The sequence below is a fragment of the Prosopis cineraria genome, unplaced genomic scaffold (genome assembly GCF_029017545.1).
Source record: "Prosopis cineraria cultivar Desert tree isolate PC_DT_omini unplaced genomic scaffold, ASM2901754v1 PC11, whole genome shotgun sequence".
NCBI classification, from domain to species: Eukaryota; Viridiplantae; Streptophyta; class Magnoliopsida; order Fabales; family Fabaceae; genus Prosopis; species Prosopis cineraria.
The window spans coordinates 38,373,838-38,445,926 of record NW_026555342.1 but is presented as its reverse complement, the minus strand read 5'-3'; the positions used below and the strand labels follow the sequence as shown (position 1 = coordinate 38,445,926).

Genomic DNA, 72,089 nt, shown 5'->3' with positions numbered 1-72,089 from the left:
CGAAATGGGGTGCTTCAAAAATTAGATCTAGATAGCTGTCATGACAACAGTGATGTGTCGCGGTGCAAGTTATGTGCACCGCAGTGTATTGGACAGTAAGAACCTTGGGCTCTTTATGCCATCTGCCAAGGTGGACGGATGGATGGCACATGCACTGCGACGGATGGAGCAGTATTAGGGTAATAAAAAAATCTCTTTTAGTGCTTGTTTGAGAGGTTATTTGACTTTCTTGCTTCTACTAACTTTTATGACTTGTTTTAAATCATGGTTGAGTTTAAACGTCTTTTCAAAAAGAGTTTTCTTAAGATCCCATTATTTATACTATTCATTTCTTTCTTGGGTTGTGATAACTTTATTTAGGAATTTTAATAAATCTTGGTTATCACAATAGTATTATTCAAGTGTTGTTCTGGTAATGTCAAGGCAGATATTACGACCTACCTAACATTGAATCCATTCATATGTTTGCAATTCCATGTGGATTTCTATTATCTCCAAATTAGGGTACCATTTTCTGTCACGCATATATCATGCTAATTTTGTTATTTATTTATTCACAATGCTCAAGAATAACATTTAGACATATGCTTGAGTTTTCAAAACCTACTTAAGGTGAAACAACACATGTCAATATACATTCAACATATCAATTATCATTAATAACTTATCATTCACGAATTTCATTAATCAACTTACTAAATCAAAACCCCAATGTGATCATCTATCACAACCAAACTAACTTCTACTAGCTTATTTAATCCTTTACAAATCTAAATATCACTATTAATTGCTCCTATAGTCATCATCTCAATCAAATAGCTTTAGGGTTTACACAAAAACTCCTTATAAAAACTCTATCTAAGACATAATCCAATTATCACTTCTCTTATATTTCTTACAACCAAGGTGTATATAATCATCTTTTAATATCATTTAACTCCCATTAGCTTTAATAATACCGACTATAAATCCCCACAATCCAAAATCATCACTTTTATACCTAAGGTTCATCCAAAATTAAGAACCCAACCATATAACTGTGTAAAATCACTAAATTTTGGTTTAGAAAACTTAAGCAACCCCTATTAGACCCATTTAAACCAATAGGTTTGGACCCAAGCCCTTATAACTAAAAATCATCATTTCCCAATACAAAACCTAACTTTAAAAATGTGTTGGAAGAAAGAGGGATGAAAAGAGATTATTAGTTTAGCAATTTAAAGTCAAAAATCTTCTTATAACTGAGCTTGAGTAATGCCCTAGTAGAGCCACAAAATGCTCCCTCCATTCCCTCCTTTTTCCTTTTTGTTGTGAGCAACATTCAACTTAAATGTCACAATCTAAGCCATTTGCTATGGAGCATGGCACGTTCATTGTGACGGATGTTATAAAGATACTAGGCCTAAATTTTACTCTTCTATTTTACCCTAAGAAGCCCAATATAGGTTCAAGCCTACTCCAAAGGCTATGTACAAATTCAATAGGCCCCATTAGTTATGAGTAACTATCCTTAACTCAATTTATGCATAAATTTTCTATTTTATACTTCATTAACTTATTTAATTAGGTATTTAAAATTCAAGATGTTACAACTCTCATTTCCCTTTAGAAATTTTGCCCCCAATATTCAACACCTTAATCCATCATAAATTGAACTTCCTCTTATGCCCCATTTCATCTAAACTCTCAAATTTATCATTTTGGATGACTATTTCCTTCACCATAATTCTCCTAAAATCTTGCAAATCCTTCTTTCTGAGTGCAAATCCTTCAATATCTATTCTCAAAAGCTCCAACACCAATTTGCACAACAAACTCCACTATCCAAAATCTACATTTACCCCAGTGTGCTTAAGCTAATGGCTTGAACCTAATTATCTTTGGTTTACCTAGAAAGACCCTTAGCTATTGTCTCCAAGTGATGTCTAAGTCCATATACAGACTTCTCATCCACCCTCTTGGTTTGAAAATCTCTTGATCAAGAACTTCGATCCCATGCTAAGGCCAATCAATGTTCTTGCCTAGAGGGAAGTCACAATATTACAAGTAAGGAAAATGACTAGCCCAACCAATCGGTCTACAAGCGAAGTCACTTGCAATCCATTTCCTTCTTCTTATGATACCATATACCAATATGGCTATTTAGTTGTCATGACCTAACCATACCATTGTAACTCACCTATCCTCAATCTATTATGCAACTTTGTTTAAATGGGTTTTTTAACCCGCTCACATACTTACAATTAGATGCTATAATTATCACATAGGATCTTTCCAAATGTCTACCATTTCATTACTAACTTCTTTCATATCTCATTCCTTATTATTTCACATCTATCTTGTCAAAATTCATGATTGTCTACCTTCTACACTAGGGTTATTTGTCCTCTATGATTCCCTATTATACCCTTATCCATATTAATCTTAAAAAAAATATTATTATGACTCTCTTTTCAATCAAATTCTATGACCTAATGCAGTCGAACCATATATTGCAGGCAAACTTATAAACTCATATATTGTCTCTCTCAGGATTAATGCTTTCATTTCTACGAACATCACCTATCTTAAATTTTCATCATCCTCTTTTAATCATCACCTCTAATTAATCTCTTGTTCTCACATTTTAACATGTGTTCACTCTTGCTCAACACCCTCATACTTAACATTCATAGTACTCAATAATAGAATTCACCCTATAGGTGATATCATTCACAGTTATAATTAATTATATAATATGCACAAAACAAAATCTTTCTTGAGTTTTTGTTATCATGAAAATAAGGTATTCAACATATTTATCCTCCGTTTATTCATATTCTAAGTTTCTGGGGTTAAGAGATGTAGGTGAAAAAATTGAGAACACCCAATTCACCCCATCTAAGATGACCAACATGTCTTACAAGTAAATGTATCTAAATATGGTTTGTGAATTGTTTTTTTAATTGATATGCTTGTGTATAGTAGAATGACCAATTGTTACTAAGATATTGGATTTCACATGTTATGCTCACCTTTTTTTGCTAGGTGAGTCGTGTAGAGCTTCAAGGAAGGTGCCAAAGAATGAGACTATTGGGCTCTGTTTTTTCTTTCACTTGGTATATGTGTTGATTGTTTATGTTGCCTTGACCTCGTGCTTTGTTTTGTTTATTTGGGGTATTTTGGATAATTGCTTGATCTATTTTATTGGGCTTTATGACTTTTGAATTGATTTATGGGCTAAGTCCTTAGCCTCGCTTTTATGAAATTATTGTGGAACTTATCTTAATTTGGTTCCTATGATTTCTGGATTGGGCTTGATATGAATTAAATATATGAGTTTCAAATGCCTTAATCAATAATTTAAGAATTCTTATTGATTATTTTGATAGGTTTTTCCTAAATAAATGTGAAAATGTTACTGAATTTTGGAGATATTACATCTTGGGCTCACATCAAGCCCAAGACTTCATTTTGGTTCTTTGCACCTAGTTCTCTCAATCCTAGGCCTAATCCTAACCTTAATCCCATGCCTATTTAATTTATTAATCCCCAACTATTTTCCAGCTATATCAAGATTACCAAATTAAATCTTAAAATAAAAACTTGGATGTTACAATGGAACTCCCTGACTCAATGTCCGATTGTTTGCTGTATTATCTTTTGTATTACACCGACAGCAACAACCTTGGGATCATGTGACCCAATACCATTCTCCATCCTATCATCCTTGGATCGAGTTTGTGACATTCTTTTTGGCAACAGGTCCAATTTAAGCTTGTGTAAAAAAGATTGTTGCGCTGTGCTAAGCGTGTTAGAGTAACTTCTTTAGACCAGGAACGCCAAAGGAAATTCTATCTCAACTAAGGCAATTGAAGGGGTCCAAGTTCTTTTGAATAACCACAGTTTACTAAGACTAATTAACAAATATATATAGAAAAGTAAGAGACAGGCAGAAAGTAGCAAGTTTGTTGATTTATGCTATTGCATTTTGTCTCTCTAACACGTTGACTCAAATTAAGCCCATACTAGTAGAAATGGCCCAATTTGTAGTCAGGCCAAGTCCGTTTAGTCTCTAGAGCAATTTAGGCGAACACTTCCATTCCTATCTTTTTGTCGAGAAGTGTTACAATTATGGTTTGTTGTTGTTCCCCAATGGTGGATCCGGTAATTGTGGACAGTGGTTCTTGTTTATTCAAGCTCTCATAATTGTTACTGGTGTGGGCGGTTTAAAAACGCTTCTGTTGCTACAGGAGAACCTAGATTGAAAGTGTTTGCAAAATGCTCCCAAAGACATAAAATAAGCACTCCTATAATTGTATACCTTAACTGTGCTGATTTCCTTGCGTGCTATTGCAACTAGGGATGTTCGTGCTTGTTCCATCTCAATCAGCCCAATTTATCTTGATCATAAAATAAAAAAAAGGGACAGAACTTTGCAAGATAAAAGAAAAAAAAAATGTTCAAGATGGGATGAGAGATGAGATCATCATCTCAATATCCCGACCCATCCTTAATATATTATTATTATTTTATTTTTTATTAATATTTAATATTTTATTTGTTTAATGAGAATCATAGTATATATTATTATTTATTTATTTATTTTATATTCTTTCTGCATAACTATCTACCCACTTAAATTATGTAACTCAATAATTTTGTTATTATTATAGAATTTGTAATCCGTAAGTCATTTGTGGTTATTGTGTACTTGATTTTGAATTATGCACTAAAAAGGAGGTCATTTAGGGTATTTGCAATTTGGAGGCCATTCATGGTTACCATGCAGTTGACAAAAAATTAGTCCTGTTCATTTTTGGAATGGTACACGGGTGTCCTAATTCTATTACATCTCATAGACATCCCTAATTACAACATGTAAGAAATAAACTCTTGCCAAACATACATTTTATATAGAGAGAATGACATTTAAGATCATCTCAATGGAATTTATTGCAATAGAAACTCATCAATTTTGCATTGAATATTATTTTATAAAATCACATATATCTTGTTAAAAATAAAAACTGAACTTTAACCTATTAAATTTTTAAAGAAATCCTATAAAAAAAATAAGTTAAAGTTTAGCTTTTAATATTAGTGTGTGTATATATATATGCATGAGTATTTTTACAAGACAATATTCAATATAAAATTGATAGGCTTTTATTATATATAATAAATAATTTTTTTTTTTGAAAGAACCTTAAATACCACCCTTTTACATACATACATACACCAGCCTCTCCCCCACGTGAACCCTTGCTTCTAGGCTCTAGCTAGCAGGCGTTCTACTGTATAATAGGAATAAATGGCCAAATTGGGATTACCCATTCTTGACCTGAGAATCACGACGCAAGCAAATAAAAAGAAAATTAATAGTTATCCAAAATCAATCTAAATTAAATGGTATTTTAGTATTCATGACTTCATTAGCACGTTAACTAGCCTCTCCCCCTCCCGTGAACCCCTGCGTCTAGATGATATAGGAAATGGCAAATTGGGGTTGCCCATATCCATGACTACTTGTAAATCACAATATAAGCAAATAAATAAATAAATTTTAAATTTATCCAAAATCAATATAGATATCTTAAATTAATAATGGTACATATAGATACCTGTTAATTTTATAATAAAACGTTAACATTTTAGAATCCATTAAGTTATATTATTAGTTTAACAGTAAACATGAAACTATTTTTATGGATTGAAAATATTGATCTTTTTTATAAAGTTAACGAGTATTCATATATTAGTATTGACTAGAAGGATATGGGAAGCTCTTGGAAAATAATTTATTGATTATTTTTGTACCTATTGCATGACTCAGCACGTTTACTTGCAATGATACGCATGAGATATTTAATATTAAGTGGACAGAGTTGAGATAATCACCCCCTTTAAATAAATTAAAGTTTTCATGAAGGAAAAAGAAACTCATAACTTACAATAGATCGCAAGATATGACATAATATGTCCTACGTCAGATATATCAAGTCATTATTTTTTTGTGAGAATTGTATTATTTAACATCAATAACATTATTTTACTTCTTGTTTTTATCAAACATTTACTTAATAGATTTATTGCAGCCAAATATATATGTATAGTAGACTAAGATTGATATTGATAATAGAAAATGACAAATATCACAGTCATAGGCTTGTAGACCGTATTTAACAAACATATTCCTCCATCAAAATATTACATATTGCATTAATACAAGGTTAAACACCAATACCAACAATGAATGCTTGCACGCAAAGCCAATTTATATATGCATGTAAGTAGATACTATGTCTAGAGCACTGCCTGTCATGTGTCCCATGTTGAGAGCCTCATAGTAAAATGAGGTTAATATTATATGTGTGAAGGGCCTTCCTACCTAATGTGCTTGTTTTTTTGGAACGGTTAATGAGTATCACAGATTCTAAATTATTATGCGAGAAATATCTTGAACTTTAAACTCTTAAAATGTGTAAAAACTTTCATAAACTTTGAAATTTAGAGAAAATTACCTTACCATTAATTTATAGATAATCATTGTTAATTATTGACTTTGTAGGATCTAGTCAAACGCTGATGTGATAATTATCCTTGTTGCCCTTACCGATACGTCATCCCTCCTCCCCCATTAATGATGCCATGCATATCGCCACATGTCTTCATTCTTCTTCCTCCTGTGCTTCTTCTTCTTTGTTCTTCTTCCAGGTTGCTCATCAGACCCAACTTTGAAATTGCATAAAAGAATCTAGAAAATTATAAATAAGTACCCTGGTCATAAGAAAATTAATATCCATTAAGTCTTATAAAATAGTATGTTAATTTGTAAGTCTTCTTCCAAAATTTACAAGCCTTCTTTCTGAAATTTACAGCTAATGTAAAAAGTGTATTCATTTATAAATAACAAAAGTTGACTTGTAAATTATGTGTGTAACAATTTGTAAATAATAATAATGTTTAAATTACTATAAATTAAAGTATTCATATTTGAGTAAGATATTATTAAAAAATATGCTATTTTTTAATCAGTGTCGTTGCTTGCGATAATACTGACTATATAATTACTTGATAGCCTATCAAAGTAGTTGGTCAATATAGCATTTTATGGTCTTTTAAATAGGTAAATAACATGTCCCTAATATATATATATATATATATATTTGTAATTTAGAGGACAAGAATGACATTAATTTCCTTATAGATTACTTATTTATAATTTTCAAGATCATTGTTTGTAATTTTTTTGATTAATTAATAGTTAAAGTTATTTTTTTAATGGCAAGGTGTCCAATCAACTATTTTCTTTTACATAGGTAACAAATAACACGTCCCTTATATATATATATATATATATATATATTTATTTGTAATTTAGAGGACAAGAATGATATTAATTTCCCTATAGATTACTTATTTATAATTTTTTAGATTATTTTATGTTATTTTTTAAATCATTTTTTGTAATTTTTTGATTAATTAATAGCTAAAGTTATTTTTTTAATGGTAAAGTGTCCAATCATTTATTTTGAAACATTGTCGAGCAAAATTGCATCATATATAAGTTTATAATACTAAACACTTTTGAATGAATAGTGTTCATCAGGAACAATAAATTACTAGGCATGCCAGAGATAGTAAGTCTCAATCGATAATAAAGGATCCTTAAGCTCCCTTACCACAGTTTACTTAGATGTAAAAGATACGTAAGACTTGGTAGAATAAATGTTTGATTACTACTAAAAGGTTACAAAACATAAATGGTTACAAGTCTAGAATGAAAATCAAAACTAACTAATAAACCTAAGAATTATAGGTGCAAAGTGTGAGCCTTTCGAGTAATCTCCTCCTTTCTTTTGTGATTTGGTGTTCTATTTATAGTGACAGAGTGATGGTAGTTTCTTCCTTAGAATCTGGAATGTTCTTATGAATAATCAGGGATTCTACAAAATTCATGGTGTAGTCTTTAATCATTGTTTCCCATTTCTAGTAACTAGCCCGTTTCACCGAGATACTTGGGCACAATGATTTTATTCCCATGAGATCCGAGATCGTTTGAGATTGTGACTTTATGTATTAACAATCTATGAAGTGAATTTGCAACTGGTGGAATTTCAACATGCCTATTTAGCCGAGGCTTTCCACTGAGATCAAGGATGACCCTTAGATTGTTGATTAGGCCTAACTTTTTAGTTACTTAGCCCATATGACTTTATGACCTATTCAATCATTTTGACAAGTAACGTTTTATATTTAGCCCAAACAAATAATTAAAAGACAAAAATGCTCTTTAATTCAAGTTTTAAAATCATACTCGGTGCCATATGCCTTCTATCTCAACATTGATTTGCCTCATGACATGTTTACGAAGTTGATAATAATATAAAAATGTATAAAAATAATTACCTAGTTCTCATGCAGTTGGCATTCTATATATTTTCACTTGCCATTGTGGGAGAATAGCATGCCTATTTTGGCGATAACATTTTTAATTAATTAACACTCAAAATATATTAAATGAAGTTTATAAAATACATTTTAAAATTATTTTTGATCAAATAAATTATTAAGTTGTCCTCACTTCATTATTTGTCTTCAAGTTGATAGAAGAAGGGACAATCGTACTTATAGGGTTCTTAGAAGCAAAATAATTACACTGCATGCCCTTCCAATTCTAAAATAATTGTCTAGCCCTAAGGACCCTTTTTCCAAATAAGATTTTTTCTGAAAGGTTGTTAATTTCAATTGATATATGTGTGTGTGTGTGTGTGTGTGTGTGTGTGTTATGACATTACATGTTGTGAAAATGTGAATGAGTAGTGAAAATTGTGAAAAGAGCATGATCATAGGGGGTAAAAGTTCACCCAGAATATGTGGGGATGTGTGTATGTGGAGAAGTGAGTGAAAGATCCATATGGTCAGATTAGCACTATGGGACATTTGATGCAGCATTATATGGGCTGGTATCATAGGTAATCTGGTACAGCATATTACGAGACTATTACCATGGGACATCTAAGTAGTCTGGCAATTTCCTAGTGCCTGTTAGGGTGCAGTTAGAAATCAACGATGCCTCTATCACAAGTGTGTGAAGAGGAAAACCACAGTTTGTAAGTGGGTTAGATTACCATTGGCCAGGAGTTTCTACCACTGAAAGTGTGCTCGGGTCAGCAAGTGGTTAATCCAAGACAACTTATGGTTTCATGTTGGGGAGCTTTAAAGGATTGGTAGATAGATGATCATGCTAAGGTGTAAAGTGTTTGAAACATGATTTATATGTGAAAGTAATGTTTTAACTATGATATACTACATATAAATGCTATATTATGATTTTCATTACTTGGGCATGGTTAATTATGGTAATAAGCATTAAATAAACTATATTAGTTACTGAGATTTTTATCTCACTAGTGGTTATTCATATTTTCATATTCTAGCACTACTAGGTCGAAGGGAAGGGACTTAGGCTGAGTTGACATCTCTCGCCTAAATCTTTATAAGAATTGGTGTAATGACTTTGTAGATTGTTAGCTAAGAATATGTATAAGTTTCCATAGGATTCAGTACATGTGCATAAAGTTGTGGTTGTGATATGCTTGCTAATTTTGAATTTCCTAGCCCTTGTATATGTGTAAATAGTAAAATGATAGAGTGGGCTAGTGAATAAATATGGATGTGTGAATATGTGATACTTGAAGTGGATGGATGAAGATTTGGCCTTGTATGAGATTAAAAGAATGACAATGTGATTTTGGCCCAAAGTATGATATGGGTGATTTACAGGTTAAATGTGTGTATGTGTATTGTATTGTACATGTATATGGTCAATCAAGTGTGTATTGTTCATTTGGACGTGGTAAAGACCCAAAAAGCGGCTAATGATATTTGGTTTTGAATTGAGACACTTGAGTAGCAAGATTTTAGCAAAAAATGGTCAAAATACACTTGGATGTCTAATTTTTGATAGAAATATCAGATTGAAATAAAACCAGTGTCTTTAGTTAGATTTTGAAATAAGTTTTGTGTAGGTGTTTGAATCACTCTAATTAGACATCGAATGTAGAAATAGTGCACATCTGAATTTCATATTAGAAACTGTAGAAATGATAGCAATTTTATATGTGTGATGTGGCCTCTGTGCCATATGCCATAGCCTATGTGGCACGAGCCACGGCGTGCGATCCTAAATTTGACTTAATTTTGCTGAAATGCACATGTTTCCTTGGACTAGGATGTACCCTTATAGATTGCTTCTGCTGTGTGTAATGTTTTAAGTTTTGAAGAATTTATAAAATGATTTTTAAAAATCTTTTCTTAGGAACCCAAGGTTTTCAAAAACTTACAAGTTAAAATAATTTTAAATTGATAAAAGATTGTAGTGGAGTATATGGTAATGTTGGTGAGGGCATTACAGGAAGGCATCTATGCTGGAGCACTTCATCTAAAATGATGACTAATATGAAGAATCCTCCAACTTCTCCATATCACTACCTCTTTTGTCTCCTTCAATATTAGATAAGTGATCTTGAGCATCATTCACTTTGTTCTCGCTAATGAATTCAAGTTTCAACTCTTGGGATGAAGGTGGGTCATTTATATGGTTGAAAAGTCATCCTTGAGAGTAAAGAGGATCGCCTGTGTCTCTTTGATCAATTTTAGAAGTAGATGATAAATTATTTGTTTCAGGCCTTTAACTTTCTCTAGTAACCCCTAATTGAATATCCTTCATCTGGCCAAGATTTAATGGACCCTTCATATTAAAAATCCCACAAAACATATTGTGTTCCCATTATGCATTTTCTTTTTAATAGGTAGTGATAAAATTTTCATCCTTATGGTTTAGTTCCTCTTCACTCCACTAGAATTGGGCCTTAAGTTGGCACTCATCCCATTTTCCTTTTTTCTCCTCTCCTTATTCCCTTTGCTTTTCTCATAATAACTTTAGAACATAGCATTTAAAAGGAAACCCGATCATTCTTATGTCTCTCTTCCTTCTTGTAATGGGACCTTCTCATTTACTTTCTTTTTACCTTTGTCTAGCACATCCTTTGCTTTTCATCTAGAATTAGTGTCCACAATAGGGGTCTACCTTTTGTCTCACTATTACATAAATGGGCTTTGGTGATGTTTAAAATTTTAGTTTTGTGGAATTTATAAAATGCTATAAGATCCAATGCTATAATAAGTATCAAGTGGTGTTTATATAATTATTGAAATGTCACAAGACTAATGTAAGAGTGAGGGCATATACTTCTACAAATGCTACCTCTTTGAGTTTAATTTTTTTAAAAAAAATAATAAGAGAGGTGGCGCTTCCAATAGGTACAAACACCACCTCTATGACCATTTTTTTTAAAATTCAAAATTCAACAGAGATGGTTGTTTGTACATATTGAATATGCCACCTCTGTGTCCTTTATTTTTTTAAAAAAATTTAAAACAACAGAGGTGGCATTTCTTCATTGAAGAAATGTCACTATGTTGTTTTAGAGAGGTGGCATTAGTTCAACATGCCACCTCTTTGATGAGTTTTTTAAAACAAATTTGACATAGGTGGCGTTTCTTCCACCTAATGTTATACTTTTAGATTAAATTTTACAAATTTTGTACACTCAAATTTTTGACTAGAACAGCAAATCCAACAATACACAACTAGTCTAACAATTTGCAAATAATCCAGCTATACAATGAAAAGTTACACAACATATATTTGCAATACAAAAAATTAATTTACAGCTATATTACTATTTCTAAGTTAAAACTAGGTCAAGACATCTAACAGCCTCTAATCTTACAAAACTATTTAACAATTACCAATGTTCTGGTATCCTAAATTCAAAATAAATGATGATCACTCTTCAATTTGATCATAACTTTGCTTATCATTGTATTTCAAGCACTTTGTGTCTTCATAGTACTACAAAATATATTAAAACAAGAAGTTATATATAACTAAAGATTATTGAACCTGAATAAAATAAAAAAAAAACTTTCATACCTCAATTGGGATAAAAGTTTAACCATGTGTGATCACATCCTTCATGAATTTCATAATGCAGTAGAATTAGTAATTTTATGTGTAAAACCATATTTAATTGGAAAAATCTAGAATTATTTACTTTAAATTCTTTTGTCATGTGCGCTAGAACAAATTCATCCCAATCTTCTTAAGATATGTCCCATCATAAAGTTCCAGTAGGTATTCAATGATATTTTAATTATTATCTATTAAATACCACTAGCAAAACAAAATTTTCTAAGAACTTTGGCTTTTTTAAGGGCATATGTTATGAGTCTCATCAAGTTCAAAACAAGACGGTAAGAAAGAAAAAAAATTGGATCACTATAAGTACAAGAAAAAATAATCAAAAGGATAAAATATTAATGTTTTTTTTATATTTTACCTCTACTTGTTCCCATATGAATGTCTTGTATTCATTTGATACTTTTCTCCAATCAGTAAATGTAATAGGCATATGATTGCTACAGTCCCAATATAACTGACTAATTTTTCTCCATTTGATTTTATTGGCTAGCCCCTAGTATTCCATCCAACTTGTAGCTTTATTCCCATGCTTATATTTTTGATCAATTTTCTCCTTTGTTGCTTGAACTAGTGTGAGACTCATCATTACTATGGAAACTCATCTTTCTAAAAGTTGAAGTCAACACATGAATGCATGCATAACAAGAAAAAAAAAAAAAAAAAGTTCAAACAAGAAACATGAGAAATCAAATTACTTTTTTATTTTTTCTTTGTTTGATTTAGGCTTGATAAGTCAACCCATATCCCATCTTTATGATCATCTCTCATGTATAAGTGCTCCTCTTCAGTTAAATCATCATCAAAAGATTGTAATGTCCTATGAAAGGGATCATAGTTAATGTTCATATCTTCAATACCTTGAGCTTGATCATCATCTTCATGTTCTTTATTTGACAAAAGTACAATAAATCAATTTTTTTTGGCAGGATCAAGAACAAAAAGCACTTGTTGAGCTTTTTTAGCTAAAATAAAGGGTCATCTCTATATGCAACTTTACATAGATCCACTTGAATAAATCCAAAATCATCAATCCGAACTCCACTATAATTGTTCACACACTTACATCCAAAGATAGGAACCCTAAACATAGAGTAATCCAACTCCCATATACATTCAATGACACCAAAGTATGACATTTTTGCATAGATAGGTTGGTATCTTTTAAACTGGATAATTGTAAACCACCAGTAATAAATGTTTCTCCATTGTTTTGTATTGCGCTTTGATCATCCTATTTTTTGGTATATAAGTATAATCATTGATTACATAACTAGTATAAGATAAACTTGTAAACTCGGTCCTTTGGCCGGTCATATCAATTTTTTAGAAACATTACCTGCATTCTTCCTGACTCCTCAAGGATGTAACTTTTAAGCCACTTTACAAAATGTCAATTATGTTCTTTTGTTATAAAATTCTCATTTCTAAACACCAAACATGTCTCAAAGAATATTCTTGTGTTTTTCCACAAATGGCTTAACTTTTTAGTGTTTTGTAGAACATATAGGTGAGCATGTTCACATTCAGCTAATGAAATGCTAATAAATTTATTTTTTATTATTCCTTTACTTGATCTTTGTCTTTTATGGTGAGACTTTGGAATCTCTATAGTATCAACGTTGGATAAATATTCTATACACAATTCAGCTGTCTCTTCAACTATGTACCATTCAGTAATACAACCCTCGAGTTGATATCTATTTTTCACATCACCTTTTAAAATTTTCATGTAATGTTCAATTTGGTACATCTATTTTAAACAAGCCAAGCCACACATTTGAACCTCTCTGATCAAGTGAACAGTTAAATGAACTATGATGTCAAAGAAAGAAGGCGGGAAATATATTTCAAGTTCATATAAGGTCAAAACAACTTGCCTTTGCAGGCTGGCAAATTTATAGGGTCAACCACTTTATTACAAATCATCTTGAACAACAAGCATAGATTAGTGATGGTGCGTCACACATTCTCGGGCAAAATTGATCAAATACCAATCTGTAAGAAATTTTATATGAGCACATGACAATCATGAGATTTAAGACTTGTAACTTTAAATCTTTCATCGATACAAGGTTCTTTACATTTGAAGAATATCCTTTTAACACTTTAACACTATAAAGAAACTCAAGAGAAGATTAAGATCACTATTAAAATACTAGCTTAACTAGATTATTATTTTTAAAAGTAATCATTATTGATCTTATATATAATTTATTTCTGATTCAATATATAAATACTTTTAGTGGCAACAAATTTTGTTGCTAAAAGTAATTATGTAAATTAATGTTTACAAAAATATTTTTTTTATTTTTTTATAAAAATACTTTTGGTGGTGACAATTGTCACTACTAAAAAGTAATATTACATAAATTATTTTTAATTTTCAATTATTTTTTACAAAAATACTTTTAATGGCAATATTTTGTCATCACCAAAAGTAATTAGATAAATTATTTTTAATTTATTAATTATTTTTTATGAAAATACTTTTGACAGAGACAATTTATTGCCGCTAAAAATAACTGCATAAATTATTTTAATTTCTTAATTAATTTTATGAACAAACTTTTGGCATGACAGTTTGTCACCCTTAAAAGCAATTGTATAAATCATTTTTACTTTTTAATTATTTTTTATGAAAATGCTTTTGGAAGATAACTATATAAATCATTTTAATTTTTTTAATTATTTTTTATAAAAATACTTTTGGGGGTGACAAACTGTCACTATTATAAGTAATTACATGAATTATTTTTTTATGAAAATCCTTTTGGCTACAACTAACTGTCACCTCTAAAAGTGATTTTTAGTGGTGGCAATTAAAAGTCATTGTTAAAAGGGGGTCTTTGGTGGTGACATTTAAAAGTTACTGTTAAAAATCTATTTTTGATGACAATTTTTAGTGGCAATACAACACTACTACTAAAGGTCGATTTTAGTAGTGACTTTTAATTGTAACCATCAAAAGTAGACTTTTGGCAGCGACTTTTTTGTCACTGCTAAAAGTTGCCTCCAAAGTTTTTTTTTTTGGCAATGCAAAAAGAGGCACTCTTTCAAATAAGCTACAAAGCAAAAGAAGGCAAAAAAAAAAAAAAAAAAAAAAAGCTACAAAGCAAAAGAAAAATGAAGCTGCACTCAAGAAGGCAGCTTGATTCTCAAAGCAAAGACAAGAACAAAAGGTTCCTCAACTTAAACACCAAAGCTAAGCTCACAATAGCTTGTGCTCTCAATTATATATAGTATTATAAATTTACCCATTGTACAACTGTAAGAAATGTGGGATGCTCTAAGATAAATTCATAAAAGTACTAATGGAGTAGAGGAGAACAAAAAGATAGAATAGTCTCATATGAGACATTTAAAATGAAAGAAGGATAATCAATTAAAGAAAAATATGATAGGTGCTCAAAACACCTGGTATTTAGTTAAATTTTTTTTCTTTAGCTTCTAGAAAATGATCGATACACCGGTCATATATATATAGATATATATATATATATATATATCAAAAATTAAATATCACGGCTAAAAACACGCATCAAATTTGGTGTTGTCATCCTCTGCTTTTCCATTATATCAGAGATATTTCTTAAAATTGTGATATTTTGGGCATCTAATATTCAGATCTAATTCAGATTTTTGTAGTACTATAATGGATCCCACTCAATATCTAAATATAGTTTACTGACAATATGTAGCATACTAATATTATAATAGTCACCCTTAATAAAATAAATAGCCTATCAATCAAACCATAGTTGACTTCGAAAGTCTTCAACAAACATTTCTTAATTGTCTACAAATAATACATTAGGTAACAAATGGTTTTCCACGAGCATTAATAATGAATTTAATATATCCCATTTGCACTCCCGGAGATATCACACGTTAGCGCACTAACTCTAGATAACCAAAGTAATTTGTAAATATAAGCAAATTTCGTGACTAAGAATAACTTATTATATTAATTATTACATTATTTGTAGTCAACTATGTTTGGTAGATTTTTTTTCCAAGATAATGTTTAAGATATAACATTAAAAATGTTAATGTAGGTGCATGTGGTAACAATACCATTCACACCCGTTGAATTATGTGCATGTTAATAATTGACGATTGGCAAAAACAAGTTGTCCTAACTTATTTTTAAAAAACTTACTTTTCACCCTGCGATGTAATCTATATAAGTTGAGATTCTGAACCATCTATTTCATCCATCAGAATTTTGAATCTCAGCTACGCCCATCATCTTCCTTCTCTATATTCCACCATCATTCTCAGAAGCCACCTCTGCATTAACTTAGAATTAGCCTGCCAGTTGGAGAAGGTTTCTTCTTTGTATTCCTCCCATCAATTAGGTAATAATGTTATCCTCTTCATTGTATATATTTCTATAATCACTTTCTGAACTTCTTTCTCTCTCTCTCTCTCTCTCACACACACACGCAATATATCTTTTTCATACATCTCATATCACATTGTATGGTTGATGGATTACTATTTAACTTGATCTTTATATTAAGTATATTTGAAAGTAGTCTACTTCACCAACCTATAGTTTAAACCATTTTATTAGACACACTTCAAGCCTTATATATTTTTAATTAGTCTTTTAATTAATTTCTAATGTGGGACTTTTTTTTTTAACTTCTTTATATCTAATATTCTTTCTACTACTTTTCTTTTCTTTTTCTCAATTTTTTTCAATCTCTTCTTTTCCTTGTCTAGGCTTGAACTATTTTTTTTAGTCTTAAAGGCATCAATTCTATTCAAATTCTTCTTGTTCTTCTCTTGTTTCGTTTTTCTCTTTTTTCATTCATTCCTTCTTTTTCTCCTTTTTCTCATTTTTTTTATTTTTGTCGTCCCAAATGGAATGGCTAATGATACCATGTTAATTAAACTCTTTATAAGTATGCTTGGGGGAATTTTACTTTACTAAAATAGTTTAAGTCATTTAATTAGATACACCCTAAGCTTTATATATTCCTAATCTGTCTTCTAATTTTTAGATATGATACTTTTTTAATTTCCTTATCTCTAATATTTCCCTGGCTAAGTGAATTAGCTAGGAAGATAAAAATGGCTAGCAGCAGTTCAAGAACAACATTACAGCCAAAGGAAAAACTGTACAATGCCCTTATGAATGAAAGTTGGAAAGAAGTGGAAGCGTTGTTCAAGAATTATCCAGAGATTCATGACACCAAGATCGCAGATATGGTGAATAGGGAATTAGAGAATGGGGTCGACGATGATGATGAGTTCCACGACACTGCGTTGCACTGGGCTATCAGTAACAAGGCACAAGATTCTCTAGTTAAGAGCCTTGTTGATCAAATAAAAGAGAAATCTGCTAATGATGATAAGGGCTTGAAAGTTTTGAAAGCCAGGAATAAACGAGGAGATACTCCTTTGCACTGTGCAGCCTCAAGGGGATCTGCCTTCATTTGCGCTAACATGATAAACGACGACAAGTTAAAGCCATTGGTTCTTGAGAGGAACAATTTGGGAGAGACACCTCTCTTTTCGGCTGCTCTTAGCAGCAACAAAGAGACCTTCCTTTGTCTTCATCAAGTTTGTAGTGAGAAGGATTTGGAAAAGAAGTCATCGTCCGCAGATCTACAGCTCTGGGAAAGGAATAACAGAGATACCATACTTCACTGTACTATTCAGAGAAGATACTTCGGTAAGTAGTGCCTCTGGCCTCAATTGTAAGGAAAACAATGTTTTAATCTCAGGGACGGATCTAGGGTTTTACGGTTGGGGGCTAATTTGAAAATAAAATAAAAATGGGGGGCAAAAATCTATTTTAAACTATTTTGCAAAGAAGAAATAAAATTTTCATCAAAGACTTGATAATCTGGCAAAAAAAAATAAAATAAATAAAAGACTTGATAATGTATTGGGATGAGGGAAGCCTATAGATCCGTCTCCGCTAATACTCGCTCAAAATTATAATATAGAGCATCTTTTGAAAACTATGCTCAATATAAGTTATTGAGTAATTTTGTATATTGTTTTTTTAATTATATTTCTATTTCATTTATCACTCTTTTTGAAAAAAAAAATGATACTCCCTCTGTCCCAAATTATAATGTACTTTTGGGAGAGATTTGGTTTCTTAAAATATAAGACACTTTGAGAAAAATAAAAGTTTATTAATCATATTTTTTAAATATTGTTCTTTCAATATATTCTCTTTCTTTAATATATTTCACAAATAAATTATTAAATGAAAGGCATTTTTAAAATTTTATATATTTTTTTTGAAAAACTAAATTTGTAATGTGCAATTATTGAGCTTTATTGGTATACGCGATTTTGTTTAAAAATTTTTTATAAATTAGAATAGGGGTAGTACATTAAAATTATATTTCAATTGTCCCTCTAGTGTCAATTGTAAGAAAAACAGTGTTTTATTAATATTCCCCCACAGTTACATATAGAATATCTTCTAGAAGCTATGCTCAGTATAGGATATTGAGTAATTTTTATATATATTTTTCATTTATGCCAATTCTTTATTTAATTATTACACTTTTTTAAAAAAATGATACTCCCTCTTTCTCAAATTATAAGATGCTTTTGTGGGAGATTCAACATTAAAGATAAAACACTTTGACAAAATAAAGTTTTATTAATGATATTTTCAATTATTACCATTTCAAATATTCTTTCACAAATAAAGTATTAAATGAAAGACATTTTTAAAATTTTAAAATTTTGTTTTTAAAAGTAAAGCTATAATGTGCATTTAATGAGTTTTATTGGTATATATAATGTTATCTAAAAGTATGAAAGTAGTACATTATCATTATTAATGCACTTATACATAATATTTAATGAGGATATAATTGAAAAGATATAAATTTTTTCAAGAGATTAAGTTTTAACTAACTTTTTTATAATCATAAATTAATTATTAATGCCCCATATTCTGGTCCGGATTGAGTAATTATTAAAGAAGTTAGTTTTTCATTTGAATTATGTGTGACAATGAAATTGAATTCTTTTTCCTCAGATGCTCAATATATGGTGGTCATTTATTGCAACAATTTCAACTCCTCATCATCTCTTCTAATTTTAGTTAAATGAGGGGCACAATTATGGAAATATGCGTTAAAGTAGTTTTTGCTTTTATTAATACCAATAAAACTTGGTAGTTTTTACTTAATTATAATTGAAATCAGATGGAGTGTTATGTTGAGCTTATTTATTACAATTATGCACACAGTTTAACCATTAAGTTTAATTTTTTTATCCAAAAAGTTTTTTTTTTTCATTTCTAATTAAGCGTGGAATTGAATGTTTACTAGGTTTGTCGTACGAAATAATTAAGGTTTACGAGAAGCAAAACATTATGATTGGAAGCTGTTTCAATGAAAAAGGAAGGTTGCCTCTTGATGAGCTTGTCTCCATTCCTTCTGCCTTTAAAAATGGCACTTGTCTCGTATGGTGGCAGAAATGGTGCTACTGCCGTAAGTATAATTTATTTAATTTTTAAATAATTTGCGTCTAATTTTCGTAATTAGTTGACAAAGTATAATTAGCTCACCCCTTTCCAAAAACAAAAAAAGTTGTCCCATCCATCACTATATATATACATATGTGATTTCAAACTTTAAAAACAATTACATGTCTTTGGCCAAATGTATAAATTACATGTGTCCCTGGCCAAATTAACCTGATTTTTCTCGGTCTTGTCAAATAAACCTGATTTTTGACCCTGGTGCCACTTGGTCAACCGTGATGGGATGAATGAGTCAAGCAAGTTGGCGTTTATATTATTTTTTGGCCCCTCCTAAACACTGAAACGACATCATTATATTTTGTCAAAGTTAATAGCTTTTTTGTTTTTTCTTTGTTTTTGTTTTTGGTTTCTTGCTAAGAATTTGTGCTGAATTTGTAATAAATTTATGGCAAGATTGTGGCTGACAACTGTAAGATACTTTAATGATTGAACATCTATCTTCCAAAAACATCTATCTTCCACCAGAACCCAAAAAAAAAAAAAAAATCTATCTTCCAAGTAATCAGAACATTAAATTGTTTTTTTTAATTAATATTATCTATATAAGACATTACGATTTACGACTTTGTATGATTTAAGGATGAATATAGTGTTCCATTTTATTGATTATTAATGCCTTATTTTATTTAAATATTACTTTTTTTATGGTTATATATGAATATTTTTGTATTTTAATTAAGGTTCATATCCAATTTGGACCCTATACTATAGATCTCAAGATGATTTGAAACCTAAACTCATATTTGATATATTCTGAATCTTAAATAATTAAATTTAAGATAATTTTACCTCATTATTAAATTAAAACAAACATTTTTTACTTTAAAAAAGAAAAATAGGGCATGAAGTGTAATTTCCCTCAATGAAGGTTAGGAGAGAGAGTGAGAGTGAAATTTGAAAAAAATTACATATTAGGCTTAATTTTTTTTTAAAAAAATAACAGTTTTGTTTTTATTTAGCAGTGAGATGAAATTATCCCGACTTTAATTGTTAGGGTTTAGAATATACCCAATATGAATTTAGAGTTAAAATTGCTCATAGATATATAGTTTAAAATCCAAATTGCATATTAATCCTTTTAATTATGACTAATTTGGCCATGATTTGACCGGATCATTAATCCTAGAATCTGTCCAATTTTTCATTTCATTGGTCTAAACACAAAACAGGGAGAAAAAATTAGGGAGAGACAAAGTAATATTTTTAGACTAAATTATACATAACCTCTTAAAATTTGATGAGCTACACATACAAATTAACGTCCATGATCTTTAAATTAAACCCCTTAAGCTCTTGCATGTATACAAATAACTTCCCTGCCGTTAATTTGTTCGTCATTTATAGGAAACAAGTTGTGGTTAAATTTTAACTATAAAACTTGTTTCTTATAAATAGTCCAGAGGTAGTATACATATACAAGGGAGTTTATTTACACATCACTCAAAGTCTAGGGTGTTGTTTGCACACAAAAATTTTTAAGAAGGTATTCAGGCAATCACATATATACATATGATAGTGAAATAACAAAAAAAATTTATGGAAATGGATTATTTGCACAAACTTTAAAAGTTTAAGGTGTGTTATTTGTCTAGTTTTAAAGGTTAAAAGGGGTTGTTTGCATATGAATGTATATTTATGAATGTTTTGTATAATTTATCCTAAATATTAATTAATAATAACTAATAGAAATTAATAAGTATTAAAAAAGTCACTCCTTGTAACATTTTATTTTTAGAACCCATAATGGAAACATATGCTATTAGCTAGGTTCCATTAAGATTTCCTAGAGACAAGAAAGAACTCAAAAGCTTGAAAAATTAAAGTTTAATGTCAGTTTTATTTAAGTAAATAAAATCATATTTGGGTGATATTGTCTTAAAATAAAGTTTGGAAAGTCTACCTTTAATTTGGGGAAAAATAATTTTTGAGCTCATGACCTAACTAATTTGTACAGGTTGTTCAATGACTATGACATTGTCTAGAAATTCTTTTAAGTAATATTTTGCTTAGTAGATTTGAATTTGAAATTCTAAATTTAAAATTTCACATTTAAAATTCATGTATTTAAAATTCTTTGTTTGGAAAGTTTAAGTCTTCTTAAATGAAGGAGAAAGGTGAGTTGAAATTCTAAATAAAAACAAAAAAATAAAAGTGGTGAATTTACCTCTGTTTTTTTTATCAATAAGAGATGAAAAAGATATATGAAGAAAACTACAAGAGTCATGAAAGCATAAACAATATAAACATAGAGAATGAGATATTTGAAGTGACTAGAATTATAAAAGAATTATAATAAGGAATAGATTTGATTGTGGATTAGAAATTGAATCCAATCTAAATCCATAAATTTTTTTATATCTAAATAAAAATTTAGTTTAAATCCAAATTAAAATCCCCATCAATCCCAAACACACCATTACTGGATTCAAATTTACTTCTTTGAACTTGTAATTAAAATTCATATATAGACTAGAGTTACAAGCTAGACTGCACTGGCATGCAACTTAACCATGCATTTACATATTTAACTTATTCAAAACGTGAGTGACATGCTTTAGCGTTTGAAAAAACACTTGGGGACACAGAAACATAACTTTAAACCAATGGGATATCCCAAAATACTAAAAACTATTGTATAAAATTAATGCTCAAGTATAATTAATTAATATGTTGTTCTAATAGATATATCATTATATAATAGCATACTCATTGAAGTTCCATTTATCAGTCACTTTCTAGAAGCTTTTCATTATCCTTGTTATAAGTCATTTTACAGAGTCTATGAAGTGATTAATATTTTTCCAATAATGCCCTTGGTATGAGTAAGTACACTTATGGAGTAGAGAGAAATTAGAAAAAATGAGCAAGATTGGGTTAGAATTTATTGTAAAGAATGTAGCTTCTTATAAATTTTATCTTCTATATATTGCTAGATTAGAGATTAGCATTAATATTAGGCAATAATATTGATGTATTGATATTCATATTAATAATATTAATTAACCCAAAATATTTTCTTGGAAAAGTTGCTCGCGGGAAGCGGCCGTCCGAGGATCAAAATTCAGCAAATTCTAATGCTGGTCAGACTCAATCCGCCCATCAACTACAAGGTTCACATAAATTGTTGTTTCTATTGTTGAAGCTTTATTATTATAATTACCATATCATCCACAATATTTTTATTCTGTTTTGATTTTTTTATTATTTTTATTCTGATTTCAACGTTAATATCATCGGCTGTGATCATACTTTTAATTGAAATAAAAAAAATACTTGTGCAGAGAAGCTAAAATGCATGCAATATAAAATTCTTTGGGGTCAAATAGAAATACTTTTCAAAATACAAATTCATCGGATTTGACAGTTAAACACATAAACCAATCCCATTTGGTCCTGTTGTTACCTATATATGTATATATATTTTAAAATGGTCAGTGATTGGCTCAGGTTCAATATTATCTTCCACGAGGCATAGTTGTGATTTTTATTATTAAGTTTATCATTTAGCATCCATGGTATGTATTTTTATTCTGGTTTGAAAGTTAATATCACCAGCCCCTATTTAATTTTAAAAATTAATTACGAACTAACAATAAATAATATTTGATTTTGTTGTTGTTGTTGTTGTTGTTGCAGTGAAGCCAAAGGACTTAGATGATCAAAATTCATCGAACACAAACAATTTTCTGACCCAACTCATTTCCTTATGGGGTAGATACATACACACATACATAAATATATATTTTTGGCTTGATTTATATGCATTATTTAATTAATTCTTTTGTAGTTTCTTTTATGGATTTTCTACACGAGTTTGAATTTAATTTGATCTTTAACTATGCCTTTAATAATGTTTTTTTGGGGATCAGATTCCATAAGGAAAATGAAAGAAGATCATGTGTTTGGTGACCTTATTATGGAAGAACTTGTAAAACAAGATCCTTGGTATATGAAAAACAACTATGCGGTTCAGGCACAGGAAATTCAAAACTTTGTATTCTATAAGCTCAAGGATAAGCAAGTACAGAAAGGTAACATCTACAAGTTCTTTCCCGGGGGTGTTAAGAGACAATGATAGTTAGATTCTAAAACTGTGAATTAATACTAATTAAGTCCTCCACAAATGTTTTTGAAAAGCAAGTTAAAAATCAATCAAAATTATTATAAATTTAAGAGTTTTAATTACAGATAAATATTTAAATATCAAATCTAAGAGAGTAATTATATTCTTCAACTATAAGTTTAGGAATGTCTAGAACCTTAAATTCATTCTTGGTGAAATATTTCTCTTCAACATTTTAAAAAAATGGTGCAACGTTGTCCAACCCCTTTGATTAATAACATATAAAAGAATTTACAATTTTTTTGTCCATTTTTTGTAATTTCTGAGTTCCTTTTCTGTTCTTTTTTATCAACTAAAAATTAAAGTTAATATTTATTAATAATAGGAGTGGCATTGTACCAAAAATAAGTTGAGATTTCCAAGTGTTCCTAGCCTTATAATTTAAAAGCAAAATTACCATTTAACCTTTTTTTTTCCTTTTTTTTTTTTGGGATTTCACACGTTTTAAGCTTCAAGTCGTTGGTACTTGGCAGGAAGAATCAAAATATCAACAGCACTGTTAATAGCAGCAAAAAATGGTCTGGTCAAGCAAGTGCAACAAATCCTTGATGGTATCCCAGTGTCTATCCACGACCAGTTACTGATAGAGAAGAGGAACATAATACACATGGCAATAGAAGAAAGGCAAAGTCATGTGTTGGAGATAGTGAAGAAGCACAAACGTTCTCATTGGCATGCACTGATAGAAAAGGTGGATAATAAGGGAAATAATGCATTGCACTTGGCTGCAACGAAATCAAAGCATACAGCAACAGGAATACGTGGACCTGTTATGCAAATGCAATGGGAAGTCATGTGGTTTGAGGTATTTCTTATAACTTCTTAATTTCCCCCAATAATTGGATTATATATTTCTTATGTGAATTTTTACAATGCTTATTATGTTTTTTGCTATTTTATATACGTTGAAGCGGCATTTGAAAGAAAATATATTTTATGATTCAAAGAACTTTTTATATAACAATATATATAAATAAAAATGCACACAGTTTTATACTACCTTCATCCCAAATTATGAAATATTTTTGTGGGAGATTCAACATCCGAAAATATTATATTTTAATGAAAATAAAGTTTTATTAATAATAATTTTTTTAATATTACACTCTTGCCATTATATCATCTCTCTCTTTGATATATTCTTTCACAAATGAAATATTAAATGAAGAACAATTTGAGAAGTTTAATTTATATTTTTGTCTTGAACAAAAAAATAAGGCTGTAAAGTATATTTACGAGCTTTATCAATATGTATAATTTTTTTAAAAAAGCATCTTATAAATTGGGATGGAGGTATTTTACAAAACTAACAAATGTACACACCCAAAAAACATGCTACATCATATATGTGTGCGCACGCGCACAACCACTACTAGAAATAAGGGTCAGACCTGGAAGGTTGCTCATTTGAACCTATTTTTATAAGAATTTGGACTTGAAAAAATGATATGCTTTTAGGAAAATTGGGTTTTCAATCTCGATCCTGAAAGAGATAGCTTAGGCTCAAGCAACCATTTTGGACCTATTTTTGTGTTGCTCCTTAAAAATAAAATATTTTTAATTTTTAAATTGAACTTAAACTTTAAAATATATGCATGTTTATACATTAAAATTTGAATTTCTATTATTTATTTTTAACTTTTGAAAATTATAATTTATATTTTTAAAAAATATGAAATATTGTAATAGAAAATTTTAATTTTGTAAAATTCAAAAAATAATAAAAACTGACTTACGAGTCTTGCTTGAGCCCTTCAAAAAAGATATAATTTTAAAAAAATGATTAATTTTGGGGTAATTAAATTTATGAGCTTATGCCCATGTTACCCATATGGGCTCATGCCCATGAGGCCAGGCTTGCCTGTTTTTGGGCTCTAACTGTAACTAATAATTTTCGTAGAAAAGTTTGTTTCCATGATGAGACATTGATAACCAAATCATTGTGTTTATAGTTTTGATGTTAGTATCGTCGTTACATTAATGATATAAAAAATATTAAATTTAGATTTATTAATTATATATTTTCTCTACCCATATTATAAGGTACTTTTAACCACCTCATTGAAATAAAAAAGATCAGGTGATTAAGTCATTAACTTTGTTTGAAAAAAAAAATTTTAGATTTACTTATATTTAAATGACAAAATTTAAAATTTGCAATACATTTTTTTCATAGTTAATGAATTTAAATAGGGTAATATTAGAAAAATGTAATTAATACTTCACCAAGTCTCTTATATTATCTATTCTAGAAGATGCCTTATAATAAGGATTGGAGTAATATCTCTCTATATTTGACATAATTAATTTTCCTTCATTTCCCCATTCTTTCATATTAAACTAAGTAATTTTACTATTTCGTGTTACTTTTTTACTTTGAATATGGAATCACACACACACACACACACACGTGAATGTGCACAATGCTTATGGATTTTGTTATCTTTATATATGTTGAAGCAGTATGTGAAAATGAATATGCCTTCGTACTTCATCTCGCAATCCAACAACGAGGGTAAAACTCCATGGAAGATCTTCATCAAAACGCATGAGGATCTCATCGAAAAATGTAACAAATCAGTGAAGGATACTTGTGAACCTTACATTATTGCGGCTACACTAATTGCTGGTGCTACCTTTTCTGCATGCTACCAAGCCCCAGACAGATTTGGTCATACGTTTTATATCTCATTGTTGATTTCATTTTGCTTCTCAATCACTTCATTGACGGCTTTCCTTTGCATTTATAGTACTCGAAATGGAATACCCAAAAATTTCCGAAGAATTTTGCCATTTTACCTTTGTTTGGGCTTCTTTACATTCTTTGCATCCCTTGTCTCAATGCTGGTCACTTTCTATGCTGCCTTGTCCCATGACTTTCACCCCAAAGAAAAGTATCAGCCCATTATATCTTACTCTGTCATTTTATTCCCAGCCATGGGGCTATACATATTCACACAAATTCCACTGTACTTGAATCTTCTCATTGTCTCATTCTTCAAGAAGGTTCCGAAACCAAGAGTTATGGATGAAGATGACATATCACATTTCTTCCAAGATTCAAGGACAAAACAGAAGAATCAGCCCCAGCAGCCTGCTATATCAAATGTTGGAAGAGCAAAAGGAAGTACCGAAGCCTCCCTTGATAAGGGCCTCTAAGGTGCTTTTTTTTTTAATACTTTTTGAAATGTCCCAACTTTTCAATTTTTTTTCTTTTTTTTTCTCTAGATCAATTTCTTCTATATAAGATAAGAAATATTTCAATATCTTGAAGTATCAAAAAAAAATATTCCAATTACACCATTTTATTTTTGAAAATTCACAAAAAATCATACCAATTACATCACCATTTCAAAACTTCAAGATATCAAAATATCTCTTATTTTATGTGAAATCCAATGATCCAAAGAAAAAAGAAAAAGAAAATGAAAAGTTGGGATATTATAAAAGGTATTAGAGAAAAGCACATCAGAGATCCTTATTCTAGCCTCCTTAGAGTACAATTGGAACTTTATCTTTGTGAGAAGTGTGTGTGTTTTCTGTTTTAATTATTGTCCCATAATAAGATTTGAAGACGAAGAATTAAAACCATGCCTTCTAGTTGTTCGAACTTCCTAAGAGCACAGGGATTTCTTCCCTGATGCAAGAATAAGAGATTATAAGTGAATGAGTGTCATGTTGTGTTATCTTTGTTCAAGGCATGGTTGTACTGTTTCGGAATTTGTAACGTTGCATTTTATGTGATGCTGTAATATTTCTACCCACTGAGTTTAATTTATATGTTAACATATCGTGTGTGAGTGTGGTTATATTGTTTATGTCGGAAAAATAAATAATTCTATAATTATTTGATATTAAAAAAAACTAAACGTAACCTTCATGTGTAGCCATTGGTGGAAAAGAAAAAGAAAAATAAATAATTGAAGATATTGAAGATTTAAAGTTTGAAGATATTTTATTTTAATTAATTAAGGTTATTTTATTTTAATTCTAGTAATACTTAAATTATGATTATTTTTCAGCATTTATTATTATCTGTTTCATTTAATTTTAAAATTTCTAGAATTTCTTGACATTTTTCTAGGGTTAGGTTTAGGCCTATAAATAGCTCCTTAATTCATTTACTTTGTACATACTTTTGATTGAATAAAATCACTATTAGTTTGCCTCTCTTCCAAGTTTCTCTCTTCTCTACATCTAGTTCTCTCTTATTTGTTGTCTTTCTATCTCTTTTCTCTTCTTTTCTTCCCTTTTCCCTTCCCCGTTCTATATCAACTAGCATTAGATTCAGATTTTCACTTTACTTTCACTAAACACCTTCCTAGAGCTAAGAATCATCATACAAAAACACTTTTGGGGGTAATTATATGTTATAACTTTAGGTTCCTTAAGTTACTTGGTGAAGTTTTTATATTCCAAACTTCAACTTCCAAGTCTTTAGAGTATTACAAGGGTATTTTAATTTATTTTGTATTCATTTTCTACCTATCCTTTCCCTAATTTCTTTTTCTATTATTATTTGTTTCCATATTATCCTTGATTTCCTTCACCGTTTCTTTCCCTAATTTCCTTTCTTACCTATTTTATTTTTTCTTTTCTCAACACTATTCCTATCTTTTAATTCCCTAGACACATCTACCTCACACGTAGTCTAGCCTTATACTCAGCTAAAAAAAATTTACCCTAGGCTATTCGAAGTTTCTATCGGCTTTCTTAAGGGGTTCAAATGTGATCTCCTAAGAACTTTTGAGTTCCTAGAAGGATATATTTATTAAATAGGGTTTTTCACCTTTTAGGTGAGGGCAACTCTTGGAAACTTTTTTTTTCAAATTTAGGATATTAGACCTTCTCCCTTTCCATCTCACTTTTACCTAGAATTCAAAAAAAAAAAGCCACCTTTAATCATGATATTATGGGCTCATTTAATTGTCGATATGATCATATTGACCATCACAAGTATGATTATTTTGATTATCATCAACATGATTTTGTTGGTTATTACTGCTATGGTTATATTAATGTTGCTGACTTGATTGATCAATCAAACTTGGATTTCATACATTCACGCGTTCAACATGTGAGAGATAAAATCAATGAACTCCAAAGCTCTCTTCATTCAACATTAATAGAAGGGCATTGGCATCAAGTTGAGAAAGAGAAGTCATATTGACCTTTACCTATATTAGCAATGCTAGAAAGCAATAGCATTGATGATTTTGAGATTAAAGCATGTGACAAAGAAGCCAAGTCAAACCATGTTGAAGTTTTCCTCCTACTCTAGATATAAACTTTGTTGAGACTCAAGAGGCAACTATTATTCAAGAAGAAGAATGACTATGGAAGCAAATTTTGCCCATGTTAGTTTCAAATTCTAAGATTATTAGTAATGACATTCATTTTTATCTTGCTCCTATTCTACCTCATTCGTCTACTTGCCTTCTAGTGATAAAGTTATTGCAATTGTGGAAGAATAGGCTATTCTTGAATCACATAGTCCCCTCTATTATTATCTTGCTTGTTTGAAAGGATATCTAGACTTGCACATTGTCATTCTAGAAGCTCACATTGTTTGCTATTCATTTGATGCCATTTATTGGTATCTGATTTGCTAGAAAGGATTTTCAAATATAAAGACACAACTTGAAATCTTTTGACCATTCCATCATACTTTATGAGCATATCCATAATTTTACTTTCTAGAGGAGAGTTTTTCAAGAAGGGGAGAAATGATAGAAACAAAAAGAAAAATAAATATTGAAGATATTTTATTTTGATTGTCATATTAGTTATGATTTTTTTAAACTCTTATAGTATTTGAATTATTTTCATGTTATGTTCTAGCATTTACTATTATCTTTTTATTTAACTTTTAGTTTTTATAATTTTCTTGTATTTTTTTAGGGTTTGGTTAAGGCTTATAAATAACACCTTAACTTATGTACTTTGTACACATATTTAATTGAATAAGAATTGCTATAAGTTTGCCTCTCCTCCACATTTCTCTTTTCCTCTACCTAATTCTCTCTTCTCTGCTATCTTATCTCTTATCTTTTCTATTCTCCCTTTACCTTTTCCCTATTCTGCATCAGCCATGCATCTACCTAACATCCTTCTTTTAGGGATGAGAGTTAGAAGTAAAACAATTAAGAATGATATTGGTATTAATATCCCTTTGTTAGTAACATTTTGTTAAAGGATGAATATCCAAGGGAAATACATTCACAAGGTGATAGAGTTGTGGGGATTTCAAAAATAAAGTGGAACATTAGTGTGTGTGTTGGGATGTAACATACATATATATATATATATATGATAAAAAGGTGTAATACCCCACTATAATTAAAACTTTTATAAGTAGTAATTGAAATTGTTAAATTTTGAGGAGTAAATGATAATATGTTTGACTGATTATTTTTGCATTGAAAACTAGACATGACAACATAAGCTTTCCAAAGAGTACTAATTCATAATATTTGGAAGTTTGTGAAGAAAATTACAAATTTTTGAAATTTAGGAAAAACTGGTTATATCTTATGGAAATAATCAGTGAGAAAATTCTATGAATATCATTGTATAGATATCAAAACATTTTAGATACCACTACAACAGATTTGACCATAAATGATAGTTGTTTAAAGAATGGTTGTCAACCATCCTCTATTACTTCAACTACATAGGACAGTTATTGAACCGTCCTATATTGAAGATAAATATCAAATGGTTTCTACATAACCGTCCTATATAAAGTTTCAGATTTAGACCAAATCTGAAACTAGAGAGGCCTTATAAACCATAATTGTCCTATATGCCCTTATATAGAGGATGGTTATAGGAAGGTAATGGCCATAACTGTCCTATAAGGCTAGTTTTTTTAAATATACAAAATAGATATACTTAAAAATATTTCAAAATAGCCCAAAAATCAGATCTATACACTCAATTCAAAACTATAATGTTTACAATTTTTTTACATCAAAATTATTCTATTTCAAACTTAGTGATATAAATCAATTAATTTGAACTAAAATACTAATGCTTAAAATATCTAAAGTATATATTGACAACTAAACTAATCTATTCCTAAACTAACTATCTATTATCACCTTGTATTAGAAGTGATCCACTTTTTATGCGCACATTTGCTCTAGTCTTCAAGGACTTCATTAATATGGGTATCCTAAAAATGAGGTGTAGCACAGTCTAGATAGTACTAGAACACACATGATAATGAAGTTAGTTGATAACAATTAATATTTATTATAATATAAAAATTTATACAAATGATGGATACCATGAGGGGGATTGTAGGTTTCTTGTGAGTGATGATGTCTTTAGCATACCTCATCATACAGTAGCCACAATCATGACTATTGTCAATTTGTTGAGGGCACTACATGAAGATAACGATAAAAATATATGTTATTTATATAAAAAAAATGAAAACAATTAAGTAATTGGCAATAATTTAAACATACTTGTATTACATTCCTTTTAATGGCATCCTTATATTCCTTAAATGATGTCTTGTTTGGAAAATTTGCATTAATGCGATATAGCACAACAACCTTAATATAAGGAAGACAAAAATGTTAGAAAGGTAGAATTTTGAAAACAAACAAAATATTAGTTACTAAATATACTTACTTGTTGAATATCTTCAACATATATGGTCGATTAGTTAGATCCTCATTATGAGGAGTTGAATCTAAATAGTACATCTTGAGAGCTTTAGGATCTACAAGCTCAATCATGATAAGCATCTAGTGTCCTCTAGGAGAATTGGATAATGTGTGTTATAGTTAGAATTTGAAAAAGATAGTAAATTTCAATTAAGGCATTAGAAAACCAAGTAACTCACCTATTCAAATAAGGAAACAAAAACACCATCTCCTTTAAAGCTGGTCTTTCTATAAAGTATGTAGTCAATGTTTGAGATTGTTGTTATAAACACTTATCCTTCTGACTACCTTCAAAACTTGAGAACTCATGAGGATTGAAAAACACGAACCTCGATCCTAAGTTACTAGGGATGATGAACGTATCGTACAAGTACTTAAATGAAGAAATTGATAAAAGTAAATATGGATAAAAATAATAACTAGAAATGTGAATGAGAAGAGTATTTAAGTACTTCATATAAATGTCTACTAGGCTGTGGATGACCTTATTATGTGTTAGGACTGTATTGATGATGTCAAAGTCAATGATCTCACCAACCTTTTTTGGATACAGGTCATCATTTTGCAGTAACAACTGCTCCACTGTGTTCTGGGCCAATCACACATACTTTGCTAACATGTTTTGATTTATCTTTGGCAAAGGAGGAGGAACATCTACTTGGCACTGGCTCAAAGGTCGGTTGTTTCTTGGTCTTCGATAGTTGACCCAATTGTCTAAGGGTTATTCCCCTTGGACTAGGTACTAATTAATATCAATTATTAGAATTTGAATTTTTATTGGCTATACTTTAAATTTGAATTGAGATAGTGTAAATTAATGGCATACTTATGGTGGAATTTCTTCTGCTCCTAACCAAACATAATGCTTAGGCTACACAATATAAGAGCCAACCACATCTACTATAATTTTTAACCCATAGTTTTGTTTGAGCAGCTTGTAATTGACATCATTGGGCTTGATAATCAGCCCTTTCACCCACCCTTCAAGCATGAACTCATAATGAATCTGTTGCCCTAAGATATTGTACACTTTTATGTGGCAACTCTATGTCTACCTAGGCTATTTGCTTGGAAAGTTAATAAGGAAATAATAATTGTGAACAACAATCAAGAAAGTAAAATAATTCAAATACCTTAGGGTGGTGATGAGGAGAAGGCTAAAGCATAGTGCAACGATCTTCCTAAGCATCGATGGTCTCTAGGGTTGACTTTCCAAGTCTATGGGTCTTCATTATTATCACTATAAATTCTTTTTACTGCACTACTCATGCTATCAATGCCTCAATCTTATCATCAACATCCTTTTTTCGAGCCTTCTTTTGCTAACAATTTTCTTTTTAGTCACCCCCATGCTTATGTCCCTAACACGACTAGGGTGATCCTTATTACTTAATGCATTCTCTAAGATATCTTCATTCTCTGGAAGCTCACCTATAGAGACTTCCTTTTAGAGGGAACTCTATAAAAGAATATAGGCTATTTAAGTAAGGAAATATTTAATTAAAATATTTAAATTATTTAAAGATTGTATTACAACTTTTCAGCAAGTTCCTGAACATGTGGAGAAGTGATTGTGCCCTTTTTGTCTATTCGAGCTAGAATGATAAAGTTGGCATGTGACACAAAAGTCTCTTCTGAGCCCAATCTCGTGAGCTATGAAGCAAATCAATGTGACAAGTTAGTGACAGAAAAGATTTACATATCATTTAGTGTAATAAAAATTATTAAATTTAATACACACACACACACACACACTTCTTCTTGCTCAATGCTTGAATAACTTAGCAGGATCCTAGGTAGGGCATATCATTATTTTTTGCCTTTAAATCCCTATTTTGCTGGCTCAGTACTTGGAATTCATTACTGAGATGGTTGGCAATAAATGCATCCTATTGGTCTTGTCTAACAAATGGCATCACCAAGAACTTATAGTGGTTATATCTAGTATGAAAGGCAGTCTTTGGTACATCCTCAACTCTAACTTGTAATGGATGGTATCCCAATCTCAAATTGATCTTGGAAAAGACAATAGCCTTAACTAACTAATCTAGAAGATCATCAATCTTAGGCAATAGGTCCTTATTCTTCTCAGTTATCTTGTTTAGTTGTCTATAGTCAATACGAAGTCTCATGTTATTATCTTTCTTTGTAACAAATAATACTGATGATCCCTCTGGAGATATACTTGGTCTTACCCTTCTTTGGCAGTTTTTCAAGCTTCTATAGGTAGCATGACCAGAGAAGAATACATATAATCCTGACAACCCCTATTAGATGCACTTTTCTACTTGTATCATAGACAAGAATCTCAACTAATTGAGTTTTACTATAGGTAGAGTGTACATAGGTAAGGATATCATATTTGTTACACAATATAGTATCGTATTGTTTACTGACAGCCAGTCTATATCCACTACTATATCAATCCCAACAATGGGCAAACAAATCAAATCAATGGTGATTGAACTACTTTTAAATATTAAGTCAAGACTTAGACAAGCATTATTGGTCCTAATAAAAACTCCCACTAGCATAGATACATTAATCATGTAGGGCAAGGTATGAACAAACAAATTCAACTTGAACACACAATCGTCAAATATGTAAGAATGGGTTACACCCAAGTCAAACAAAGCTTCCATATCAAAGCAATGCAAAGAGATTTTATCTCTAATCAAATTTAGAGACGTACTAACCTCCTCTTGCCTCAACATAAATACTCTCCCATAAATAGTGGATTTTTGCTCTATGGTACCCATTCTACCCTCTTCATAGTATTTGGCTATATGCTCTATCTTGCCATACTAGAAGCAAGTCCAACACTTACCCATGTGATATCTCTCACACTTGGTATATTATGAGGTCCTGGAGGTGCTACGAGTTGGTACAGGCATAGTATAAGCCTGCTGAGATGGTTGTAAACCTCTAGTACTATTTTTAGGTCTACTACTCCTTTAGAATGACCCTCGAGATTGAGATCTCTTCTAAAATATCCTCTTCTTCCCAGCTCCTAGAACTACTAGAGCTCAAATTGATTTCTTGCTAACTCTACTAGTAGGGCCAAGCGATTGAGAAAACCTACCCTAATTAGGATTTTAGATGATAATATGATCTTTTGAATCTTAGGAATGTTGAATGAGCATATTCAGGTAGAAGAATCATGTTATGGAATGAATCATCTGAGTATAGTGAGGATTCCCTTCACTGTGCCACACGCTGCGGTGCATAGCACAAAAAGTTGCATGAAGAGGACGTGTCCAGCTCGTGAATCAGAAGGAAGGAAGTGAGGAAAAATGCAAGAGGGAGAGGAGAAGAAGGTTAGGTTGTTAGGGCATTGAATTGTGGGAGCTTAGGAGATATTTTTTAATTAACAACTTGCCAGGTAAGTTTTGTATTGCCCTTAACCCCAATTCTACACCAATTTCTCTTAGTATAATTTATAGAGAAATTAAATTGGGAAGTTTTAAGGAGTTTATTTCTACTCTTTTGTAATGAAATGATTATTAGGAATCAAATTAAGATTTTGCGACTAGTTTGGAGTTTAATAATAAATCTTTAAGACTGTAAACTTAAATTGACCCTAAACTATAAGAAAATGGGAGTGGAATTAGGAAAAAGGTGTGTTAAAACTAGTAAAAAAACTATAGAAAGGGGTGATTAGGGTGTAAGAAACCTAAGTTGACCAAGTAACAGGAAATGAATAGTTAAATATAGTCTTAAGTGATAATTAGTACTTTATGGTCAATTTAATTAATTGACTAATAGTGCTAATTGTGCAAAGATTGCCGTATTATGCATATACCTTGAGAAAGAAAGTCTGTGAAAACATTTAATTATTAAGGAATCTATGGGTAACCTTTCTTATGGCAGAAGAGTTGAGGTAACCAAATAACTTTATTGGTTATCTAGTGAGTATTATGCCTATTGCATGAAATTGTTTTAGATTGTGCATGTTTGAGGAACACATGTTTGTTGTATGAAAAATGATTTAGAGAAATGAGTCTGTGACTATATATGAAAATATACGATTATATAACTATATTTATATATGGATTTGAATATAAACAAGTGGTTTGTATTTAAGCTTGATCATGATAAGGGATGGGAGTTCACCCATAGGGAGAAGTAGTGAGAAGTCCATATGGCATTTATTCTCATTAGTTCCTGATAGGGTGCAGTTTTGGAGAATTCCATCTTCTTAGTGTTTAATGAAAGTGCAGTGTTAGAGATTTTCTCTTTAGTGCTCATGTAGGGTATAGTGTTGGAGATCTGTGCTCCTTAGCATTTGTGTGATGTGGTGTTGGAGTAATGACACCGCAATCATTGTGTGATAGGGAAAAATTGTAACATCTTGAATTTCAATCTAAGGAACTAGTTACTAATTAGGGGTAAATTAGTAATTAGTAGATTGATTATGGTTAAGGGTGGGATTGATATATAATAATGGTTGGTTGTTATGCCACACATTGCGGTGCATTGCACATAAATTACTTAAAGGCTAAGTCATAACTTATGAAATTAGAAAGGAAAGGAAGGAAAAATGCAGCTTAGAGGTTAGAAGCATTTGGCTCTACTAGGGCTTGTATTATCCAGTGATTAGGAGTCTGTTTTAGTTAGTAACTTGTCAAGTAAGTATCGTACAGCCCTAAGCTTCATTTCTACCCTATTTTTATTGAATTCATCAGTTAAAAAGGGCTTTCAAATATAAAACTAAGATTTTGTGACTAGTCGGAAGTTAAATGGTTAAACCTTGAGGATTTAAGTTCAATTAGCCTAAAAAGTTAGGTTAAAAAGGGTGAAATTGTGTGAATAAATGAGTTAAAAGGTTGTTATGGTCATTTAGATAGCCTGTAGGGCTAATGACTATAGATAGTGAACTTATGGATCTGAAAGATGTTAATTGAACTGTTTTATGTGTTAAAGGATTCAATTTAGCCGAGTTAAGACCTATGTTAAGTATTAAGAGTTGACGGAGGGACACTGCATTGTGTAGATTGAGTACCTATGATATTGCACGTGAGAATCTGTACTTTAGAAGGCCACTGTGATTGATAACCCTTTGATATAAGGGTAAAAGGTAAATGGAGCAACCCCTTTACTTGTTCATTTGTGAAATTATTTACAAGTATTTTTATATAACCATGTGCATTGTATTTATAAATTGATAAAGTAGCAATATTGTGAAAGAGTTATGTATACAGGTGTGTGAGTGATGTATGAGATGAATTTGAAGAGAGCACAAGAAGGTTAGGAAAGAAAGTAAAGAAAGAGTAGTTTTACTTGGTAGTGGTATGACTACTAATTGTGTAAAATGAATGTATAAAGTTGTAATTAGAATTTGAGTTGCCAACTCGGATGCATAAGTATATGTGAATATAAATATATGAATTGTATTCAAAACTTGCTTAGATATATATGATTATGTATCTTGTCAAGGATACCACAGTAATGGGTATATGGGTAGGCCTAGATGCCAATCAGGCAAGTGTATGTTATTATATAACTTATTACACTCATATATATGTGAATTTAATGTGAAATTATAAGTGTATATGAGAACTTGACACAAATGATGAGGCTAAGCCCCGTTTGGAAGAGTTGAGTATATTATGATTCTCAACCATATGATAAGACAAAGCCCTATATGTAAGAGTTAGATGATTGAAAGTGGAGCAAGTTTATGTATATATGTATTATGTGTGTTGTGCCTCATATAAATCTACAATTATGTAATGTGGCATTGAGAGGTTGAAATGAGTTATTGATGTGATGTATGTAATTAGAAGTGTCAATTAGGTATATATAGTCTTTTTAGACTTAGTTTAGGCTCGGAGTCATCTAATAGGATAAGGAATGTGAATTGAGCACTTAGGGTGCAAATTTTGAAAGAAAAGTAGCTTTTTGTACTGAGGTGTCCAATTTTAGATTGGACTATTAGATTAAATCCAAACTTGCCTCATTAGATAGAATATGCTATAAGCTTTATGTGGATGTGTGAATCATTCTAGTTGAACGTCAGATGTGAAAATGGCATGTGGCGAAAGATCGCTTTTTGAATTGCCATATGATAATAGATTTTGCTATCATATGCACCACAGGGCAATGTGCGCCATGCCACAGTGCATGGCATAGAGAAGAATAGAGCTTGTGGCTCTATACCACATGCTGTGGTGTATGGAAGGGAAAAATTGTTGTTTTTTATTGAGTCATAGAATTATGTTTGTGCTTTCGTTAGCCTTCTTATTTGAACATGCTTTTGATAAAGTCAAGATCCTGTATTTTGAAAACAATTCAAGTGCTATTACTTTGATATGACGTGATTATTGTTAATGATTGTGTATTTGAGAATGATAAAGTTTGAATTAAGTAGGGATTATAGAAACCATAGTCCAGAAGTAGGATAAAACATCTTTGACTGGGTGATTCTATCACTGAAGCTGCACTTAGGTCAATAAGTATATAATTGCTTAAAGGAGTCTATAGTTTTGATCTATGAGATATGAAAGTTTGGATGGTAGATGATCATGCTAGTGATGATAATTTGACGTAAAAATGGTTTTATAAAATAAAATTATGTTATATGGTTTTACTTGCTTTTAAATTAAGCTATACTTATTTATAGTTATCTGTGATTATTAGTAGTAGCGAGTTATTCTATTACTAAGATTATTATCTTGTAAAGTCCAGATCTGAACTATAAAATCCTAACCCATTCTGGCTTTACCATTCCGCATCACAACCGATATTAAAATCAGAATAATAGCCTTTTATTTGATTTCAAATCATGGGATCCTGACTTTTTAAAATATATATTCAAATAAAAGAGTTAATGGAAACATAAACATATTCAAAAGACTCAAAAAGCCATAAATTCTCAACCCTAAAAAAGGGCCGTGCGCTGTGGCATGTAGCACAGAACCACATGCTCTGGTTTTAATTGCATCATGCACCGCAGTGGGCACATCATGCATCGTGGCGTACCTATTTGAATTTCTATTGTCAATTTGACAACAAAAATGATAAACTTCCAACATACACCATTCTCACACTTGACATTCGATTGGAGTGATTCAAAAGCTCACACAAAGCTTATGACATATACTAGCTAATGGAATAAGTTTAGACTCAATATGATAGTCCTATCTAAAATTAAATACTCGGGTGCAAAAAATCACTTTTTCTTTTAAAAACTTGCACCCTAAGTGCTCAATTCTCATTTTTTGTCCCATTAGACCACTTCAGGCCTTAAATTAAGTCCAAAAAGATCACATACACCTGATTAATATCACAATACACATATATTACATCAATAGTCCATTTTGGCCTCTCAAAGCCACATCACACAATTGTGATTTTATATGAGGAATATACACATGCAACACATACTCACATATACAACTAGACTTGTTTCACTTTCAATCCTTTGACTCTTACATATGGGGCTCCGCCTCACCATATGGTTAGGAATCACAAATGTACTTGACTCTTCCAAATGGGGCTTTGCCTCACTATTTGTGTTAAATTCTCAAATCACAGCACAAGCCACATTCAATTCACATTCAACACATAATCATCACATATATTCACAAGTGAAATAAGTTACAACACAACATATGCTTGCTTGTTTCACATTTAGGCCTACCCACGTACCCTCCACTAGGGCACCCTCGGCACATTTCAACAGCATATACATATATACAAGTAAGTTTCACAATACAACTCACTTTCTCATATTTACATATATGTATGCATCCTAGTTGGCAACTTAACTCTATAAACAATTTTATACATTCATCTTTACTCAAAAGTAGTCATACCACTACCAATCGAGGCTACTCTCTCCTCACTTTCTTTCCTAACCTTCTTGTTCTCTCTTCACCTATGTTCAAAAGTAACGAAGTGAGACATACATCCCAGTAACTTGGAGGTAAACCTAATTACTAGTTAGTAAACAAAATCATAAACAAACGATAAAGTAGCATGTGTATCAATAAAACAATAATATATGCATATACAATAATTTATTCTCATCAATCTTATTATGCTCATACAATGCATTCTTAGTTTACTTTGGTAGAGTAATCTCTATGCTTGGACTAAGACTTTCAGTCATATAGAATAAGGCCCACTATACCACTATTTAGACTAGGTAATCCTCTTCGCGTATGGATAGTCTCCTAGATCTGTCATAGCAGAGTTAAACTCTACACTCTAGATCATCAGGACTTTTAAGCCTTATACAGAGTAAGACCACGACCCCCTATGCTAGTCTAAGGTAACCTTGTGGATCATTCAATATCCTAGGTTCATCGTGGCAGAGTCAAACTCTACGTTCTAAGTTATTAGGATTCTTCTCCTAGGTTTGTGGAGTAAAGCTCTATGCTCAAGACTTTTCAGACCTCCTCATAGTAGGGTTGTGTTTCCTCCTATCATAATCTAGGGTATATCTCACGAATGTGATGCATGTCAATGCACGTGTCACTTCAAATTCATTTCAATCAATACCCATACACCCACATCCATATACTTTCACAATACTGCTACTTTATCAGTTCATAACATAATGCACATATTTATATCAAAATATTTGCAAACCATTTCACAAATAAAAAAGTAAAAGGGTTACTCTAGTTACCTTTAACCTTTACTACTAAGGGTTACAAATCACACTAAGCTTCTAGAGGCACAGATTCTCACGAGCAACTTCACAAGTGCTCAATCTACATAACATAGTACCCCTTAGTCAATTTTCAACACATTTCATAAGCATTGATTAGGCTTAACTGAATCCCTTAACACATAAAATAGTTCAATTAAACCCTTTTCAATTCACTTATCCATTATTCATTATTATTAGCCTTATAGGCTACTCAAACAATCATAACAACTTTCTAACACATTCCTCCTACTAATTTCTCACTATTAACCTAGCTTTTAGGCCATTTTGAGCCTAAATGCTCAAATCTCAACCATTCAATTCCATACTAGTCACAAAACTTTAGTTGTGTTTGATATCCCATTTTAAACCTTTCTTTTAGATTACAACACTTTAGAATCTTATGATTTGATTTATCAACCGATGAAATTTAATGCAAAAGGGGTAGAATGAAGCTTGGGATTTTGCGATACTTACCCAGCATGTTATTAATTGAAACAGACTTTCGAGCTCCAACTATTACTCCCAAGCTTAGGATAGCAGCACATGAGACAATGAGAAAATTCTCACTTGTGCTCACGCGTTCTATCTCGAATTGTCTTCCTACCCTTCAATCCTATCAATGTAATGCCCAAACAATACAAAACATTAACTCAATGCCCAAACCACAATCAATTCACTAATTACTAATTTATCCCTGATTAGTAACTAGTTCTTGGGATTGAAATTCAGGATGTTGCATATCTCACCTCGTAGTTACATTTCTATAGGTTCAGATAGTAAGCAGGGCAAAGGGAAAGACTTAGGATCGGCATAGTGGTGCTATTATTATGTATTCAAAGAGCTTGTGTAATGAATTTAACCTTCATGTAAATTTGTAAATGATTAAGTTACTACAGGATGCATATGCATAATTGAATATGATATGTGATGATTTTTATGAATCTTAGCCCCGCTTATGTGAAAACTAGAGAAATGCGATTGTGGGCTAAGATGTCATGTGTGTTAATATAAATATGCATAATAATGGTGATTTTGTGGTGAATGTATAAGAAATTGGCCATTTGTGTATATATTTATGACAATATGAAATATAGGCCCCTTTTTATATAAAATAGGTAATTGAATGGCCAAATGTGTTTATGTGTGCTTGTAGTGATATTATTGGTCAATCTCAATAAGGTATAAATGGTCTTTTTGAACTTGGTTATAGGCCTAAAATGGTCTAATGAGACAAAGTGTGAAATTTGAACACTTTGGTCATGAATTTTTAAATAAAAGTGACTTTTTGCGCTTGGGTGTCAAATTAAGATTGGACCTTTGGATCTTGTTTAAATTTATCTCATTAGATAGCTTATCAAATAATCTTTGTGTAAGTCCTTGAATCACTCCAACTAGATGTTGTATGTAAAAATGATGCACACCAAAAGTTCATATTTGTGAACTATCATATGACAGTAAAATCCTATCATGTGCACCACATCTTATAGTGGCCATGCCGTGACGCATGATATAGAGTAAGTGCTTGTGGCTTTATACCACGTGGTGATGCATGTTCTAAAATTATTTGTTTCATTATTGATCGTGTAACCTCCTCCTATATCCATTTGAAATGGGAGAAAGTTAACACAATCACCACAATAATCAAAACAATTACTAATCAAAGAATTTGTTTGAAAAGCTTGGGCCTAAGACTCATTTTATAAAATCATTAAAATCACAATACATTTGTATAATGCACAGTGGACATAACCCATAAGGATTTTTATCTGAAATTGCATGCATTAAAAACCACAACATCAAGCTGGAAAATAGGCCATGCGCCGCGGTGTGCAATACATATGCCACGGTATGTGACATAAAGCCACACACTTGACTCTCTGTGTCATGCGCTGCAGCATGCCAGCTCAAATTTTTTGCTATCATTTGACAGCAAAAATGATGAACTTTCAACATGCACTGTTTTTGCATATAACGTCCGATCGCAGTTATTCAAGTGCCTACACGAAGCTTATCTCATAAGCTATATAGTAAAACAAGTTTAGACATGATCTAATAATGGTTCGATCAAAATTCAAACACACGAGTGCAAAAAGTCACTTTTTCTGAAAATTTTGCACACCCAAGTGCTCAAATTGATCCCTTCCTCTCGTTAAGTCATACTAGGCCTTTAATTAAGTCTAACTAGACCCAATACACTTGATTGACCACAACATAATAGACACACACACACACACACACACACAGATATATATATATATATATATCAAAATTTGACGCCTTAATGGCTAATTTTTTCACATTTCTCAACTTTTCACAATTTATTGCAATTTGGCACAACTTAGCCCACTTGGATCTTTTTTTTTACCAAAATCACATTTAATCCATATTTATACAGAATCACAACTCAATCTTAGTCCTAAATTATTCATTTCATCATAATTTCACACATTGGCTAAGATTCACCAAAATTCACAACATTCACAACACATACACAACCAAATCTTAACCCTTAATTTTCATTTCGCTATATATATATATATACAATTATGCTAAAATTTCACAAAATCACTACATTTTCTCTATTTCACTACTCAAAACATGTATGCAATCCCTATAGCAACTCATATACATAAAAATCACACTAAATTGATTTATTATACAAACTCAAAGCTTTCACACAACCACGGCACCACTATATTGGTCCAAATTCTTTTTCCTTGCGCTGATCACTACTTTATCCTATAAAATTGTAACCATGGGGATGAGATAAAAATTTTAGTAATAAAATAATTCACTCTTATTGACTATCACATGCAATTATATGAAAGTAAAGCATATATACTGTTAAGCATAACATATATCACAAGTTTCACTTAAATCACATCAACGTTTCACATTTCACTTCTTTACACTACTTTTCACCACTTTACTAACACAAGCATGATCTTTACCATCTCGACCTCCAAATCAAATTACTTTTTGATAATTGTATTACTTTGAATGGTGGAAATTCTATTTTGAAATTAATTTCAACCTATGGTAATTTAAGCATGCATCTTCCTATCAAAATATATTATATTATGGTATGCCTATCTATATTAGAATTTCTCTTTAATTGCTAAGATTTTGTATCTTACCCCTCATTCTAACATTTTTAGGTAAGTGATTATACCTCATTTTTTGTACGAGAAGTCAAGACTGGTTAAGCCCTAGGTATATGGCCACCTTTTGTTCATATATGTTTTTATTATATTTGGCCATGTGTTTTAGTGTTATGTTGGTTGTTGAGTTTTGTTTGGTATGCAATACTAAGGGGTTGGGTCTAGGACTGGTAATAGGAAAGGCCCAATCTAATGTTTTTGTTATGAGGGATTAAGCGTTACTTGGGTTTGCTTAAACCTACTTAGATGGGATTACTTAAACTCACCCTCTCATGGTATTGAGAAACCACTCTTAGGATTGTAAAATTTTATGACAAAATTTTAGATTGTTCATCTGGACTAAAATTCATGTTCTAAAGAGGAGAGGAAGTGTATTTGATTCTTAAACTAGTTGTACACTTTAACTTTTTGTGCTTATGCCTAAAGGTTTTAATGAATAAATACATGTTTTAGTTTCAATCTCTTACTATTTGGTTATGGGATTAGCTTTAGTTTATGTCTTAAACTCTAGTTAATATCATAATTTTGATTAGTTTAAAGTATTAAATATGATCAAGGCAAGAGCTAAGACTCATTTCAAGGGTTAAATCATATATTGGTGTGTCTATCTTGGGTAATTTGTGTTTGAATTTTGAGTAGTCACTAGAGTCTAATTACTATCATCTAGTCTTAATGGTAACTGAGACACCTTCACACACCAATTAAAGAAGGCAATTGAATCCAAATCAAGGTAAGGAAGAACAAGTATAAAATTGGTGGAATCTAACCTTAGGAAGCTATTTTAACACTTGGTTGAGTTCTACACATTTTCTCTTTGTTTGTTTCACATTAACATCAAATATAGACATCTAAATTCTTTCTCAATCTCTCAACTTCAACTCTAGACTTTTAACTTATCATGATCATTAGCTTGATTTGGTTGCAAATTGCTTGCTCCTTGAAGATAGAATGACCTAAGGTGATCTCACTACTACACTTAATTTCTTTGAGAAAGTTGACACAAGTAGGGCTTATCAATGAGACTTGGAGATATGGTGTTGAAGAAACTAGAGCCTATATCCAAAGAATCTAACAACAAAAGGTGGAAGTAGTTCAAGGTAAATACACATGTTATGTATTTTTCATTCATTTTTTAAAAAGTGTGAACAATTTCTATTTAACTTTTCTTTCTCTACTTTTCTATTTTATAGAATTATTTAGGTGCATTGAATAGAACTCACATTATGTTGAGAGTTCCTTCTTTTGATAAGGCAAGACATTAGAATAAGAAAGGAGAGATAACCACAAATATGTTAGGTGTTTGCTCACAAGATGATTCATTCATATATGTTTTTCCTAAGTTAGAAGGTCTATAATAGATGGACAAGTTTTTATGATGCCATTGGTGGAAGGAATAGCTTCAAAGCTTCTTAAGGTCACTATTACTTTGTTGATGCTGGGTATACCAATTATGAGGAATTTCCCGCACTATACAAAGGGCAAAGATACCACTTAAGTGAATGGAGAGGGGAGACATCCTAAAAGTGCACAAGAGTGCTTTAATAGGAAACACTCTTCTAAACAGAATGTAATTGAGTGGTGCTTTGGTATTTTGAAGTTAAAGTCGGCTATTCTAAGAATCTTATCATTTTATCCCATTTGAATGCATAACCAAGTTATAATTTTTTGTTTGCTCCTGTACAAGAAGGTGTGGATCTACTTGAAAATGAAATTAAAGAAATGGGTTTTGATGTGGATGAGATGGCAAACCCTTAATTCAAAACATGGATGTTTTTTATGAATAGGTTGTCTTTAGGGATTCTATTGCTAATGAAATGTTCATTGATTTTTCTTCTAATAGGAGATCTAGATGTATTAATTATTTCATTAAAATATTGTTGTTTGTTTTAGTAAGTCAATTTCCTTTATTTGTGTGAGTGAGGTGTATGGAATGATAGAAAATATACTATTATTATGTCATTAATAATAATATATTATTTTTATTCCTTAATAATAATATATTTTTATTTAACTTTTATTCAAATTCTAACAGTTTTTTTTATACACTACTACAAAATAACCCTACGAGAGTGCTTATTTTAGTACATGAGAGTGTTTTAGAAGTGCTCCTGTATATATGGGAGTGCTTTATAAAGAGCTCCCATATGGGTGGTCTACAGGAGTGCTTTTATAAAAAGCCATATAGATAATCTTCAAGAGTGCTTTTATAAAAATTACTCCCATCAACATTTAAAAATTTCAAAATAAACACCCTATGGGAGCAGTTTTTTATTAAGTGCTCCCGTAAAGCCATCTACAGGAGCGCTTTACAATAAAGCACTCCTGAAAAGGGCTTTATAAGAGTGCTTAATAGGAAAGCCCTCCCATAGGGTTTTTATTGTAAAAAAATTTCTTTTCAGTACATATTTTATAGTTTTCACAATTATTCAACTCAAATAAATTTCACAAAACTCATAAATTTTGATAGCATCATCACACTATCAAATAAATTTCATAAAATAACATGTCATCCAATACTGTTATCACAATAATTCAAACTTGGAACCAAATATTCTTTTACATGTCAATATAAAAAAAATTCACTTTGAATCAAAACTCCAATAATCAACATTACCATATGGCATTCTTCTAACATAATTAATTTGTATGAAATAAAAAAAGAAACCATATATGATTACCTAAAGTTGTGTGAAGTCATATACATAACATATGTGAGAACTTAAGGTTTCTATCTCAACAAACTTATATCAGAATAGACTTGTGTGCTCAATGAAGTTAAGGTTTCTATCTAAATTCCAAAATGTGTACAAAATATCTAAACAATTTGAAACATAAGGATTAGAAAAAGAACAAAAAGTCTAAATAAAAAATTAGATATAAGAGTAAATACGTACATGAGAAGAAAAGAAGGGTATACTTTTGCTTTGTGTTTCTCATCTGAGACAACATTTGAAAAAACCTGCAAAATTATAAAATAAATAAGGGGAATTATAAAATTTTAATAATGAGAAGATGTAAGATAAAAGAGTAATTTCAAAAAATTATTATCTAATTCCAAACCAGTATGCTCATTTCCGTTCATACAATTGAATGCCATATATATATATATTCCGTTTATATCAATCATCGTCAAAAACCATGAAATATGCTACTTTAATTTTTTTAAAATATATAAACAAAATTTATTAATTAAAACAAGAAAGAAGATTAAAACAAGGGCCCAATGAAGTAAAATAAAAATATTATTTTTTTTGTTAAAATTGATAATAAGAGGCTCACATGAAACCTATAATTGCAGCCCTGTCAATGGATGACAATTGTTGAAGTAAAGAAGTACGCTCTTGCAGATACATTTTACAATCATGTACCCTCTAGATCAATTTTTTTGTTAAATTTATTTAGAGACCTTTTCATTTCAGGAACTGAAAAAACAAAAATATGTTGCTATCCTAAACTTGGAACATATAAATTGGAACTTGGGAGGATATCTTGAACTTAAAGATGATACAATTATTCAAGTGAAAACTAATGAAATTCTTAATTAATTTTGATAACTCTCTGATTTATTGACTGCACTTGTAACTCCTATAGGGATTAATTTATGTTACAGAATTATTATTGTGATATTTAGATTTAAATTAACAAGGTAAGAAAAATTATTATATTTGTCTTTGTTTAAAATATTTCCATAATTAAATTATTAATCAATCAATTAAAATATTTTCAATCATTTTTTTCATTTAGTCAAAGATTACTTGAACATTTGATTATATGAACTACAACAACACAATCCCTAGGTTAAGCAACTTTGACAAGAGGCCAGTTTAGAAGCTACTTGCTTTGGCTATCAATTCTAATCCCCACTAGCACATTTTCCCTCTCAATAACCATTATTGTGTTTTTCTCTTTTATGTCAAATCACCTTTTCAGTCCCAAAATAGATATGAGTTCTATTCCTCTTTGAATTCACCGAACTCCTACAAAGATTCTCTGTTTCTGAACAAATCATCTCATCCTTTGCAAAAACAGGGCAAACATAGTTGAAACGAATGCTTCCATTGCTATGCACACCTTTAGAATACTATTTTTTGAATATAAATAGCACCTAAATAGATTTTCATTATAAAGAATCCAGGGTAAAAACCATTAAGAATCACAAAACGGAAGGAGAAAAACCATTACATGTATGATATAAAATTTTTTTTCTTGGTCAAAGAAGAAGGGAGTATTAAAAAATGGAATAATGCAAAAGGATAAATAAAAGAGACATAAAATGCACCTAAATCTTGAAGGTGATTATGGTTTGAGGTAAACATGATTTTGAAACAAAATTACCACCGAATAGCATTAGCTTACCTACTGCAACTAAATTTTAAAAACTCACAAAGCAAATATATTTTTATTAATAAGAACAAGAAGGAATGATGATTGAAAATATCATGATATAGAAAGGGAGGTAGGGACAGTAGAAATGGCTTGTGGTGGGGGACGTAAGGATAGTACTGTAACAACTCTGATTTACACAGATCTGAAGCACAAATTGACAATGCCTTGTAGATTTGAAGCATAAGGAATAGATTTGGAGCAATTGGGGATAAATGTTGGCACACAATGGACGACCTTGAAGGAGAAGAGAGCAGGTGGAAGGTCTTTTGGAGGTAGAGATGTGCTGATTTGCCATAGCTTGCGGTAGAATGTTGAAAGTGAACAACCCGACTTCCAATAATAGCAAGGTTGCTAGCAGTAATGAGATGATAGAGGAAAGCTAAGGATACCGATGTCACTTGAAAAAAGATGGAAGGGGTGAAGGTTTGAGAGAGAGAACGAGAAGAGAAATTTTAAAATAGGGGCTATATGAATCTATTGAACTTAAATTGTTTCTTTTAAAAAAAATCTATCACAACGCTTATACCAAAAGCGCTCCAAAAGGGATTGTCTCTTCTAATCTATCGAAGTGCTTTATTAGAAAGCACTCTGATAAGTCCTTTCAAATTTTTTAATTTTCCTTTTTGCTATTACCTACCGGAGCGCTTTTGAGGTAAGTGCTCTAGTAGGCTTTTTGAATTTTTTTAATAATTTCTTTCAATAACTTTTCAAGGCACTATACTTCAAAACACTCCAACATGTATTTTGATTTTTTCTTAATTTTTTACAGATCTATAGGAGCGTTTTTTCAATTAAGCACCCCTGTAGGTTAACATTCTAGAGAGCTTATTTTAATAAATGCTCTAAAATGTTTTTGTGCATATATTTAGGAGTGCTTTTCATGAAAGCACTCCCAAATAGGCACTCTTAATTTCATTTTCAATAATAGTGATAGTTGAAAAATTATGTTATGAAAGTATGGAAAGTTTGATAAGCACATATGGACATATGAAGATGATGAGTTGTTAATCTAATGCATGATAGTATCACATGATAAGGGTGAACTTGTCTCTGACAATGGTTTAAGGCCACATGTCTTGAACACCTTGAAGGATATTCTTGATGGTATTAAGGCCTATACTCACATCTAATCTAGTATTAAGAAGTTAAATTAACTATGGTGTAGTTTCTGACCTTATCAATTTATTGGGTTTTGGTTAGGACCTTGAAAAGAGATGTTTGGTAGCTCCTAAGACTATATGTGATGATTGTGTAATAAAGGTAAATATTTCCTTTTAGCTTGTTCTATCTATCAAGTTTTCTATATGTCAGTAATGTTATTGATTTGGATTTTTTTTGTTAACATGTGGGAATTTATTGTTCTTGTTGTTGTTCTTGTTTTTTTATTTTTCTATTGACATGTGGGAATTTATTTTTTTATTGTTCTATTTATTTACTATTCTAGGTTTTTTATTTCTATTTATTTCTAGTTTTTTAATTTATTGGTTCATTCACTACATTGGGATTTATTTAGAGATTAATACATTTAGACATTTCACTTACAAGTGAACAAGAAAGCTATTAAGTAGAGGAACAAGACTTTATCTCATTATGATGAGCTATTCAAGATCTTTGCGAAGGTAAGGCAATAAGAAAAGATGTTTAAACATGTGACAATATCCTCAAAGAGATTCATGATTGAGATGGGTATACTTTACCCATAGAAAACACTCCTACTGAGCACATTCCAATTGATTCTTACATGGATATTGTAATATCCTGAATTTCAATATAGGAAACTAATTGCTAATTATGATTAAATTAGTAATTAGTGGATTTATTATGGTTTGATATTAGGTTGATATTTTGTATTAGTTGGTTGATGTGTTAATAGGATTGAATGGTAGAACAACAATTCAAAAGGTAACATGCAAGCAGCAATGAGAATTATCTTACTATGCCATGCGCCGTGGCATGTGCTACATGAACTGCAATACATGGTATAGAATTTTACTTAAAAGCTAAGTTATAGTTCGTGAAATTAGAAGGGAAAAGCTAAGGAAAATACAGCTGAGAGGGAGGGGGAGATTGATTCTACTAGGGCATCAATTATTCAAAGTTTGGGAGTTTGCTTCGGCTAGTGACTTGTCAAGTAAGTATCATACAACCTTACACTACATTTCTACCCAAACTTTTTTAAATTTGGTCAATAGAGAAATTGAATAAAGAAGTTTTAGGGAATTGAAATGTAACGAAAAGGTTTAAAAAGGGCTTTCAGATACAAAACTAAAGTTTTCCAAGTCTAAAGTTTAGTGGTTGAATTCTTAGGATATGGGCTTAATTAACCCATATTATTAAGTTAAAAATGGAGGAATTGGCAAATAAATGAGCTAGGAGGGTGTTTTGGTCTCTTAGACATCCTAAAGGATAAATGACTATAACGAATGGATTATATGAACTCAAAGGGTGTTAATTGAGATGTTTTATGTATTAAGGAATTTGGCTTAGCCAAATTAATACTTGTGTAAATGTTGGAAATTGAGTAAGGGATGTTTGTTGTGTAGAGCATTCAGGGAATTACTCGTGGGAGTTGAACTGTGTAAAGTCCTAACACAATTCAAACTTTACCATCCTTAAATAGACAATTAACAACACAAGAGCAATAATATATCAGAGTAATAGCCCTTTATTTGCCTTCAAATCATGCAATCCTGACTTCTTAAAACATATATTCAAATAAAAGGGTTGGCGGAAGTGCAAATGCAATCAAACAACTTAATAAGACATAACTTCTTAACCTTAAAAAAGGGCCATGTACTACGGTGTGTATTACATGCACTGGAAGCATGTGGCACAGAGCAACGTGCTTTGTTTTTGTCTGCATCATGCACTGTGGTGTATATAACAGTCATTTCTGTTGTAATATGACAGCTTAAAAGACAAACTTTGGCCACGCGCCATTTCCACATTCAATGTCTGATTAGAGTGATTCAAGCTTCCACACGAAGCTTACAACATATATAGCTAAGGGAATAAGTTTTGAATTGATCTAACAATCCAATCTAAAATTGGACACCCAAGTACAAAAATTACTTTTTTTCAAAACTTACACCCTAAGTGCTCAATTCTCATTTCTTGTCCTATTAGACCACTTTAGGCTTGAACCAAGTCTAAAAGGATCACATACATTTGATTAACACCTCACACCACATACATCACATCAATTGCCTATTTTGGCCTCTGAATGCCACATTACACAATTATGGACTTATATGAGGAATACATGTACAACACATATTCACATATATATAAATAGACTTGTTTCACTTTCAACCCTCCGATTCTTACATATGGGGCTCCACCTCAGCATATGGTCAGGAATCATAAATGTACTCGAATCTTCTAAATAGAGTCCACCCCACCATTTGTGTCAAGTTCTCATATATACACAAATCACAATCAATTTCACATTCAACATATAAATATAAGTGGAACAAGTTACATAACATCATACACTTACTTGTTTAGCATATAGGCTTACCCACGTACCCTCTTACTAAAAGACCCTCGGTGAGATACAACATCATATACACATACAAGCAAGGTTTTCATTTCATAATTCATATTCACGTTCACATATGCATCCTAGTTGGTAACTCTACTATCATAACTCACTATACATTCATTTACACAAATGGTAGTCAAATGGCAGTCATACCACTACCAAGTGAGGCTACTCTTTCCTTGATTTCTTTCCTAACCTTTTCATGCTCTCTTTACTTGTGTTCAAGAGAAACAGAATGAGACATACATCCTAATAACTCAGAGATAATCCTAATTACTAGTTAGTAAGCAAAATCATAAACAAGCAATAAAGTAGCATGTGTTTTAATCAAAGCAATATCATATGTATATACATGAATTCATTCTCATCAATCTCATTATGCTTATGTAATGCATTCCTGGTTCCACCTAGTAGAGTAATCTCTACACTCGGACCATGACCCAATCACTAGAATAGGGCCCACCATACCACTACTCAGATCAGTTAATCCTCTTTACATATAGGTGGTCTCCTAAGTCCGTCATGGTAGAGTTAAACTCTATACTCTAGATCATCAGGACTTTTTAGCCTTATACAGAGTAGGACCACGACCCCCTACTCTAGTTTAGGATAACTTCGTGGATCATTCCATATCCTAGGTCCATCATGGCAGAGTCAATCTTTATGCTGTGGATCATCAATATTCTTCTCCTAGGTCAAGCTCACCATTCATAGTAGGACTACTCGGCCAAGGTGACCTTAACCACTTTTGGACTATAGGTTCCCTCTATTACAAGTAATTAGGGTGTCATTACTCCAACACCGCATCCTACAGATGCTAAGGAGCATAGTCACTAACTCCGCACCCTTTTAGGTACTAAAGAGAGTAATTCTCCAACACCACACCTTTTTTGGGCACTAAGGAGAAATATGAGCTGCACCTGATATCCCGAGGTGCCAATAGTGCCATATGGACTTAATCTCCACTAACTCCACTAAGATGAACTCTCACCTTCTAATATACCACATTTCACTACATATCTCCACTTGACCATGTATAAACAACTTTCTAAACCAACATAATGAATCTTACCACTTACTTCAAAAACATGACATTTTACAAATCAATACTCTACTCATTTTTTAAAATAGTTAACTTTTATAAAATTTATACATATATACATAACAAATTATACAAGAATAACTTAAAAATACTTATATAAGATAATAAATAATGCAAATTATCTAGTTACCTCAACCATTTTGTTACTAAAAGAGCTACCCGGGGTACTAAATCTCTTCCTGTGTCAAGGCAAGTTTTTCCACACTACAATCTATATCAACAAGTACTATATGTTAATTTTCAATTAATGTAAGCGCTAGTAGCTATCAATAACATCCCAATTTTCCCACTTCTCACTCATATTCTCAACAAAAAGGCTTGTCATGATTTCATTTTGTCCACACATTCCCCTTAAACCTTCCTCTAACTCTATCACAACATAGCACTTGATATCTCAACTTGCTTCACTTCAAAAGCTCATAATCAAGCTATGGCTTGATCTAACTTTCACTAAACAATAAAGTAACTACATATTACCACTTATTCAAAGTTAAGAAACTTACATCAAACCTTTAGAGTTAATTGAAATCTTTAAAACATAGACCCATAGCTTAATCCATTTAAAGAAAATTCTCCCACTTTCAAATTCTATGGAAAATGAGATGAAAAGGTAGAGGAGAAGGGTGGAAAACTTACTCAAGAGTTTGAAGGCCAAATTTAGCTTCAAAATCCTCTCAAAATGAATCCCTAATAGTGCTTAAATCTTTCTCCTTCGAGTTCCAAGCTTTCTCCTACCAAAACTGACTTTTTCTGATCATTTTCACATTTTATACTTGTGTTGTCCCATGTACCATAACGCATGAGCACAAGCCACGAATCATGATATAGAGAGCAAAAGCTTACTTTTGCTTCCCCTGATGCTACCTGATTTGATCTAACTTCTATCCTAACTCAATTTAGAGCCAAATATGACCAAAGAAGCTAATTAGCAACCCAAAAACATAATTAAATTAATCAATCATTTTTTTAACTAATTTATCCCATAATTAACATTTTATTCTAGATTTATAGCTTTTGGATGTTATAAGCATAGCATGGATTGTGAATAATGACTTGTGATTGCATGCATATATTGTTTTATTACAAAATGTTGCTTTATCTCTTATTTTTTATTTTTCCTACTAACCAATAATTAGGATTTATCCAAGTTATTAGGACATATGCTTGACTCCTTTACCTTTGTACATAAGTGAGGAGAGCACAAAAAGGCCGAGAAGGAGGCGAGAAAAAAGTAGCCTTTATTGGTAGTGGTATGACTAACTTATTATGTAATGAATGTATAAATGTGTTATTAAAGATTTGAATTGCCAACTAGTATGCGTAAGTGTATGTGGATATGAATATGTAATTTTGTTATTGAGAACTTACTTGTATATGTGGTATTGCATCTCACCAAGTGTATCATAATGGTAGATACATGGGTAGGCCTAGATGTTATCCAAGCAAGTTTATGTTATGTTGTAAAAACTTGTTCTACTTGTATTGTATATGATTTTGTTATGTGAAATTGTGTATTTATGGGAAACTTGACTAAATGGTGAGGCTTGGCCCCATTTATATGAGACAAGTGTGTTTTTGATTCTTGACCATATGTTGAAGCTTAGCTCTATATGAGGAAGTTAGATGATTAGAAGTGGAATAAGTGTATGTGTGTATATGTTTATGTGTTTATGCCTCATATAAGTTGACAAGTGTAAACATACCATTAAGTGGTCAAAATGAGTATTTGATGTAATATATGTAATTTGATGTGTTAATAAGGTGTATGTGGTTCCTTTGGATTTAGTTCAAGGCCTAAAGTAGTTTAATAGGACAAGAAATGAGAATTAAGTGTTTATAGTGTGAGTTTTGAAAGAAAAAGTAGCTTTTTACACTTAAGTATCTAATTTTAGATTAGATTGTTGGATCATGTCCAAACTTATCCCATTAGATAGAATGTGTTGAAAGCTTCATGTTGATACTTGAATCATTCTAATCGAATATTGGATATGGAATTACACAGTAGAAATTTACTCTGTGAACTATCATTTAATAGCAAAATTGTTGCCATATGTGTCATAGTGCATTGTGTGCCATGCTACAATGCATGACACCAAGAAAGGAGCCCATGTTTATGTCCTACATGTTGCAGCGCATGGTGGTACATGCCACAGCACATGGCCTTTTTTTAGCAAAGTAGTTTATGTTTCTTTGAGTCATGAAATTATATTTACACTTCTATTAGCTCTCTTATTTGAACATACTTTTTACAAAGTTGAGATCCCACATTTAGAAAACAATTTGAGGGCTATTACTCTAATATTGTATTATGATTGTGTGTTAAAGGATGGTAAAGTCTAAATGAGTTATGGGACTTTACAAATTTATCACATGAGAATTCTTTACTACTAGATAACTCTCCAACTGATCTATCCCTATTTGATACACTTTAAGGGTGAAAATGAGAAAGTGAAACAGCACTAACAAAATAGGGCTCTCTACTTAAAGGTATGAAAATTATTGTTCAAACATTAGTTGATGAGTTGAAGGAGTCATCTAAGCATGTTGGTATGAACATAGAAAGAGTTGAATATGAGAAAAATATAGAAGGCATGAGGGAGTCTTTCCTTGTTGAGATTAAGAAAGTTCCAAGACTTAGCTATCAAGAGCATCTCAAGGCATATGTGAATATTATAGCTTATGAGAATATGCTGATTGGCTTTTATGCCATGCTTGAAAGCAACAAAATTGATGTGATCCACGAAATAATATCACAGTTTATTATTGATGTGACCTGATATTTCGATGATCTTTCATATGTGATGACATATTTGAATGTATAATTTTTTGTGTAAGATATGTCATATCTTATTTGGGTACTAGGATGTATGAGAAGTACCATTAACTATATTTTGTTTTAAAGTAAGATGTGAAGTATCTTGCTTACTTGAACTTATTAACTATAATATGATAAATAAAATCCTTACATTCAGCTATATTTAAATAGTGTTCTCTTCAATATTTTGTAGAGCATTTGTTTAAAATATTACTATTGCGATTCCATATTTTTTTTATATATGAGAGATGATAAAAAGGCAAGTATTTTGCATATGACTAATTTGGGACAAGTAATTGCATCTGCAACCCAACTGAGAAGGACCAAATGGGTGATACTAATTTGAATGATGGAAATGAATAGCTAAATGTGGTTTTAAATGATAATTAGTAGTTGTGGTCATTTTGGTTAATTGACTAATAGTACTAATTGTACATAGATTGTTATATTGAGAAAGCTCTTTGAGAAAAGGAAGCAAGTAGGGACATCAATTGCCATAGGATTCATGTAAATGTGATTGGTTGTGAAAAGTGATAATTTTGTGAATCTTAGCCATGTATTTGTGAACGTGTGTTATATGTGGTGAAATATGCAAGAATGGGCTAAGATTTGATTGTAAATGTATAAGTGGGGATTTCTGTGTAATTAGGAATCTTAGTCCATTAATGTTTAAATGTGCTATGTGTGGTGAAATGTGATTGTGGGCTAAGAGTGTGTAAGTGTGAGTGTGCTAAAGATTGGCTAAGTGTATGTATGTTTGTGGAAGTAAGAAAATAGACCCTATTCTATGTTAATGGGCAATTCGATCATTAAATCTTGATATGTGGGTATATGTGTAGTGATTATTGGTCAATCAGGTGCAAATGGTCCTTTTGGACTTAGTTCTAGGCCCAAAACAACCTAATGAGACAAAGTGTGTGATTTGAGCACTTTGGTGCTTGAAATTTCTAAAAAAAGTAACTTTTTACACTTGAGTTTCCCATTTAGATTAGACCGTTAGATCGTGTCCAAACTTGTCTCATTAGTTAGCTTATGAAATAAGTTTCGTGTGGACGATTGAATCACTCCGATAGAACATCGAATAAGGAAATGGCATACACCAAAAGTTCACTTTTGTGAACCGTCATATGACAGTAGAATATGTCATGTGCGTCATAGTGTATGGCATAGACAGGGAGCTTGTAACTCTATGCCATATGCCATTACACATGTGGTGCACGTCCAGTGCATGGCCCCTATTCTGGAGTTATTTCTTTAATTTTTAATCATGTGTTGAGAGTGATGAATGCAAGAAAACTATCTTTCACTGTGCATTATTTGTTATGTGATTGATTTTAATTGATTTTAAAAAAGTCTTAGGTTCCCAAGTATTTTAAATAAAATTCTTTGATTTTAGTTTGGAATATGATGTGATAATTATGTTAACCCTACCTAATACCAATTTAGTATTGGGATAATGTAACATCATAAGTTTTCAAGTTAGGAATTAGTACTATTTACAAGGGTATTTTGATCAATTTAGATAGATTAGTGATTAATGATGTTTGTGGGAGATTAATATAGTTTTTGAATCCTTAGACAACCTTAGAAGAAGGCTAGGTCAATGTTTAAGCAAGCCATGGCATATAAGGGACTTTAAATTTTAGTAAGACTCTCTGTGCCATGCGTCGTGGTGGGCGTGTCAATGCGTTGTGGTACATGTGCAAAATTAGCACTTACTAGTTCACAAAAAATAAATTGAAATCAGAGAAAGAAAGAGAGATATCGTAAGGAGGTAATGGGAAACGATTGGTGTTTGCTAGGGCACGATACTTAGACCACATTAAGAGCATTAGGAGCTTGAATCATTATTGGATTGATTGTTGCTCAATCTATGTCATGCATATAGAGCATATGGAGCTAACATTGAGCCATGGTAACCCTTTTATGTGACAAAGGGTTGAGGTAACGGAATAATTTACACTAATTGATTATATTACTAAAATGTTTGTGAATAGATAAACATATTTGTTTACATGTGTTTTGAAATCTTGGCATATTACAAAAGATGATTTCTTAGTGCATTAGGAACTACTTTTAAAATGATAAAGAATTTTGAGTCTGTATGTGAAAAGTAATGATATTTCATAAGTGTGTGAAATGTGTGGCAAATTGAGCATGATCATGTTAAAGGGTGGGAGTTCACCTGTAGGAAGGAGTAGTAGAAGTCCATATGGCATGTATCTCCTTAGTGTCTAGTGAGGCACAGTGTTAGAGATTTTCTCCTTAGTATCCATGTGAGATATGGCATTGGAAAGTGACGCTCCTTAGCATCAATGATGTGGTGTTGGAGTAATGATACCTCAATTTATGTGCGATAGGGGGAGACCATAGTCTGAAAGTAGAATAGGACACCTTTGGCTGGGTCATTCATTGAAGGTGAGCTCGGACCATTATGAATGCATACTTAGTTCAAAAGCCTATGGTTTCAGTCGGGGTGATATGGAGGCTTGGATGGTAGAATGATCATACTAGTGATAAATGACTTATGTTTATAAATGTTGTAATATGCTAAAATATATTTTGATGCTTAATAGCTTTACTCCCTTATGGTTATGCATGTTAATTAATAGTAGTGAATTATTCTATTATTGAGATGTTTATCTCATTCCATGGTTATATTTTATAGGTGAGGGCTTTGGTAGGAGCAAGGAAAAGGAAAGGGTGATTGAAGGGTGAAGGACAATAGTTTATAGCTCGTCCCTTTCCTTTTTAGGTTTGTAAAGAATATGCTATGTTATTATGCCAACTTAGAAACATGACATTATTTTGTTATCACTTGTATGAATTTGTGATATGTGTTCATATCTTGGCCTAAGGTTGATACTATTAGAATTGAATGAGTGTGCTTGGCCAAAATACAATTACAAGTAATATATTTGAAATGATTTATGTATCAAAATGACCAAATTAATATGTGTGTTAAGTTCTATCCACCCCTTGTGTTATTGTGAATTGGGGTTTGGTGGTCATTTTGAGTATAAATGCTTATTTGTAAGATATGATTGATTTTTCATGTTATGTGTGGTCCATTTGAGTTGAGCAAAGTGTTTTCGGGGCTAATGGCATTTGGTATTGTGAGTTAGACACCTTTGACAGTGTTTTGAGGTGAAAACAAATCATTTTGGGTTCAGGTGTCCATCTTTTTAACGGATGATTATTTGAGTGTGAGATTGGTGCCATTAACTAGAGGACTCGAAAAGCTTTGTGTGGACATTTGAACTGCTCAAATCAGATGTTGAATGGCGAAACGGTACGCTCCGAAAGTTCAAAGTGCTGTAATGACAGCAATTTGCTGTCATGAAAGTAGGTGTGCGCTGCGGCGCATAACAGTTACGCCACAACACAAGTGCCTTCTAAGGGATTAATTCCTCTGTGCCATCCGTTGCGGCGAGCATGGCTTGTGCTGTAGTGGACGAACCAAATTTTTGGAAAATGGCGTTTTCTTAAGGTCCCATTATTTTAATTAATTATCTTTTAAACCCTTAGGTTGTGATAACTTTTACTTGGGATTTTATCTAATCCTAGTTATCACAATGGCATGTAAGAATGTTGTCCTAATAATGTCAAAACGGACATTACAGATAACAATTTAGTATGGGAGAGATTACATTTTTGCTTCTTTTTTTCTCTTCCTTTTTTTTCTTTTAAGGTTGCTCTAGGCCTTCTTATGGTGTTCTTTACTTCTTTACAACTTATATCATAATAAATGATTGAAGTTTACTTTCATCTTGAGAGATAATATAGATTAACATGCATTCTTAGGAAAAAGGGTGGAAATTATAACATCCTCAATTTTCAACTTTGAGATTTTAAGTGTTAAAAAAGGTAAATTAGTAAAATTGAGTGATTAACAAGCTAATGGTGTTTTGGGACTATTAATATGGTTATTAGGTCATTGGACATCCTTGAAAGTGGGTTTAGTTAGAGTTCAAGTGACTAGGGCACAAAGATAAGCCATTGTGAGATAGGACAACTTTGCTTGGGTGATCTTATCACTGAAGGTGAGCTCAGGGCATTGTGAATGTGCACTTGCTCTAAGAGCCTATAGTTTTAGTTGGGGTGATATAAAGCTCAAATGGTAGATTGACCATGCTATAGTGAAAGTGAATAATGATAATGGAAAGGATTATGATGAAATGTGCTAAGCATATATTTTATATTTAGTAGCTTTACTCCCTTATGGTTGTGCATGTTAATTGGTAGTAGTAAATTATTCTATTACTGAGATATTTATCTCATCTCATTGTTATATTTTATAGGTGAGGGCTTCGGTAAGGTCAAGGGAAAGGAAGGGACGACTAAAGAATGAAGAGCTCATTAGTATAGCTCTTCTTCTCCCTTGTCATTTTGGTTTTTGTAACCAATATTTTGTGTGCAATGCCAACTTAGGAGCATTCCATTTGTTTTGCAATCACTTGTATGAGAATTTATGGAATAAGTGCGTATCTTGGCCTAGATTAAAGGTGTCTTGTGACTATATGTGTGTGAGTGGCCAAGATACTAATGCAAGTGATATGTTTGTGATGAGTATGTATTGAAATGATTAAAGTGACTTTTATAATGAATTTTATCCACCCCTTTGCATTGTTGAGATTGCGGGTTTGTTGGTCATTTTGTGTATAGAAGGTTATTTATGTGATTTAATTAGCTTGATATGTTGTGTGTGGTCCATTTGAGTTAGTCAAAGTGGTTTTGGAGTTAATGGCACTCGTTTGTGTGTTTTAGACACCATTATTTGTGTTTTGGGTTGAAAATGGACCATTTTGGGTTTGACTATCTAACTTTTTTAAGGGTTGATAATTTGGTTATGAAATTGGTGCCAATAGTTAGAAGGCTCAAAGAACTTCATATGGGCACTTGAAATGGCGCGCTTTGAAAGTTGGTCCAGGGTGCTGTCGTGACAGCAGATGTGCCCCGCGGCGTAGAGCTTTCGCATCGCGGTGATGTGTAGCGAGAGCGTGATTCTCTGTCCAATCCACCATAGCAATGGTGTAAATTATGAATCTTCTAGTTTTGCTCCAAGTGTAATTTAAAATTTAGATAAAAAGATAATAATATCCCTATTAAACATATGTACATTACATTAATCAAATAATTTACAACTACTTCATCAATAATTTACAACTATAACTTCAACTTTTTACAATTGTAATTTCATATATCCAATAATTAAATTGATTATTTTAACTATTTAATATATGAAGTTATCATTGTAAAATATTAAAGTTATAGTTATAAATTACTGATGAAGTAATTGTAAATAATTAATGTTAAACTTGTTAGTAATGCATGATTGTTTAACTATTGAATATGTAAAGTTACAGTTATAAAAAGTTAAAATTGTAATTGTAAATTATTAATGAAATAGTTATAAATCAATTATTTGATTGATGTAATGCATGTTCAATAAGGCTATTATTATTTTTACAACCTAATTTTAAATTACACTCAAATTTTAAAAAAATCTGATTATAATTTTTAAATTTTGTAAGATTTATTTATGAATAAATCTGCTCTACAGAACTTGTGCGCAAATTTGCTTTTATTAAATGCTTAGCATCTTTAGTTTGCAATTCCTCGCAGGACAAAATTGAATTGTCGCTGCGGTACTATTCTTAAATTCTTACACTTGCAGACCTAATATCGTCTTTGACGGTATAGGGATGACACTGAAATGTTGAGTTCAACTTTTCTCTTATCTAAAATTTGAACATTCTATATCATAAATTTTATTAAAATAAAATAATATTTATATAAAAATATAGGTATACCCGCCTCTATAATTTGAACAATCTCCTTCGTGAATTATGGCTGAGACCTTGAACTTCTTAAAAACATCTTAAATTATTTGAAATCCTATTCATTTGGTCAAAATTGCCGTTGTAATTGGATAGATAGAGAGAGAGATGTACACACATACACCCCTCTAGACGTTTTACAATCCATAGAGAGTTAGAAAAGAATATTTTGCTGGTTTGAGGGAAACTGCCAATTCTCACAAATGAGTTTATCATAAAGCTGGATATTAATAAACTAAGCAATTTTTCAATATGCAATTATGATATGAGATTCTAATTAATTAAAACATTATATTAGAGTTAATTACTTTCCATTCCTAACATAATAATTTTTTAATAATAATAAAATGTCCAATTATGTATGAATGATAGTTGTCTATTTAAAATTTATATTATAATATGCCATATTCGGATTTCAACGAGATACAAAACAACTTTAAATAATTGGAAACTTTTTTAAATATAATATCTGTGGCATTATAAGTCAAAATATATTTTAGGCCACATATAATTTTTAAACTAAGGATAAATTTTGTGAAGAATTTACTGTCGTGAAATCCTCCTTCATAAAAAATACAATGCCATGTGAATTCTACATTTTTGGTTTAAACCTTTTAATAATTGGAAATTTTTTTAAATGTAATATTTTTGGTATTGTAAGTCAAAATATATTTTAGGCAACATATAATTTTTAACCTAAGGATAAATTTTGTGAAGAATTTACTTTAGTAAAATCCTCCTTCATAAAAAATACAATCCCATGGGAATTCTACATTTTTGGTTTAAAATTTAAACCTTGATCAATTCTACATTTTTTTTACCTATTTAACATATACTTCTATTATAGCCGTTCAACTTATAAGAAACCAATATTGCCATATACTATACTCCTCTTGTTCTATTTAGAAGGTAAAGAGAAAAAAAAATTGGTCCTATTTATAAGACACTTGTCAATTCCCAAAGCTTCTTTTTATATTTTTGCCCTTATTAAATACTTTGAATAAAAATATTAATAATAAGATTTAAGAACATTAATTAGGGGTAAAAGTGAAAACTTGTTAAATTTTATGACAAAGTTAGTGAGATTTAAGGTTTTTTTAGTTTCGGTAAAACATACTAGAAGTGACTTTTATGAATAAGACTAGAACAAGTATGTTTCTTAAGTGCCTAACATTGATAATATCGATAAATCTGATTCCTGCTATATTAAAATAAATAAATTAATTCAATTTATGTTTGCTAATTATTCAATATATATATATATATATATATGTAAATTCACCCAAGAAGGGTGAATTGGGCTTAGTAAAAAATTGATAAATAATGCAAGATAAAAAGAGATAAGTTTAGAACAATATCAACAAACACAACTAAAAAAAAGGGGAAGACAAGCTTGCACAAGAGTTCATCCTGGTTTAGCTCTAACAACTTGATCTTGTATCTAGCTTCTAAGTCACATTTGAGATTTTCTCCAGTTACTCTACTAAGATAAATTTGGGTTCTTAGTTGCCTCAATACAATCCAAACTCTAAGTCTGTATCATTCCTCTTTACAAAAGTAATATGATAACCCACTTAGGCTCTCCAAGCTTAATTCCTCTGTTTCAAGTACACAAAAAAAAAAGAAAAGAATAAATAGAATATGTTCAAGAATAAACAACTTTTGTTAAAAACTCTCCATAAGAGTGAATGTACAATCAATGAAGCTCACAAATCACAGAAGGTAGGTAAGATGATGAAAGCTTTAACTTGCATAATAACTCTTCTCATATCTTCTTTCTTCATCTGATAAATGCTTCTATTTATAGTTAATGACCATTAATGAACTATTAGGCACATTTAATTAGCCATTAGGCTCTTCATTTTCTTTCCTTCTGAGTTTCTCCATAAATGACGTGATGTCATAATATTTTTTGGTGAAGTTGCGCACTCATAGAAAGTAAAAAAAGTAATGGCTATATGCATTTAATGCTTTGATAAAAAGCATGTAAGGTTAATATTAGTAAAGCTGAATGCTATACGGGTATAAAGAGTAACAAAAGATTTGATAAGTGGTTAATCTTACCCGAGATTATATTTAACGGGCTTCTAGATAGGTAAAAAAGATAACACAACGCTTAGAATGTGTAGACACATAGTAACAAGTGATATTCAAAACCCATAAGTTGTGGAATGTAAAACAGAACACATTCTTTATAGTTGTACCAGTATAAACTTCATTTTACCAGTATAAGCAAGTACATTCTGAGAAGTGTTAAGTTGTTGTTTGGGTATAAAGAAATTGTATCGGAATAGTTTTTCATGAAAGACAGTGATTAGAGAAGTACTTATTTGGGAATAGAGATGGTTATACCTGAATAATCGAGCTATACCCAAATAAAAGATGCTGTTCCAGAATAATGATGCAAGGTACAGTATGGAGGAATAAGAGACACTATATCGGTATAGAGAGAATTTATGAGGAATAAAGCACTATACTGTTATAAGGATCTTTGTACTGGTATAAAGGAAATTATATGGGAACAAGGGATGCTATATCGGTATAAGGAAAAATGTAAGGGGAATAAGAAGCATTATATTGCTATAACCAAGTTTGCATCGATATAAAGGACCAAACTCACTTAAGACGCAGAGAAGTTTTAGAAATGAAATTAATATGAAATAGATATTGAATCCACCGGATCCATTTTTAATACCAATAAAATGTCCAATTATGTAGTCAAAAAATAATAAATAATAAAAACACTAGAAGCAACATATAATTTTTAACCTAAGGATAAATTTTTTGAAGAATAAACTTTAGTAAAATCCTCCTTCCTAAAAAATACAATGCCTTGTGAATTTACATTTTTTTTGTTTGAAATATTTGAGCCTGGCTCAATTCTACATTTTTCTTATATCTATTTAATATAGGGCAAGATTTATGTACTTAATCTTATATACTTAATACACTTTTATCCAATCAAATTAAAATAAGTGAATTTTAATTTGTTAATAATATTAATAACAAGAAATTATTATAGAATAAAAATAGTTTATAAAAGATTCACATGTCTTGATTTAATTAGAGACAAGCAGCTTAAGTATATAAAACTAAGTACATAAGTTTTTCCTTTTAAGATATACTTCTATTAGTGTCTATCAATTATAAAAAAACCAATATTGCCATTTATACCTTTCTCAAGTGCCTAATATTGATGAATACTGGTAAATCGGATTCCTACTCTGGTAAAATAAATAAATTAATCAAGTTCATGTTTGCTAATTATTCAATGTATATATATATATAATTGGATACCAGAGAAGATTTTTCCTGCTAACAAATTGATTACTTTTGTATTTGAAAAATAAAAAGATAAAACTTTTTGTTATTCAGTTTGGATTCTTTCATTAATGACCAAATTTGTTTCGTAGATTGCTTCTCTTCCTCAAAATTTTTCCAAAAACATAAAAGAAAAAAATAAAATAATGGAAGCCCATAGTTTCGAGGTTCGAACCTCAAGAAAAATAAAGGGCAGTAAAGGATAAATAAGAAAAGGGCAGAAGAGGAGTTTAATTACTTCAAATTTTGAATAATTTTTTCTACTGATTTGCGTAAATGGTCTGATATTTTTTTAAAATAAAAACCAAAACTATTCTTAATATTGGGACCCTTCAAATTAGTTAAATGGTGAAATTTTGCTAATTGCAATTCTGCTGTCATTTATTATTACAAGACATATTTTTAAAAGTTTTGTATTTAAATTTACAAGGCATTTTGTGAAAGGTTAAGAGAAACATGTTTATTATCTAAAACTACAGTTGGAAAGTAAAATAAAAATTACTTGAACACCATTAATTTGGTTCATCTCCCCTATTAAAAGCATCAATTATATTTAATGAATGATATATATATATATATATATATATATTTAGAAAGATTGAAATATTTAAAAAATATTAATTAATTATAATATATTCTGTAGAGGTTAATTTAAAATACTCCCTCCATTCAATATTATAAGAAATTTTTAACCAAATTATACTCATAATGAGTTAGTTCATTATCTTTAAAATTATACTCTCTTTCTCTATGTTTATCTTTATTTGATAAGGTATCTTAATTAGAAAACCTTATTAATCACTTCCTCTGTTGCTATGTATAAGATATTTTTAATCGAATCATGCATATTAATAAATATTTATCATTTAGTTAAAATCACATTAAATTATAATAATTTTTTAATTTTTTCTCTAATAATGTCAATTAATATCATGATGGTGGTAGGTAGAGTATATAATTAATATCTCCTCCCTTTTTTAAGACGAGAGTAAAATTATCTAATTAATCAAAAATATCAAAACACTTTTTATAGTTATGAACAAAATAATTTTATAAAAAACCCCACACTCAGTGTAATAAAGGGAGCATGCCCTTAAATTAATTAAGGATATTTCTGAAAAAACTTGATCAATTGTATCTTAAAAAACTTAAAATACTTTATTTTTTTAAATATTTCAAATGTCTTATATTTTTTATGCAAAAAATATCTTATATATAAATAGAGCCAACAATTTATTTTTCTTAATTTGGATTTGGATACAAGGTAAAAAAAGTAATTAAATCCCATCCGCCTTCATAAATAAACGCTTGCATAGGGGCGAAAAGGCATAATTGGCGAACGGTTCAAAACTCTCTCTCTCTCTCTCCCTCTCTCTCTCTCTGCCTCTTGAAAAAAAAATAATAATAATAATAACAAAGAAGAACCGAATATCACCTCCACTTCACCATTTCAAGCAGAAACAACCTGATCCGCCTCCTGTGTCCCAATCTCATCATCTTTCTCTTTCATGGAGGTTCCATCGAAAACCTGCGCCGACATTGAATCCATTATTGACCAACAAGGTCAAGAATTACACCCTCTTTCTCCATTATCACCGACCAAACAGACTCGAGTCACCATTATCCACTCCTCAAACTTGGAACTGAACCTGCATGCCGATGATAAATCAAGCAGTAACAAAAGGTATATGCCTCTTCTGATCATCAATTACTTTTTTCTCTTTGTGGGTTCGGTTTCTTCGAGTTTGCTCTCAAAGTACTATTTCATTCACAATGGTTCAAGCCGATGGGTCTCCACTTGGGTTCAATCCGCTGGTTTTCCCTTGTTGCTCATCCCGATTTGGGTTCCTTATCTCCTCAAACTCACCAAGCGACAACCTTTTACTGATTTCAATCCGAAATTTTTATTCCTGTCGGTTTTTGTCGGCCTTATGTTGGGGTTGAACAATCTGTTATTCTCTTGGGGCAATTCGTATCTTCCAGTTTCAACTTCGGCTCTTCTTCTTTCTTCTCAGTTAGTTTTCAATCTCCTCCTATCTGTGATCATAGTGAAACAGAAAATCACTTTCTCGAATCTCAATTGTGTGATCCTCCTCACTATAAGCTCTTTCCTTCTCGCCATTGATTCAAGCAACGAGAAGCCACAAGGGATGAATAAAGAGAAGTACTTCGTTGGGTTCTTCTGCACAATCGGTGCTGGTTTGTTGTTCGCTTTGTATTTGCCGGTGATGGAGATGGTTTACAGGAAGGTGTACTGCTACGAGATGGTGATGGGAGATGCAGCTGATAATGGAGATGGCAGCGACGGTGCTGGCGGTGGTGGGGATGGCGTCGGACGGCGGTTTTTCGGACATGAAGGCGGAGAGCGAAGGGGTTTTCGACAAGGGGAAGGGCGTGTACTGGGTGACGGTGACGGCGAACGTGGTGACGTGGCAGCTGTGCTTCATGGGAACGGCGGGGATGGTGTTTTTGACCTCGTCGATCACCGGAGGGATCTGCATGACGGCGTTGCTGGCTATGAATGTCATCGGAGGCGTGGCGGTTTTCAAAGATCGGTTTGACGGCGTGAAGGCCATATCCACTGTGTTGTGCATGTGGGGTTTCTGCTCTTATGTGTATGGATTGTTCATTAATATGAAGAAGCAACAGAAACACAGTGACAAAGACGACGAGACTGAGATGATTAATAGGTAATTAAATCACCATTTTAATTAATTAATGCAACTATATAAGATTACGCGCCCTTAGTTTAGTATTACAAAATGCTTTTAATTAATTTACATCCTCCAATAAGTTAATTAATAACATTTAAAATTACATATTCGTTTCATGTTTACGCTTACTCTTTTTATTTTCGAATATATATATAGATGAATTTTAATCAACTTACACATTTAAAAAAATAGTTGATCTAATTATTTAATTTTGGAATTCAAATATTTGGACTAAAATTCCCTTCTAATTAATGTTTAATTTTTTTAATTTGGGAAAAATAATTAATACTTTGAAAGTTGTAGTTTTGCATATAATAAAAATAACAAAAATGTAGTTTCTCTGATAGTTGAAAACAGAGTAGTATTTAATTTAATAGGTTATCTCAATTAGAACACCTTATAAACCACATCTTTTTTTTTGGTAATATATAAAAAAAATCACATCCTTAAATAAGGACATTGGTGCAAAAACAAAATACTAATTATACCTTGAAAGACCAAAATGTCTTATACATTTTAACATGATATTTTTTAAAAAAAATATCTTCGAATTTACTAAACAGAAGCAGGAACCCTCCATTTTAAAATATTTGTCCTTTAAAATTATTTCACATAAATTAATAAATGCAATTAATATGTAAAAATATAAATATACTCTCTGTATTTTAAAATATATATTTTTAAGTTTTTGCACACAAATTAAGAAATATAATTAATACTTGCATTGTAGCCCTATACTTTGAATCTTGGCTTATTTTTGGGAGTGTTTGGCCAATATGGGGTTGTGTCCCAAGTTTGAATGGTTTTGTGGTAGCCAAGAGTCCATGCAAGTACTTTTGAATGTCTTAAATTTGTTAGAGATGATTATGGGTTGACTTATGAAAAAAAAATGAATCTTTACACCCTTTTGTTGATTTTGACTATTGGGTAAACATTTTGAATTTTATGTTGAATGTAATGTGTGTGAATGATTGGAATGTTGTATTATGGTCCATTAAGTGTGGTTCAAGGCCCAATTGGAGACACTTGCATTGAGTTTAGAAAGTGTTTAAGTGAGTAAAATAGTCTTCGATGTCCAAATTCTCCGTATGTTATCATATTCATATGAAACCAAAGTTATTAGCTAAATTATTAAATTATCTCTCTACAGGTGCTTGAATCACCTCATTCAGATATTTATGTAAAAAGTTGTACATGTCGAAAGCTAGATCTAGGATGTTTTCATGACAGCATTTATTATCATTCAACATATGTTGCGATGCATGACACAGAACATATCTATCACAATAAATGGTGCCTTTGGCTGCAATGCACAATCTCTGTATTACAAACTATGGCGACGTGTATTTGGCCATGGCGGAGTGTCTAAGAATTGTGAAAATGGCCTTAATTTTTGTTTCTATTTTGACCTCACTGCAACTTTAAATATTTTTCATGCTTCTTAAACAGGGTTTAACTTTGATTTTAAGTGTTGGAAACTTCTTAAAATTTGGTTTTGAATTTTAAATGATTTTGGGATCCCAATTTTGAAAAGTTTTTGCACTAAGCCACTTTTACTTCAATCTTTTAACCATGATTAATCCTTTCTACCATGGTATAAGTCTCTTTAAAGATTGGTTTTGTTTAAGTTATCCCAAAAAAAAAAAAGATTGGTTTTGTTTTAATAACCATGGTAGAGTCAAATGACTAGTCATTACAAAAAAAAAAAAAAGCAAATTAGCAATAATAGAATTTAGCGACGAAACATTCTGTCGCTAAAATTCTTTCATTATTCCATCACTAATTCATTAGAAATAATTTGCCAACAAAAAATTTTATTGCTAATTTTTAGGATATCTTATTTTAATTTAGTGATAGAATTTGTGATGAAAAATTTCATTACAAAGATTTCTATCATAATTTTGTAGCTAATTTCATCACAAATTATTTTTAATTTAATTTTATTATTTATAATATACATTATATATAATTTATTTAATAATTTATTATTATGCTATACATAATTTAAAAATTATAAGTTAAAATAATTTATTATTTTAAATTATTTTTATATTCTTAATAGTAATTTAAATTTTATTCTTAATTATTCTTATTTAAAAATAAAAAAAAAAAAATTAATAAATAAAAATTTAAAATATTATATACTATATAGATACAAATTATAATATAATATAATATAATATATAATGATAATAAAATATTTTAAATATTAAATTTAGTATCAAAAATAATTTTATAAAAATAAAATATAATAGAAATAATTATTATATATAAATTAATATTTCCATATTAATGAATAAATATAATGTAAAAAATGAAATTTAAATATTATATTCAATAATAATTTAAATAATATGCTACTCTGTTTTTATTTGTAAAAGAAACTATCACTTTTAACTTAGTTTTTTATATAAGTAAAATTACATGTTTTAATAAGTATTTATTACAAATTTTTTAAATATCCCCTCATAATTTATATTAATAAGAAATAATTAATGCATGTTTATGTTGATTAACATGGGGCATTTTAGTCTAATTTCTTTATTTTCAGTCATAAATATTATAATTAACTAATTTTCTTAAACTGTGTGATACAATTTTTTTCTTTTATATATAGAAACGAAGGGAGTATTTATTAACAATGTGTTGTAGTTAGTATTATATATTTAATTTATCAATTAAGATTAAAGATTTCTTTCAGCTCAACTAGCAATAAGGTGAACGTAAAGGTAATAGAGAGTGTGAGATGCAGGTTCGAGCTTGGCCAAGGCACAATTGAAGGTTATATTTCACATGGTAGTAACAAATGAGGTGGCAATAAGGTGGTGCTGGTCCACTAGTTGACGAGGTGGTGGTAAGGTGGCGTTAGTCCACCGGATAACGTGGCAATAATATTTTGGTCCACCTAAAAATTAGCAATGAATTTAACGATGGAATAAATCTGTTGGAAAATTTGTAATGAATTAGCAATGGAATGTATTTCATTGTGAAGTCAAAATAGTTTATCCTTATTTAGCAACGAAAAATTTCCACTAGTGTTTTGTCGCTAATTAGCTAGCAACGGAATGCAATTGTGTCGCTAATTCTGTTGCTAATTAGTGGCTGAATTTCAAATTCTGTCGCTAATGAATTAGTGATGGTGTTTTTATTGACAAAAATATTTCATTACTAACCCATTTAGCGATGAAATTTGCACTGATCAGCGATGAAAATTTTCAATACTAATCAGCTATTTTTTTGAAGTACATGGGTTTAGAAAGTAGAACATTACACTAGAGGAAGAAGACGCTGGAGAGAAGAAATGGAAGGGGGTAACTTCTGTCCCTTGAAATACAAAGCAGCATGAAAATAGCCATGTTTCAATTATTTTTTCTCTCATCTAGAATACGGCTTGTTTCAAGAAGCTACTTAGATTAATTAAGTTCTCCAAATAATTAAATATTTTATTTTTTTAAACCTTAAACAAAAGTCTAGAAATTTTCCTAACGTGATTACTTTTTAAATAAAAAAGGTGCTTTTTTCTTTAAAAAAAATACTTAAACAAACAGGCCCTTATATTATATGATAAAAATATATGTTTGAAATAATTTTTTGCAATTTAGAAGAAACCTAAATAAATCAGTTTCAATAAACATAGTAAAAATTAAAATTATAAAAATTATAATATAATAAAAATTAACAAATTTAATGAAAATGTGTATATCATAATTTTTTGGTGTATAAAATTATATTTTAGAAAATTTAAATGTTTAGACAATCATGATGTTAAATAGGGGTATTTTGATCAAAATAAAAATTTAAAAGTCAAATGGTCAACTAATGGTTGAGCGATAAAAATAAAATATTAAATATACAAAGGAGGTTTATGAATATACATTTTAATTTCAAAGGGATGTTTATATAAGTTATCAAAATATAAGGGAGTTAGTGTATTATTAAATTAGAGAAAAAAATATTAATTAGAAAGGTATTTTGGTCCAAACATTTTAATTTCAAACATAATTACTAAAATTCATTAATTTTTTTAAACTGTATAAGTTGATGAAAAATCTCTTATATTTAAAAATAGATGGAGTATTATATTTCCACATGAATTGAGCATAGGTTTCAAGCATTTGCACAAAAGCCTAAATTGTGATGATAGTTGATACTCCTTCCATTCCTAAATACTATAAAGTTTTCTTAATTAACTGGCAAAAATGAAGAAAATTAATTAGACAAGTTAGTTATTTTTAATTAATATCTTCTGTTTTGTACTCCATCTGGATCAAAATATAGAATATTGACAATTATTTTATGGTTTTTAAATAAAAAAGTTAGTGAAAATATAGAGCTTGTTTGGTTTCTGTTTTAAAAAAACAACTTTTGTATTTAAAAAAACAAAATTAAAAAATTCATTTGAATAAATATTTTAAATTTAATATTTCAAACTGTACCGATCTTTTATTTTAAAAAAAAAATAGAAGCATCATTAAGCTATTTTCATTTTATTTTTCTTATTTTTAAAATATACTACATTTAATTATTGAAAATTACAATCATAATGATTAATCACTATTATCTATTATAAGCCACTATCGTTAGTCAACATTGACAATCACTATTGGCTAATTTTTTTAACTCTAAAATTATTTTTAAATTAACACAATTAAATATATTTTTTATTATTTTGAAAGAAAATTTTAAGAAATTGTAATCCAAAACAGTTTTTTTTTTTTAAAAAAAAAAGGGAACACCATCAAATGAGCCTTTAATCTCTTAAAAAATAATACTTCTTTCCAATTATACTCTAATTAAATAACCAATATAAGTACATTAACAATGATAATTGAAATATATCCAATGCATCATTTTTGTAAAAGATTAATAAATGAACAAGGCTTTATAGTTGAAAAAATGATAATAAAAATGTCCTATATTGCAATGTAGAACGAGTAGGAAAAACTTCATGTCGTTCTTTTTTATAAGCAAATAACAATTTTCAAAAGGTTTTTATGACATCTTTCTTAAATTGTGCATCATAAAATTATTCACGAAACAAACTCAAATCCTGCTTATGTTAAAAATTAATTGCTAATGGCATTTTAGTTCAAAATTTTCAATTTTAAACATAATTATTAGATTTAACTAATTAGCTACATTTCTTAAATTCCGTGAGTTTGTTAAAATTGATTTATATAAAACGG

At 30.7% G+C, this 72,089-nt stretch overlaps 2 protein-coding genes across 2 annotated transcripts; both read left to right on the top strand.

The window, feature by feature from the left end:
• The first annotated feature begins 16,261 nt into the window (after nucleotides 1-16,261).
• LOC129285382 (uncharacterized) lies at nucleotides 16,262-27,468 on the top strand. Its single transcript, XM_054921046.1, has 8 exons — nucleotides 16,262-16,389; nucleotides 17,097-17,714; nucleotides 19,345-19,506; nucleotides 22,586-22,669; nucleotides 23,196-23,270; nucleotides 23,429-23,590; nucleotides 24,156-24,487; nucleotides 26,146-27,468. Exons 2-8 carry the CDS (start codon nucleotides 17,111-17,113, stop codon nucleotides 26,839-26,841), a joined length of 2,115 nt encoding a protein of 704 aa, XP_054777021.1. The 5' UTR covers nucleotides 16,262-16,389; nucleotides 17,097-17,110; the 3' UTR covers nucleotides 26,842-27,468.
• Nucleotides 27,469-65,862: 38,394 nt separating this feature from the next.
• LOC129286498 (probable purine permease 4) lies at nucleotides 65,863-66,883 on the top strand. Its single transcript, XM_054922454.1, is given in 2 exon segments — nucleotides 65,863-66,462; nucleotides 66,464-66,883. Coding segments are annotated over 2 exon segments (1,005 nt in total). The 5' UTR covers nucleotides 65,863-65,877.
• Nucleotides 66,884-72,089: the final 5,206 nt, after the last annotated feature.

What these genes read in the sequence shown, in the direction of transcription:
- LOC129285382 (XM_054921046.1), top strand. Translation starts at nt 17,111, where the DNA reads ATGGCTAGCAGCAGTTCAAGAACAACATTACAGCCAAAGGAAAAACTG. An exon ending in TATTCAGAGAAGATACTTCG is followed by an intron (nt 17,715 to 19,344) that starts GTAAGTAGTGCC and finishes AATGTTTACTAG; the next exon opens with GTTTGTCGTACGAAATAATT. An exon ending in ATCCGCCCATCAACTACAAG is followed by an intron (nt 22,670 to 23,195) that starts GTTCACATAAAT and finishes TTGTTGTTGCAG; the next exon opens with TGAAGCCAAAGGACTTAGAT.